The sequence below is a fragment of the Phyllobates terribilis genome, unplaced genomic scaffold, assembly GCF_046119375.1.
Source record: "Phyllobates terribilis strain yellow unplaced genomic scaffold, ASM4611937v1 Scaffold_7__3_contigs__length_470593459, whole genome shotgun sequence".
Taxonomy (NCBI): Eukaryota; Metazoa; Chordata; class Amphibia; order Anura; family Dendrobatidae; genus Phyllobates; species Phyllobates terribilis.
The window spans coordinates 255,810,240-255,882,328 of record NW_027362767.1 but is presented as its reverse complement, the minus strand read 5'-3'; the positions used below and the strand labels follow the sequence as shown (position 1 = coordinate 255,882,328).

General features: G+C 44.6%; 2 protein-coding genes across 2 annotated transcripts; both read left to right on the top strand.

Moving 5' to 3' along the window:
• The first annotated feature begins 15,451 nt into the window (after nt 1-15,451).
• Nucleotides 15,452-25,083, top strand: LOC141154438 (ficolin-1-A-like). Its single transcript, XM_073640366.1, has 10 exons — nt 15,452-15,715; nt 16,208-16,321; nt 16,558-16,602; nt 16,677-16,730; nt 17,378-17,413; nt 17,889-17,933; nt 21,980-22,107; nt 22,385-22,514; nt 22,914-23,048; nt 24,425-25,083. The coding sequence occupies exons 1-10, from the start codon at nt 15,625-15,627 to the stop codon at nt 24,685-24,687; spliced, it is 1,041 nt and encodes a 346-aa protein (XP_073496467.1). The 5' UTR covers nt 15,452-15,624; the 3' UTR covers nt 24,688-25,083.
• Nucleotides 25,084-40,376: 15,293 nt separating this feature from the next.
• On the top strand, nt 40,377-59,335 carry LOC141154437 (ficolin-1-like). The gene is made up of 11 exons (XM_073640364.1): nt 40,377-40,539; nt 43,317-43,430; nt 44,560-44,613; nt 44,979-45,032; nt 53,865-53,909; nt 54,550-54,585; nt 54,711-54,749; nt 57,438-57,565; nt 57,705-57,834; nt 58,509-58,643; nt 58,723-59,335. Exons 1-11 carry the CDS (start codon nt 40,458-40,460, stop codon nt 58,971-58,973), a joined length of 1,068 nt encoding a protein of 355 aa, XP_073496465.1. The 5' UTR covers nt 40,377-40,457; the 3' UTR covers nt 58,974-59,335.
• The last annotated feature ends 12,754 nt before the right edge of the window (nt 59,336-72,089 follow it).

The following is a 72,089-nucleotide window of genomic DNA, read 5'->3' as shown; positions in this document are numbered from 1 at the left end:
ATTTGCCTGACACCTCCCCCTTTTTTGACTGCGCTATGGAGGTAGGACCTTCTGGTACTCCTCCAGGCGTATCTCTGGAGGTTCCCCTCGCCGGGACAACCCATCAGCGTTGCCATGCTCGCTGCCTTTGCGGTGTTGAACGGTAAAGTCGTACTGCTGGAGGGTGAGGCTCCAGCGCAACAACCTTCCGTTGGCACCGGACATGGTGTGCAGCCAACTCAGGGGGTTGTGGTCAGTCACGACAGTGAAGGGGCGCCCGTACAAGTAAGGCTGTAAACGGTTGAGGGCCCATACAATGGCCAGGCACTCCTTCTATATGGTGGAATAGGCCACTTCCCTCGGCAGCAGTTTCCGACTTAGGTACAACACGGGGTGTTCTTGGTTCCCCGAGTCGACCTGGCTGAGTACAGCACCGAGGCCAAACTCACTGGCGTCGGTCTGTACGAAGAGTGGCCGTGTGCCGTTGACCGCCTTTAGCACAGGAGAGCTGCTCAGGGCAGTCTTCAAAGCCCGAAAGGCCACCTTGCATTCCTCTGTCCATTTGACTGAATGGGGTAGGCTCCTCCTGGTGAGTTCTGTCAAGGGCTTCGCAAGGCTACTATAGTCTTGTACAAAGCGTCTATAGTACCCTGCGGTGCCCAAGAAGGACTGCACCTGCTTCTTGGTCCTGGGGGTGGGCCAGGACATAATATCGTCCACCTTCCCAGGCTCTGGCTTCAGAGTACCCCCACCTACCCGGTGCCCCAGGTAGTGGACCTCGTTCATGCCCATCTGGCACTTTCCTGGCTTGATGGTCAAGCCCGCCTGGTGAAAGCGCCCGAGCACCTGCTGCAGATGCTCGAGGTGATTCTCCCAGGTGGGACTGAAGATGGCAATGTCATCCAGGTACGCCACCGTACCTCTCCAGTCCCTGGAGCAGGTGGTTGACCATTCGCTGGAAAGTGGCAGGAGCATTTTTCATGCCAAAGGGCATGACCATGGATTCATACAATCCGAAGGGGGTGATAAAGGAAGACTTCTCCTGGGCCCCGGGGCTCAAGGGAATCTGCCAATATCCCTGACTCAGATCCATAATGGAGAGATAGCTCGCGTTCGCTAACCGCTCCAGCAGCTCCTCAATGCGTGCCATTGGTTGTGCGTCAGAGGCTGTGATAGCGTTGAGCCCCCTGTAGTCCACACAGAACCGGGTGGTCCGGTCCTTCTTTGGCACCAGGACTACAGGTGAGGCCCACGCGCTTAATCACCCCCAACTTCAGCATCTCCTCGACCTCCTGGCGCATGACATGCTGCACCTCGTCGGAGATTCGATAGGCTGTCCGACGGAGTGGGGCATGATTCCCGGTGTCCACTTCATGGACTGCCACTTCAGTCCTGCCAGGCAGGTTGGTGAACACTGTTTGGAAGGGTTTTAGCACTGCTCGCATCTGAGACCTCTGGTCTGCGGATAGCAAGGCGCTTATCTCTACATCCTCTAGGGACCCGCTGGCCTTCGCTTGGGCCAGCATGTCCAAGAGGGGGTCGTCCTCCCCATCTTCGGGCAGGCTGCAGACCGGTGGGACACAGGCTCCACGTTCATGATGAGCGTTCATCATATTAACGTGAAAAGCCTTCCGCCTACCCCGCGCGTGGTCAAGAGTGATCACGTAGGTGACCGGGTTGAGCTGTTGGTGAATGACGTACGGGCCTTCCCAGGCCGCCTGAAGCTTGTCCTTTGGTACGGGGACCAGCACCCACACCTTCTGACCCACCCGCTCTTGGGCGTTCTGGTCGTACCAATGCTTCTTGTCAGCCTGGACTTGCGCCATGTTGTCATGCACCATCTGCGTCAAGGTCTACATCTTGTCACGGAAGCGCATGACATACTCCACGATGGACACTCCTGGGGAGCTCGGCTCTTCTTCCCAGAATTCCCTTATCAACCCAAGAGGTCCTCGGACACGCCTGCCATACAGGAGCTCAAAGGGGGAGAACCCCGTCGAGGCCTGTGGAACCTCTCTGTAAGCAAATAACAGGTGTGGGAGGCAACGCTCCCAGTCGCATCCCTGGGTCTCAACCAGCATTTTTAACATCTGTTTGAGGGTACCGTTGAATCACTCACACAAACCATCTGTTTGGGGATGATACGCGCTCGATACCAGATGCTGCACCTGCATTTTCTTACATAGGGCCTCCATTAAGCGTGACATGAACTGGGTCCCCTGGTCGGTAAGCATCTCCCTGGGAAAGCCTACTCGCGAAAAGATGGCCAAGAGGGCGTCCGCCACCTTATCCGCCCTAATTGAGGACAGGGCTTCTGCCTCCGGATACCGGGTAGCATAGTCTACCACGGTAAGGATGAAACGTTTTCCAGAACTGCTGGGTATGGCCAGTGGTCCCACAATGTCCACAGCAATCCTCTGAAAGGCTCCTCTATCACTGGCAAAGAGATCAGGGGGGGCTTTGGGAGCCGGCCCTGACTTTCCCACTCTATGACATGTGGTACAGGAGCGACAGTAGTTCACCACATCCGTCCTCATTTTGAGCCCATAAAAGTGATGAGACAGCCGGGCCTTGGTTTTGCTGACCCCCAAGTATCCAGCGAGTGGAATTTCATGGGCGATCCGCAACAACTCATCCCTGAATTGGTAGGGGACGACCAGCTGTCTTTCCCTCAGCCACTCCTGTTGGGATGTACAGGGAACTGTCTCCCGGTACAACCTCCCTTGGTCCCAGAATACCCTCTCCTTATCAGACTCAGAGGTGGGCTTCTCAGCGAGGCTCCTTAACGTCCCTAGGCTAGCATCTGAGTGCAGATGCCAGAAACTCCTGGCTGGAGGAAGCCAGAAGTGAGGTTAAGGCCACGTCCTCACTGGGACCCTCTGGGACCGGCTCTGGGTCCATACCTGATTCTGTTATTCCTCTGTCCGAGGAGGGTCCAGAAGGCAGGGCGTTACTTGCATTCTGGGCACTCTGACTGCGGGTAACAGCGGCTATATAGGCCGTCTCCCCGGGGAATAACACCGTCCCATCAGCCTGTGCGGCTATGAGTACTACTTCCCCATCCTCCCCCATTACCTCAGGCACAGTGCTACGTATGGGGCAGCTACCATCAGCCAGGTCACCATCTGTTGTGACACTGGTCGCTGGCACAGCACCACCTGCTTCATGGTCCCTGTGCCTCTTCCCATTACCCTTAGCACTGTCACTTGTTCCTGCTAGGGGATCCTCAGCAATACCACCCCGCAGCGTGACATGGCTGAGTTCTCCTGTACCTTCCAGTACATCATCATCATCATCATTATCAGCAGGTAAAGCATTGACATTCACAGTATCAGCATTAACCTTACCAACCGTATCAGATTGAGGAGGGGGGTCAGGGACATAATAAGAAAACATCCTCCCCAAATCAGTTCCCAACAAAACATCTGCAGGTAGATTTTCAGATACTCCCACTTCCTTCACCCCACCCCAATCAATAAAAACCCGGGCCATGGGCAAGGGGCATCGGACGCCCCCAATCCCGGTGACAGTCAGGGTCTTTCCTGGAATAAGCTCTTCAGTGGACACCAGTTCGGGTCGGATGAGGGTTCGTTTGGCCCCAGTGTCCTTGAGGCCTACAGTGACAGTGTTCCCCACCATGACAGACTGCAAGTTTTCACAGGCCCTCCCAACCGGCCCACCCACCAAAAGAACTGATGCATTAGGCCCTGGGGCCTTGGATGGGGGATTCTTCCTCTGCTTCTCTGGGCAAGTGATGCTGAGATGACCAGTCTGGTTGCAGAAATAACACCTGCGGGCATCAGATGCAGGCCGGGCATTGGTAACGGGAAAAAGGCCTCCGGAAGGTCGGCTGGCAGGGGCAGGGATGGTGGTTGATGGCTTACCCCCTTTCCAGCTGGCGACGACCGGCTTCCGCACCCCTGGTCTCCGGTTGGCCTCGTAGGTGTCTGCGATCTGCGCTGCTTTATTGGCATCTGGTGGCTCCCGATCCATCATGAACTGCCGTACCTCAGTCGGACACAGATGCAGGAACTGGTCTTTCACGATCAGATCCTTTAGCTGCTCAAAGGTGGTCGCTGACAGTCCTTGGATCCACTGCTCAAAGTTGGTTCGGAGCCCATGCACCACATCGCTGTAACTGTCATGCGGTCCACGTTGGAGGTTCCGGAACTTTTTTCGGTACACCTCAGGAGTCAGTTGGAACCTCTGGATTAGGGCCTGCTTAATGGCATCATAGTTCCCATCGAGGCTCGGAGGAAGAGCCACAAACACATCCAGAGCTTTGCCTCGCAGCCCTCCAGTTAAGTATCGGGCCCACTGGCCCTCAGGCAGCTGGTACTGTCTGCAAGTCTTTTCAAAACCCCTCAGAAAGGTGTCGAGGTCGCTGTCCTTTTCCATCACAGGAAAATGCTCCGGACGGGGTTTAAACAGGGTCGCATTGTTGGTCTCACCATTCCGTGAGGTGGATGCTGGGATCCCGAGTTGGGCCATCTGCAGTTCATGGGCCCTCTGGGATTGGGCCTCTCGCTCGGCTCGCTCGGCTCTCTTGGCCGCTCGCTGGGCTCTCTCGGCCTCCTGGTGCTGCTGAATGACTTTCAGCCATCCTTCATGATCTTCTGCAGGAAGTTGCTGTAGAGCCATCTGCAGATAGGGGTCCACGCTGCCCTGGTCGCTGACGCGGCGTGCGTCTACAGGTGGGACCCCTGCAGCAGTACTGTCCATATCTCGGCTGACCCCTGGCCCTGCTGAGGTCTGGAGACGGGCTTGCTCGGTCTCCAGTTGTGCCAGTGCAGCAGCCATTTGTTCTTTGTTTTTTCCGAGGTGGTCAATGCCTTTGGTTATACATATTCCAATAAGAGTGTCCTTTTTCTGCTGGCTGTACCAGTGCTCCCCAACTATGACCATGATCACCAAAATAAAAATAGAAAAGAAAAAACGAAGAAGGGTAGGGGTAACTGCTACACATACAGTATTGTTTCAGATCTAATAAACACTGAGTTCGATCTTCAAAACTTTTGTGCAGGGTCCAGGTACGAACCGTGCAAGTTTTTAATGAGAGGAATGATTGCTCAAACCAGATCACTAATGTTCTATGATCCCACCGCTGCCACCAATTGTCACTAAAACACACTTGGTCAGACCTTGCAGCCCTCTGGCGCCCCCTTATCCTGCTGGTCAAACACGGTATTGACCAAGGATAAGCACGGGCGCAGCTGCTCTAATTTATGTCGACTATTGTGGCACGTGATGTGACAGGACGTATATATACCACCAGTTCCTTCCAGGAACGTATGTATACAGGGGTGGATTAAAAGTAGCAAGGGCCCCGGGCAGTTTAGAAGGCGCGCCCCCCCCCCCTCCCCCCAACACACACCTGATTTATCACGTGACATGTCACATGATCCCCTGTGATAGATCATGTGATAGTTCACGTGAAATTAATTTGGCACAATATTAATTATAATATTTTTTTTTTAGGCTGTGTGCCCACTAGGCGTTTTTTAAGCGTTTCCGCAGCGGCAATTCCGCTGCAGAAATGCTTAAAAAACGCTTGGTAAAAGGTCTGCCATGTTCCCCAATGATAATCCGCATGTGCTGTGCACATGCTGCGGAAATTTCCTCTGCGGATTATCATTGCGGAAAAATCCGCAGCATTACCAATTATTTTGCGGAAGCACGGCGTTTTCGCCGCCATTGACTTGCATTAGAACGCATGGAATCCGCATCACTGCATCTGTAGATGCGGAATCCAAGCGTTTCAATGTGCGGATGGTACCCGGGTGTGGAGGACAGGAGACTCTCCTCCGGACCCGGGTACCATAGAACCTGTAAAAAAAAGAATAAAATAAAAAAAATATATCATACTTACCTTCTGATCGCCCTCGGTGTCTTTATCCCATGCGTCCTGGCTTGCCGGCAGCTCGAAATGGTCTGAAAAGGACCTGCCGTGACGTCATTTAGTCATGTGACGGGTCATGCAACCGCTGACGTCGGCAGGCCATCAGAAGGTAAGTATATATTTATTATTTTTTACCATTCTTTTACGGTCACACTATATAAATCCATGCTGGTTGCACGGATTTATATAGTGTGACCAAGTTGTCAAGCACTTTCCAAGTTATGCTAAAATCGCTTGTCAACCCGCTTGTCCCTAGCAGGAAAAACGAATGTACAATCCGCATGTACAATCCACATGCGTTTTTTCTGCCAGGGAGATGCAGAAAAATCCGGAACATTTCTGTATCATGGGCACATAGCCTTACATTAATTGTATGACTCAATATTGAGCACACGTAGCTATCTATACACAGCGGGAGGCCGCACGGTGCCATCTATACACAGTGGGAGGCCGCACGGTGCCATCTATACACAGCGGGAGGCCGCACGGCGCCCCCCCCAGAGACAGCAGGAGGCCGCACGTAGCCATCTATACACAGCGGGAGGCCGCACGGCGCCATCTATACACAGCAGGAGGCCGCACGGTGCCATCCATACATAGCAGGAGGCCGCACGGCGCCATTTATACACAGCAGGAGGCCGCACGGTGCCATCTATACACAGCGGGAGGCCGCACGGCGCCCCCCCCAGAGACAGCAGGAGACCGCACGGCACCATCTATACTCAGCAAGAGGCCGCACGTAGCCATCTATACACAGCAGGAGGCCGCACGGTGCCATCTATACACAGCAGGAGGCCGCACGGCGCCATCTATACACAGCAGGAGGCCGCACGGCGCCATCTATACACAGCAGGAGGCCGCACGGCGCCATCTATACACAGCAGGGGGCCGCACGGCGCCATCTATACACAGCAGGGGGCCGCACGGCTCCATCTATACACAGCAGGGGGCCACACGACGCCATCTATACACAGCAGGGGGCCACACGGCGCCATCTATACACAGCAGGGGGCCGCACGGCGCTATTTATACACAGCAGGGGGCCGCACGGCGCCATCTATACACAGCAGGGGGCCGCACGGCGCCATCTATACACGGCAGGGGGCCACACGGCGCCATCTATACACGGCAAGGGGCCGCACGGCGCCATCTATACACAGTGGGAGGCCGCACGGCACCCCCCCCAGAGACAACAGGAGGCCGCACAGCGCTATCTATACTCAGCAGGAGGCCACACGCAGTCGCACACACACACAAACATATACAGATATACATACACGCATAAACACATTTGAAACACAAAAATACATATAAACAAACATCACACAATGATATCTGCCTGCACACACACACACACACAGACATATACACACACACACAGACATATACACACACACACACTCACCATCCCCCGGCTCGGCTCCAGTCCTCAGGCTCTTCGGTGCAGCAGTGCAGGCCGGGCGCGCACCGCGTGATGTCACAGCTAGGAGACACGGCCACGCACAGGGTCGCGTCTCCTAGCAGTGACGCGGCCGGGCCAGCACAGGGAAATTAACTGCTGCAGTGCTGGCCCGGCCGATGAAGAATTAGCGGCCGTGCGCCGCTGCTGGGGGAGCGGTCTGGCCCGGGCCCCCCCTCCCGCCACTGCTGCCGGTATGTGCCGCGGCGGCCCGCACATATAATGAGGGCAATCCGGCCATAGACACCCCGCCCGGAGCCGCGGGCCCTCTGGAGGCTCGGGGCCCCGGGCGGTCGCCCAGAATGCCCTCATTATAATCCGCCTATGCATGTATACCTCCGTCCAGCCACCCTCAAACCACAATATAACATAAATACTGGTATACTGCCACCACCGATCGTATAACAGGTGGATCGGGTACCCGCTAGGTAACGTGAATTAGCAGGTGAGGAACGTGTTTGCTCGACATAGGACAAGAAGAACAAAGCTGGTAAATAATAATGATTTACTCCCGAAAGTGGGCAGTGTTTACAAAAGATATACAAAATATTATAAAAGAGACAATTTACATATATGCATAAAACAGTTATTAAAATAAAAGGGATAAGTAATAGCAAAACCTGCGCCACGAGGTGATGGTCTCAGATTCTGTGGGGGGGACGGCTCCCCGGAAATTAGATGTGATTCTTCCAGGCAGCGAGTAGTGCATGCGTCTGACGTCCCGGGTAAGAATGAAGTAAAATGGCTGTTCTGGTTTTTAGTAAGGGGCCAAAACATTAGGAGACACCCATGTTGTTTACCTCACACGGGGGCTCGGTTTTGTGAACCCACCCAGCTGCATTAGACATAAAAATCCTTCAGATTTCATATCTTGGTATGGGGGGGTCCCACATCCAAGATGGAGACATCATGTTTGCCGTCACCACTATTCATGAAGATGGATATCAAATATGATATCTCTATGACGCTCAGAAGCTCAGAATCCATTTCCCAGGTTCCTGGTGGTCTCCCGGCCACGAAAACCACACCATCACAATTAGAAAAAGTTGAACATCTCAAAAATGTGGTCCCTGTGTTTGTGACAGTCATGTGCATTATTAAAATCGACATTAAAAGTTTGTACAGTTGGACAATAGAATCTTGGAGGGAATTTCCAGTTTAGACCAGAATGCTTGCTCTGGGCTGAGGCTTTATGGCGATCATAAAAATTCCTGGTTTGGGGGGAAGCAGAGAAGTTCTATGTAGCCTCTTCCAAATGAGCAGGGGGTGGAGATTTAAGACATCTCTCATTTTTAAAACTAGGACAAAAATACATTTTGCCTGACATGGAGTATAATACAGGATGTAACTCAGGATCAGTAGAGGGTCAGTAATATATGTACAATGTATGTACACAGTGACTGCACCAGCAGAATAGTGAGTGCAGCCCTGGAATATAATACAGGATGTAACTCAGGATCAGTACAGGATAAGTAATGTAATGTATGTACACAGTGACTGCACCAGCAGAATAGTGAGTGCAGCTCTGGAATATAATACAGGATGTAACTCAGGATCAGTACAGGATAAGTAATGTAATGTATGTACACAGTGACTGCACCAGCAGAATAGTGAGTGCAGCTCTGGAGTATAATACAGGATGTAACTCAGGATCAGTACAGGATAAGTAATGTAATGTATGTACACAGTAACTCCACCAGCAGAATAGTGAGTGCAGCTCTGGAGTATAATATATGATGTAACTCGGGATCAGAACAGGATAAGTAATGTAACATATGTACACAGTGACTGCACCAGCAGAATAGTGAGTGCAGCTCTGGAGTATAATACAGGAGGTAACTCAGGATCAGTACAGGATTAGTAATTTAATGAATGTACACAGTGACTGCGCCAGCAGAATATAGTGAGTGCAGCTCTGGAGTATAATACAGGATGTAACTCAGGATCAGTACAGGATAAGTAATGTAATGTATGTACACAGTGACTCCACCAGCAGAATAGTGAGTGCAGCTCTGGAGTATAATACAGGAGGTAACTCAGGATCAGTACAGGATTAGTAATTTAATGCATGTACACAGTGACTGTGCCAGCAGAATAGTGAGTGCAGCTCTGGAGTGTAATACAGGATGTAACTTAGGATCAGTACAGGATCAATAATGTAAGTACACAGTGACTGCACCAGCAGAATAGTGAGTGCCGCTCTGGAGTATAATACAGGATGTAACTCAGGATCAGTACAGAGTCAGTAATGTATGTACAATGTATGTACACAGTGACTGCACCAGCTGAATAGTGAGTGCAGCTCTGGAATATAATACAGGATGTAACTCAGGATCAGTACAGGATAAGTAATGTAATGTATGTACACAGTGACTGCACCAGCAGAATAGTGAGTGCAGCGATGGAATATAATACAACATGTAACTCAGGATCAGTACAGGATCAGTAATGTAATGTATGTACACAGTGACTGCACCAGCAGAATAGTGAGTGCAGCTCTGGGGTATAATACAGGATGTAACTCAGGATCAGTACAGGATCAGTAATGTAATGTATGTACACAGTGACTGCACCAGTAGAATAGTGAGTGCAGCTCTGGAGTGTAATACAGGATGTAGCGCAGGATCAGTACAGGATAATTAATGTAATGTATGCACACAGTGATTGCACCAGCAGAATAGTGAGTGCAGCTCTGGAGTGTAATACAGGATGTAGCGCAGGATCAGTACAGGATAAGTAATGTAATGTATGTACACAGTGACTGCACCAGCAGAATAGTGAGTGCAGCGATGGAATATAATACAACATGTAACTCAGGATCAGTACAGGATCAGTAATGTAATGTATGTACACAGTGACTGCACCAGTAGAATAGTGAATGCAGCTCTGGAGTATAATACAGGATGTAACTCAGGATCAGTACAGGATCAGTAATGTAATGTATGTACACAGTGACTGCACCAGCAGAATAGTGAGTGCAGCTCTGGAGTGTAATACAGGATGTAGCGCAGGATCAGTGTGACGGATCAACCCCGTACTCCAAGATTTTGCCACATGGGGGTTGTCGTAGCGCCTATGCAGCTAATGGGATATAATGTTATAACATACATAGTTTTTAAGGTTGAAGGAAGACTAAGTCCATCTAGTACAACCCATAGCCTAACATGTTGATCCAGAGGAAGGCAAAAAAAAACCATGTGGCAAACACTAAGCTCCACATTGGGGAAAAAAATTCCTTCCCGACTCCATACGACAATCAGACTAGCTCCCAGGATCAACACCCTATCAAGGAATCTAGTATATATAACCTGTAATATTATACTTTTCAAGAAAGGCATCCAGGCCCTTCTTAAATTTTAACAGTGAATCACTCATTACAACATCATGCGGCAGAGAGCTCCATAGTCTCACTGCTCTTACAGTGAAGAATCCCTGTCTGTGATTATGATTAAACCTTCTTTCCTCCAGACGTAGAAGATGCCCCCTTGTCCCCGTCTCAGGCCTCAGAGTAAAAAGATCAGTAGAAAGGTCTTTGTACTGTCCCCTCATATACTTGTACATAGTAATAAGATCACCCCTCAGCCTTCTTTTTTCCACAGTAAATAACCCCAAGTGTAATAACCTGTCTTGGTATTGCAGACCCCCCAGTCCTCTAATAACCTTGGTCGCTCTTCTCTGCACCCTCTCTAGTTCAGCTATGTCTTTCTTATACACCGGAGACCAGAACTGTACACAGTATTCTAAGTGTGGTCGCACTAGTGACTTGTATAGAGGTAAAATTATGCTCTCCTCATGAGCATCTATGCCTCTTTTAATGCATCCCATTATTTTATTTGCCTTTGTAGCAGCAGCCTGACACTGGCCACTAAACGTGAGTTTGTCGTCCACCAATACACCCAGGTCTTTTTCAGTTACAGTTTTGCTCAGTGTTTTACAATTAAGCATATAATTATACATTTTATTTCCTCTGCCCAAGTGCATTACCTTACATTTATCCCCATTAAAGCTAATTTGCCATTTATCAGCCCAAGATTCTAGTTTACATAGATCCTCTTGTAATATAAAATTGTCCTCCTCTGTATTGATTACCCTGCAGACTTTAATCTGCATAAAGTGGGGTGAATATTGTGGATCGCATATTGTTGGACATTCTGTGATGTGACCGAAGCACTCTTGGCCCCCACCTTCCTGTGCTCACTTAGCAGGGGCAAACAGACAATGTGCTGATTAATGGGTTGCTGCCTAACTGCTGTCTGGGAGCCTACTGTGGGTATTATCTGGTGAGAAGAATGGGTGCTAAAAATAGCCTGTGTGATTCTCTATAAAACCTGCTTGTGAGAATAAAAGTTTAGTCAATCTTGGAGACACTGTGCGATAGTCATATTTTATATATCCCAGTGTAAGAAAAGCCTTTCCATGTCAGGGGCCTGCAGAAGAAGATTGGACATCTGTGGATGGGGTAACTAGCTCCCGTCACACTGGTGGCAGCGGTGGGATGCGGTCCATCTTCTTCAGGAACCAAGTACTGAATGGAAGACATCTACCAGAAGCTAAAGAGTAATACGTTGAAGGACCTTGTGGAAGCTCGAGGGTTAACCACCAGCATCAGGGACTCCTCTACAGGGTTACAGAGCAAACTCACTCAGGGACGAGCCTCACTGTACAACGACAGCTGGTAGTTCCCAAAAAGTATAGGCAGGAGTTGCTGCGAATCTCTCATGACATACCCTTGGCGGGGCACCTCGGAGTCTGCCGCACCAGGCATCGTCTGACACAAAACTTCTTTTGGCCAGGGTTATCCCATGATGTTCGTCAGTACTGCCAGACCTGTGACAGTTGCCAGCGCATTGGCAAGAGGGGAGATCGGTGCAAGGCCAAAGTACACCCCCTTCCCATTGTGGAGGAGCCATTTAGCAGAGTAGCGGTCGATCTGATAGGGCCATTAGCCAAACCCAGTCCATCAGGGAAAAGGTATATATTGGCAGTGATAGATTACGCCACGCGGTATCCAGAGGCGGTTGCCTTACCTAATATACTGGCAGAGACGGTGGCGGCTGCCCTGCTCCAGGTTTTCTCACGGGTTGGATTTCCCCGGGAGATTTTCTCGGATCAGGGCACCCAATTTACGGCAGAGGTGACCAACCAACTGTGGAGACTGTGTGGTGTAAAGTCCATTAGAAGCGCCCCATACCACCCGCAAACCAATGGGTTGTGTGAGCGCTTTAACGGAACGTTAAAACAACTCATTGGGGCGTTCACCCGGACCTACAGGGACTGGGAGAAATTCTTGCCGCACCTCCTGTTCGCCTATCGGGAGGTGCCCCAAGAATCTACGGGGTTCTCCCCATTTGAACTGTTATATGGGAGGCGGGTGAGGGGGCCCCTAGACTTAGTGCGAGAACTCTGGGAAGGGGAGGAAACCATAGCAGGAACCCCTATCGTGCCCTTCGTGCTGGAACTCCGGGACCGCCTGCAGGAGTTGACTCAGGCTGTGCATGTGAACATGCAGGCGGCCCAACGGCGCCAGCGCGTATGGTATGATCAGAGGGCTAGAGAACGCACCTTCGAGATAGGACAGAAGGTCCTGGTACTAGAACCGGTTAGGCAGAACAAATTCCAGGCCGCATGGCAGGGTCTTACCGGGTAGTGGGGAAAATAGCCGACACCACCTACAATGTCGCCGACTGTGATGACCCCAGGGTTATCCGCATGTTCCACGTGAATATGCTGAAGCCCTACCGGGAGCGCCCTGAAGAGGTAGCTGCCATCTGCGCACCCGAAGCAGAGGATTTAGCCAAACTCCCCTTGCCTGATGTCTTAGGTGAGAGGACTCAGTCGAAAACCTGGGACCAGGTACACTTAGGAGAAAACCTAGGGGCCCGGGAGAGAGAGCAGGCCGAGACATTGCTGAGGCAGCGGCAGAGGATGTTCTCAGAGAGACCGGGGTTCACCCGACTTGCACAACACAAGGTTGAGACACAAGATCAGACCCCTCTGAGACAACCCCCCTTCCGCGTCCCGGAGTCTGTATGAGAAGGGATGCGACAAGAGATACAGGAGATGTTGCGTTTAGGGGTCATTGAGGAGTCAGATAGTCCCTGGGCGTCCCCTGTAGTGTTAGTGCCTAAGGAAGATGGGACTACCCGGTTTTGTGTAGACTATTGCAAGCTAAATGAGAAAACTGTGACGGATGCGTATCCCATGCCGCGTGTGGACGAGTTGTTAGACCGGCTGGCTGGGGCAAAGTATTTGACCACCATCGATCTATGCAAAGGCTATTGGCAGATCCCCCTAAGTCCTGATGCTATTCCCTAGTCTGCATTTGTCACCCCGTTTGGCTTATTCCAGTTTCGGGTTATGCCATTTGGGATGAAGAATGCCCCCGCGACCTTCCAGAGGCTGGCTGACCGGCTTCTGGATGGCTTCCAGGACTATGCTTGTGCCTACCTGGATGACATCGCCGTCTACAGCGCAACATGGGATGAGCATCTAAATCACCTAGAGACAGTATTGGATAGAATCCACAAAGCCGGAATCACCCTGAACCCCAACAAGTGTCACGTAGGCAAAGCAGAGGTGCAGTATTTAGGACATTAGGTGGGGAGTGGAAAACAACGACCGGAACCCGCCAAGATTGAGGCCGTAGCCATGTGGCCCACCCACGTACTAAAACCCAAGTCATGGCCTTTCTAGGGACAGCGGGGTATTATAGGAAATTTGTCCCTAATTACAGCAGCATTGCCAAGCCCCTCACTGATCTGACACGTAAGAACCTCCCCCGCCAGGTAACCTGGACCCCCGAGTGTGAGGAAGCCTTCCGCCCGCTAAAGGACGCTCTCACAAATACCCCGATATTGGCCGCACCCGATCCAACTAAACGTTTCCTGGTTCACACGGACGCATCTATGTTTGGGTTGGGGGCAGTACTGAGCCAAGTCGGGCTGGATGGCCAAGAACACCCAATAGCTTATCTTAGTCGGAAATTACTGCCTCGAGAAGTCAGCTATGCGGCCGTCGAAAAGGAATTCCTGGCAGTAGTATGGGCTGCCAAGAAGCTCCAACCATATTTGTACGGAAGACAGTTTTCCCTCATAACGGACCATAACCCCCTGGTATGGCATAATCGGGTCTCCAGGGACAATGCCAGACTACTATGGTGGAGTTTGGTGCTACAACCGTTAAACTTCACCATCCACTATAGACCCGGCAAGCAAAATGGTAACGCCGATGGACTAAGCCGACAAACTGACCTGCTACCAACCTCATAAATCGTGGACCTCCTCCAGCTGATCCGTCGGGAAGCAGACTGGGTAGGCCGATCCTGTCCGGGAAGGGGGGGCATTGTGACGGATCAACCCCGTACTCCAAGATTTTGCCACATGGGGGTTGTCGTAGCGCCTATGCGGCTAATGGGACATAATGTTATAAAGTGGGGTGAATATTGTGGATCGCATCTTGTTGGACATTCTGTGATGTGACCGAAGTACTCTTGGCCCCCACCTTCCTGTGCTCACTTAGCAGGGGCAAACAGACAATGTGCTGATTAATGGGTTGTTGCCTAACTGCTGTCTGGGAGCCTACTGTGGGTATTATCTGGTGAGAACAATGGGTGCTAAAAATAGCCTGTGTGATTCTCTATAAAACCTGCTTGTGAGAATAAAAGTTTAGTTCATCTTGGAGACACTGTGCGATAGTCATATTTTATATATCCCAGTGTAAGAAAAGCCTTTCCATGTCAGGGGCCTGCAGAAGAAGATTGGACATCTGCGGATGGGGTAACTAGCTCCCATCACAATCAGTAATGAATTTTCTTGCCCAATAATATTCATAATGTGCTTTTAGGGAGTGGTTTGTGGGTGGATTTGTGCCAGTTACTTCAGAATGATTAGTGAATTGGACCAATACCCTGAAGACATGTCTACTTTGAATTCTAAGTAGCATTTTAGAAAGGAAGTATAGTACATAAAAGGTAACTTATTAATATTTCGCATGTTTCATTGGAAAGTCTCATTAAAAAGTTTCCAAAATCCCAAAAATTTACTCTGAAACTATGTAACAGGACTATGCACCAAAAACTCCAATAACACAACCTTCACCCTGTGCTGGGTAAATACACTGGAATCAGCCATTGGCTGCATAGTGTTAGAATATCATTTTCTCTTTAATGATCAGGGGTCAGCCGGACATTACTGGAAATGTGAGGCATATTGGGACACTGTTTGTTTGCAGCCAGGTTAGAGATACATAAGTTCTGCATAGATCAGTGGACGGGAGACAGAAAGCAACCATGAAAGGGTTATCACAATACACACTGTGCGTTATCAGCGGACTCTTGATCTTGTCTTATCCGAAATGTGAAGCAGAAGCCTCATGTCCAGGTAAGAAAAACACCTATGGTATATCTCTATATATCTTCATGTATATTACAAGGGAAGGGTATATAGAGATAAATAGGGATATGATATACATAGATGTGAGATAGACAGATATTAGATAAATATATAGGTAGGAAGATATGTTAGAAATATGAGGTGAAAAAAAATAAAATGTGCATAAAATATCTTAAAACATGTCACATGAATATAATGATCTGATAAGTCTTTTTCTGATATTAATATCATTACTAATTATTATGATTATTATTATCTTCTCTTAGAAGTCATATCATCAAGTCTAATGCCTCTCTGTATTTCCTCTTACTTCTCTCTTGTGGATATGCCATAAATGTCTGGGACACACATGCCCCTATGCCCATCTAGGACATTTATGGCATAGCCACAAGAGAAAAATAAAAGTGAAGGGAGAGAGTTCTTGTGGTTACGCCATAAATGTCCAGGATGAGAATTACAGTATCTCCTTTCTCTCTTTAGAAGTAAAGATTGTAGAAGTTGGGGATTCCAAGCAGCTAACTGTTCTGCAAGGATGTCCTGGATTACCGGGCAAAATGGGTCCACCTGGATCACAGGGACCAGCTGGAGCCAAAGGTATCCTGATCCAGTGGAGAAACGCTTGTAAACCAGGGATGCTTGACTGTCTACGTTTTCTATACATTTTCATATCTTTACATCACAGAACCCTATGGTCATCTAAATTTGGGTGATCAGAGCCACAATGGGTCTGTGTCATAAAATGCAGCCATGATTCGACCGGAGATTGAATCTTACATGTTGTATTATAGGTGGGGAAGCAGTAACCTTTAATTTCTATTTTTTCTATTTAGGATTTCATGGGCTTCCTGGATTACTAGGACCACCAGGAATGAAAGGTATTAAAAAGAAAGAAGAGATAATTGGTTTGGCTTTGGTTTTATAGGTCTAATGATTTATGTTTTACATTAAGGTGACACGGGGGCCCCTGGTCCACAAGGAATTGCCGGACCCCCAGGAAAACAAGGTAATGAAAATTTATCTCAGTTTGTGTACAATACTACATTCCTACCCAGCTCGACGTGGCCCAAGCGAGGATCTCTGTACCACTGGGCTCTTACATGTGACAACGTCACACAACTACAGCTCTCAGCATAGACGGAAGCTGTAGTTTAGCAAGGCCTACAGTGTAACGAGATGGAGATCACAGCTCTATACTCTGCTGCATAAATGAAGTTCCTAAAGTTATAAAAGTATATAATGCTACTGGGAACGCAATCATAAAGAAGCCTCAGAGTCACTCCTCAGTCTGAGACCTTTATAAGTGGGAGACCTCCAAATAAAGTGAATACTCTGATCACATAAACTCTGGCAATGCCTCGCAGTTATCAAATCATTACGTGTATATATAGCACAGTAGATCAGCAGTGACTATCATAGCCTCTATAAAAGTAGAGGCAAGGAATTCAGCAGCCATTTTATGGTGAATCTGGATAGTGAAAGGTATTGATGACCTATCTTTATATCAGATCTGTAGGGTTCTGACCCTCAACACACTCACCGATCATAGATATTATAAGGTCAGACTACCCCTTTAAGTTCAAGGACTTTTATAGTCTGGTATAGTCTGGTTGTGCATTGTGTAATACTTGTTTTTCTTTTCTTTTTGGACAGGACACAATGGATTACCTGGGAAATCAGGTGAACCAGGTAAAGATGCAAGTTTTCATGTATATAAGGTACTGGTGGAGGGAAATGTCAGAATACTTATTTGAGACATTTTTGTATGGTTAAGAAAAATATGCCCCATCGTATGTGTTTTTTTAGTGTTAATAAGCGCAGGTATAAATGGAACATGTAAACGTTATAATTTACAGTTATATTCTAGATATCGATTATCTTTGCATCTCAGTGTCAAGCCGGGTGTATAAAGCTCATACATATTTATACTGCCGCCAGTGAAGGAAGTGGGAGCAATATAACTATATATGTAACATAACTAACCCCCCCCCCCCCCAGTAGCAGCCGTAAGCAGGACATTGTGGTGTAGACATGTGCGTTTGTAGGAATTTTTAACATAAAAATCATCAATTTAGAGTTCCAGTGAGAATCCTCCTTATAAAATATGGCATAGAGGGAAATTAAATCTATTTATCAGTAACCTGCAATTTTGCACTTTCTCCAGGTGAAAAAGGTGACAAGGGCGTCTCTTGTCCGAAGGAATTTACTGGTAAGCACCTAACATTGATGGCATCTGTTCCCAGGAAAGGGCAGATTTACTGTGGCAAATGTGGTAGAATTGCCGTAAAAATTGTTACAAAAATACTGTATATATTCCGTGTATTAATGGTGACAACACAGTCAATGTGCGCTCTGTGGTACATATTTTTGGGCGTATACGCCAACTAGAGGCGGACATTCAGATGTAGTAGTCTGTGTCTGAGTGTCCGCCTCCAGTAGGCATATACACACAAAAATGATGCACGTCAGAGCACACGCTGACTGTGTCGCCACCATGGCTTCGTCAATGCATACGTCCGAATCCCATTTTGCAAGGGAAGGAGGGATCAGACATAAGCCCCGATGGGACCACTGAACATGGGACAAAGCGCAGTGTGAAAGCACTCTAACGGTAATGCCCCACTCCTCTTGAGAGCGACCCTGTTAGCAATTACTTTTAGACAACCTTTATTTCTTGCCAAACACTTTTCGTAGTAAAGGCGTTATGGCAAAATGGGGACTTAAAATATCACATTTATTAATGATGTACACCACATTTTTGACTCTGGTCTACAGTAAGGTATTACATTAGTGCTAGGATTGGTTGTTATAGGCTTCATAAACAGTTTTACTTTTAGACAGTTGTCATGAATTTGCTCAGTAAGAAGATGCTCCAAATCAGGACTTCATTTAGAAGAACTGTCTGTGTTGCCCATAGCAACCAATGAGTGCTCAGCTTTCATTTCTTAAACCGTTCTTGTAAGGGGCCATGCATACCAGGATGGGGATGAGGGATGGGGTATCATGCATACCAGGATGAGGGATACCATACATACCAGGATAGGGATGAGGGATGGGGTACCATGCATACTAGGATAGGGATGAGGGGTGCCACGCATACCAGGATTGGGGGTGAGGGGTGCCACGCATACCAGGATTAGGGATGAGGGGTGCCATGTATACCAGGATTGGGGGTGAGGAGTGCCATGCATACCAGGATTGGGGGTGAGGAGTGCCATGCATACCAGGATTGGGGGTGAGAGGTGCCATGCATACCAGGATTGAGGGTGAGGGGTGCCATGCATACTATGATTGGGGGTGAGGGGTGCCATGCATACCAGGATATGGATGAGGGGTGCCATGCATACCAGGATGGGGATGAGGGGTGCCATGCAAACCAGGATTGAGGATGAGGGGTGCCATGAGTACCAGTATAGGATGGTGGGGACAGGATGGGGGCAACACAAATACCAGGAGGGGGCAGCACATACCAGCATGGGAGACCATATACCAATAAAAATGGTCGCCACCCGGGCGTAGAACGGGTTCAATAGCTAGTAACAATATAAGTAGACCTGACCAGATGAAAAAAAGAGACAGTGCATAAATAATGACTTTTTGTTGCCCTATGTTTGATATGTTATCAGTATGTCAAACTTTAGGGGCATTCTTTGACCCTGTTGATTTAATAGTTGCCTGTAAGGTGTTAGTTATTTAGGACACTATATGGCATTCAAAGGACAGCCACCAAGGAGCGGGTCGCCTTTGTTGAGCATCTCGGGTGCCAACCTCTGCTGGCAGGTAGAATTAATAGCATGTAGGGCAAGGTTAGTACTGTCCATAATCAGCATTTTTTGCACTATATACAGGGAAGGAAATAAGTATTTGATCCCTTGCTGTTTTTGTACATTTTTCCAGTGACAAAGAAATGAACAGTCTATAATTTTAACGGTAGGTTAATTACTGAGAGATAGAATATCCAAAATAAAATCAAGAAAATCACATTGTGTAAATTAGATACATTTTTTTGCATTTTGCAGTGAGAAATAAGTATTTGATTCCTCTGGCAAACAACACTTAATACTTGGTGGCAAAACCCTTGTTGGCAAGCACAGCAGTCAGACGGTTTTTGTAGTTGATGATGAGGGTTGTGCACATGTCAGGAGGAGTTTTGGTCCACTCCTCTTTGCAGATCATCTCTAAATCATTCAGATTTTGAGGCTGTCGCTTGGCAACTTGGAGCTTCAACTCTCTCCATAGGTTTTCTATAGGATTAAGGTCTGGAGACTGGCTAGGCCACTCCATGACCTTACTGTGCTTCTTTTTGAGCCACTCCTTTCTTGCCTTGGCTGTATGTTTTGGGTCATTGTCTTGCTGGAAGACCCAGCCACGACCCATTTTTAATGTCCTGGCGGAGGGAAGGAGGTTGTCACTCAGGATTTTACGGTACATGACTCCATCCATTCTCCCATTGATGCGGTGAAGTAGTCCTGTGCCCTTAGCAGAGAAACACCCCCAAAACATAATGTTTCCACCTCCATACTTGACAGTGGGGATGGTGTTCTTTGGGTCATAGGCAGCATTTCTCTTCCTCCAAACACGGCGAGTTGAGTCAATGTCAAAGAGCTCAATTTTTGTCTCATCTGACCACAGCACCTTCTCCCAATTACTCACAGAATCATCCAGGTGTTAACTTCAGACGGGCCTGCACATGTGCCTTCTTGAGCAGGGGAACCTTGCGGGCACTTTTTGGATTTTAAACATTTAAGGTATAATGTGTTAACAATGGTTTTCTTGGTGACTGTAGTCCCAGCTGCCTTGAGATCATTAACAAGTTCCCCCCATGTAGTTTTAGGCTGATTTCTCACCTTCCTTTTGATCAAGGATACCCCACGAGGTGAGATTTTGCATGGTGCCCCAGATCGATGTCGATTGACAGTCATTTTGTATTTCTTCCATTTTCTTACTATTGCACCAACAGTTGTCTCCTTCTCACCCAGCGTCTTACTTATGGTTTTGTAGCCCATTCCAGCTTTGTGCAGGTCTATGATATTGTCCCTGACCTCCTTAGAAAGCTCTTTGGTCTTGCCCATGTTGTAGAGGTTAGAGTCTGACTGATTAATTGAGTCTGTGGACAGGAGTCTTTTGTACAGGTGACTATGTAAGACCGCTGTCTTTAATGCAGGTAACAAGTTGATTAGGAGCGTCTAACTGGTCTGTAGCAGCCCGAACTCATAATGGTTTGTAGGGGATCAAATACTTATTTCTCACTGCAAAATGTAAATAAATGTATCTAATTTTTACAATGTGATTTTCTTGATTTTTGGGGGATATTCTATCTCTCAATGTTAAAATTAACCTACCCTTAAGATTATAGACTGTTCATGTCTTTGTCAGTGAGCAAACTTACAAAAACAGCAACTGATCAAATACTTATTTCCTTCACTGTATATATTTATCTATGGATATGGTTATCAGTTTTCTTCTCACCCACTGTTTGCTGCAAAATTGATATCACATATAGACAGAGATTTTATTGTTTTATTACATCTATTCCTCTGTTTTTGTTGACAGCACGGTTTAAAGTAGGGCACACTAGGGAATTTCAGGGACAGCCGCCGAGCAGTTTTAAATGTATTAATAAAATTTGGCATTTTAGTAATTTAGGTCCTTTCATATGATACTTTCAAACTTGATACCTTGTTTTTTTTTTTTTTTTTTAATTTCCAATAGGAAGAGATTTGCAAGTGGTTTTGTTGAAGAGGTTGGAACGGAGCCACTTAAAAATCTCTATGAGAATATAACCTAAAAACCTCATATGAGGCATTTTTGAGTATTTCTTTCCTTTTAACGTTTTGAAATTCTGGTGAAAAAAAAGGGGAATGTCACTTCTTTGAACCCGCTCTTGATGGAAAATACTCCAAACTAGGAACTGTCCAACAAAAAGGCTGCAAAAACATTTGAGGAAAAAAACAATTTCAAAACATTTCTAAACTTCTTCAGGAAAAGGAAAAAGTCCTCTAACACTTTCCCCAAAAATAATGTTTCCTGCAGTGGTGTCTGCTTAATAGGGTGATTCCACATTATGAGATCTTGTTCTACGTCACTTCTGCAAAGCTTAACAAGCATCAGGTCAGAAATCCCAAACTAATGAAATCTCACCGCCAATCCTCAGGGTTCCCTTATTGCAGACATGTTGATTGCTATATAGTTCCCAATATATTAATCCTGCACACAAATAACCACTCTTTCCCTGTCTGTTCTTCTACTGTATAGGCGCAAAGAACTGTAAAGAGCTAAAGGATGGTGGCTTTCACCTGACAGGATGGTATACTATATACCCTGATGGCAGACGGCCTTTGGCAGTCCTGTGTGACATGGATACAGACGGGGGAGGCTGGATTGTAAGTTTCCCATACCCTACCTGTATACAGTATATGTACCCAATGTACATTTTTTAGGAGCGCTAATTGGGGACACAATGCTTTGTAACTACAATATATTCCACATTTAAACTTCTTACAGGTAGAACTTTTACCCGGGGTAAAAGAAGACTACTTTCCTCTCGCATTTGTCTGCACATTATTGTGCTGGAACTATTCCCATGCCCAATACTTGTCATAGCACATGTTGTTCTTCGTGACTCTTGCCTTCCCATCTACCTGTTCTCTGTTCTCTCAGGTATTTCAGAGACGTGTTGATGGATCGGTGGACTTTTATCGTGATTGGAACAGCTATCAGTGGGGGTTCGGTAGTCAGTTAAGTGAATTTTGGCTTGGAAATGAACATCTCCATCGCCTGACAAGCTCAGGTAACTCACTACGACGACTAGAGGATATGCTCATTCCATTTCAGAGTGATCAACAGCAGATGTAAAGGGTTTGTCCTGTAAGACACCCCAGCCATCAACTGATCACCATTGCTGTCATGGTACATGGTCCCAGTGGCTCTTTGCTCTGGTGAGGAAGCTCCTGGGCAGCGTATCACTCCTCTGTAATACATATAGTTTGAAACACCCATTAATATAATATAATGACTTTTATGGCTCAAAATCCAGTTAAAATAATTGCTAGATTCACATCTGCCCCTCCTTCCCCCTGAGCATCTGCGGTACCAGCAGATCCACTGTTTGGTCTAGACTCGGATTGTTAGTGGATAAGACAAGTATATTAACAATGGAACTTTACATATTGGTAATAATTTCTTTCAGGATCCCATCAACTCCGCTTTGATTTAGAAGACTTTAAAGGGAACCGTACCTATGCCACATACAGTAATTTCAAAATTGAGGGAGAGTCTGACCAGTTTACCCTGCGATATGGTTCATTCATCGAAGGAAACGCAGGTAAAAGCAGCTACTGGCCCTATTCACTTACACTTAATGCAGCAATTTGGAGAAAAATTGAGGGTTTGGTGATGATTAATTTAGAATTTGGGTCTGCAAACCGTCAAGCAGCCTCTGGTTGTACATGGTTGTTACCACTGATGGGTGACATTGGCTTATTTCATGGTGTTGTTATTATGACTGGGTGTAGGGTGCATTTCAATAGTAGAGAGGGATGTGAAATTATTAAAGGGGTTGTCTTGTGAAGCCATGTACCTTATTAGGGCATACAGACATCATAGAAGGGGGCACCCTGCTTGATGTCTCCTCTATGAGCCAGAATGATAACCTCACGTATACTTAGTATTACAAAGATGATCATTGATCTGAATGGCCGACATCTAATATTTCATTTCCACTTGAAATGTCTGTTTAGCAAAGCTGGCAAAGTCGTTTACTTTCTGGGGGTGGAATCTGGGGCTATCAGGGTTGTCAACACCATTAATTATCCGTTCCCCTATATTCCCCTATACTCCCTTCCATTCTGGAACACATCTATACAACAGGTTGCTACCAATCCAGAACGGATCTGTTAATTAACTACCATCCCAAAGAAGTTGCCTGTAAAAATTATATAAAAGTCAGTGACACCTATTGATTTTGGGGAAATCTGCAAACTATGTTATATTTATGGGGGTCTCCCAAATCTCCGCTGATTAGAGATGTCAGGGCAATGCAGGATATGGCAAGAATGCTAGATTTCAACATGCCCAATCGTGTCTTCTTGCAAGAGGTATCTGGTAACAACCTATTCTCCTCCACCTGGAATACACCAGCTTGCTTGGATGTCTTTAGAAGAATAAGGAGGAATAGTTGTTGGCTGACAGCTCACTAAGCATTATGGCCACATATAGAGGCTAGTACAACCCTGTCCCCGTTACTTCTTTAATACCACCTAACTAGTGGGGGGACTCTTTCAGGAACATCATCTATTGGCCAGAATGAACATATCTTAGTTTTCAAGACCTGCTCTGTCCTGCATATCACAGGCAACCAATTGCCTTCTGTAGTCATCATGAAATGTTTAATTTCACCTGTGGTGGCGCTGCAGGGAAATTGAACACTTAATGCCAAGTTTCTCCACAGACAACAGGTGATCACTTGGTCCCGGCAAGGGTTACTTATAAGTGTAGGGATTGTACAAAGCGGAGAACCCCTCTAACACCACCCATAATTGGCCAACAATGGTGGCCCCCACAATCACGTGGGATTCTTAAATGAAATAGTATTTTTGTATGCAATATGGTGTATGCAAAACACCATATGTATTCACTCGAATGGCAGAATATTTGATGTTGTAATGTTTTATTTTGTTGTTTCCCTGCATTTTTCTCAAGGTAATTCACTAGAAACACAAAAGAATCAAGCCTTCTCCACCAAAGACCAGAACAATGACAAGTCTAGTAAAGCAGGACAGAGTTGTGCTGAATTCTTCAAGGGAGGCTGGTGGTATGAATCCTGCCATCTTTCCAACCTGAACGGGGAATACTTGGAGGGTGAACATGACATCAAAGGCAAAGGGATCATCTGGTACCATTTCAGAGGCAACTTTTACTCCCTAAAGTCCTCGGAAATTAAATTTCGCCCAACTAAAAAATAGACAGACCATGGTCTGAAAAGTGCGATCAGATTCCGGTTTGTCTCTGGATTTGTCTGTATGAGGGTACTACAGATGGAGGTCCTCCATACATGGAAATATCAATATCAGGAACCCTTAGATTACTATTGAACCTGATGGAGAGATCAGCTCCTGCTCTGTCCATGTATTCAGTGTGAAATTCTCACTATTCTTATCTTCTAATAGATGATTCCAAGTGTTCAGGGCAATAAAAAGCCAGGTGTTAACTCTTCCATATTGGGGGAATTTGTGACGTCTTTCTGTTATGTCCTCTGAGTGTCCCACTCTCCTCCATGTCCTTTAGCCAGTGAGGTTGGTAGACACATTAGATTATATGAGAGCAAATAATTCAGAATAAATTGGTTGATTTGTAACAAATTGCAAAGAATATTTTCTTCTTTTCACATTTCTAGCAGACCATAATATTGAGTATAAATTCTTCTTCCATACTTTTGCAGTCCTATGTACCATATTGTCACATCTCATCCTCTATTTGTCCGCAGTCAATGACTTGTGTCATCAGTAAAGCAATACAATGCAGTAACACAATGGTTATTGATTAGTGCCATTTAGTACAGCAGACCTCGTGGTTATTGCAACAGGAAGATTGTCTCATGTCATAAGACCCCAATACACATTAGACTACAGTTTGTGGGACTCTCCAATGTCAGCTGCGTTGACCAACAGTCTAATATATAGGGAGCCTTCCTGACTTTTCCCCCACAGATGATGTCTGGGTAGAGAAGGGTCCGGCCCATTGGGTTTTCAATGGCTGATCCTTTTATTCTCCGGTAGATAAGCCGCTGACAGAGTAGTCCAGCAGCAGTTTTATAATAAAGAACATGGGAAGGTTCTGGTGTATGGGGGAGTCAGGGAAAGTAGCTGTCGGCTGGAATATCATTTGACCAACTGCTTTCTAATGAGTATAGGGGCATTGAACCCAGATAAACCTTACCACAGAACAACTATGGCCGATAATGTACATTGGTTGACTGAGTGTACGGACAGTGAAATATGAAAGTAAACCAACTCATGAACACACTAAAATAAGAGGTTCCTCTATGGGTAAAGTATCAAAGTGTTATAAGCTTTGCAGAGGGACCCAGCAAGACTGGTACCAAACCAGCAAAGGCGCAGCAACAGACGCACTTGCACAAGCTATCCAGCTAGGCGAGCCCTTGAGAACCGGGAATATTCTTCACCCAGCTCCCAGAAAATGGAAGAGGGACGGTGGCAGAGCCCTTACCAGGTCCACTGTCACTGGACAGCTGGCGTACACGGCTGGTGCCTAGTCAAGAACCAGGTGAGTACCTCTGCTAGAACCCCAGGAAGTGTAACCAGAAGAGAAAATGAAAAAAAAAACCTTGAAAAGATAGCAAAACTAATGCTAGCACCACTAACCACTGCAGCACATAGGAACTGCAATAGACAGCAAAGGACTGAGCAGGGAGCAGTATTAAATAGCCCAGCTAGTGATCAGGTGTTGAATACCTCCCAAACATCCCCAGACAGCCACTCCCTGCTAGTTTGAACAGCAGAATGGACAACATCCCACCACTACATAGTGCCAGACACAGCTGCATCCCGCATTGCCTGGCAACCGGAGAAATCAGTGAAAGACACGGCATCCCGCGTCCTCACACAACCTACAACACCAGAACGCGATGCTCCATTAGATTGAGAAAGTCTCCATGCACACGTAGTAGCTCCGCATCCAGGGTCAGGACAATGGTGGCACCTGTGACCGGAGTAGCCTAGCACCGGATCTGCTCCATTCCTAGATTGGTGCACAGAACCACAATTCCTAACAGTACTACATGGCGACATAAGAGATGGGAACGACTTGAATCAGAAAAAATGTCAGTTATAAGTTACCTGGATGTAAATGTTTGTTTGTGATACTGCCTGCATCTCATGAGTACTGTGGTTCCTGTATGGCTTGCAGGGATGTACTATATATCTGTCTGTAGTGACTAAACCACCACTTACATAATCCAGACCCTATTATAGTAGAAAAACCATAGCTGACAACTTTATTAAGAAAATTATAAGAAACACATAAATATTTTATAATAATACACATCTAAAAACATCATCCAGGCAATTAATTAATGCCTGGTGCAATATCTAACCTTGAACATCAACCTTCTTATGACAAGAAGAGACATTCTCCATTAATTCCCTCCGCACTCCTTATTAACCCCACATCCTCTCTTACACATAGCCACCCATACCTACCTGAAGACACCAAAAATGTATCAAAAGTGAGCATTTCTGCTCTTCATACCTTTAGGGTTCCAGCCCACTGGGAGCCCGAGTCTATCTGTATCTGTCAGAGCTTTGAACATCAAAACTGTAGCTTTTTTACTTTACTGAATCATAGGTTACTTTACGCTTTCCAACGTTATTAGCCTCCAAAATCATTTACTTGCTGACCCCAGAAAGAGAAAGCCCCACTAATGTTGAGCGCAGCTTCCTCAGGGGCAGGAAAAACATGTCAATTAGTTTATTTCAGATGACATTTACACATATAGGAAATAATCATAGGATCCTACACTTGCATTTAAGGAATCACTGTCTACACATTTGGCAGATGGTCTTGAATTAGGAGTTTTAAATAAATGAGAATATGATTATTTATAGAACATCCCATTACGGCCATATTTCATGGCCTTCCTGAAATATATAAGAGGATATTCCCTGCGCTCCTCAGGTCGATCATCTCAGGCATTGGTTTCTCACTGAGAGGCTCAGTGCCTGGGTTGATGGTTAATTACAACCTCTGACTCTTATTCTTCTAGGCTATCTTACAGACAGCACTGAGGTTTTGCTATAATTAACCCCTTTGGTTCGCATGTTAACGACCAGGCCAATTTTTACAATTCTGACCACTGTCACTTTATGAGGTAATAACTCTGGAACGCTTCAACGGATCCCACTGATTCTGAGTTTGCTTTTTCATGAGATATTGTACTTCATGATAGGGATAAAAATTATTCTCTACGACTTGCGTTTATTTGTGAAAAAATTGGAAATTTGGCAAAAATTTTGAAAATTTTGCAATTTTCAAAATTTGTATTTTCATGCCCTTAAATCAGAGAGATATGTCACACAAAATAGTTAATAAATAACATTTTCCACATGTCTACTTTACATCAGTACAATTTTGGAACCAATTTTTTTGTTGTTGTTCAGAAGTTATAAGGGTTAAAAGTTGACCAGCGATTTCTCATTTTTCCAGCAAAATTTACAAAACCATTTTTTTAGGGACCACATCACATTTGAAGAGACTTTGAGGGGCCTTTATGACAGAAAATACCCAAAAGTGACACCATTCTAAAAACTTCACCCCTCAAGGTGTTCAAAACCACATTCAAGAAGTTTATTAACCCTTTAGGTTCTTCACAGGAATTTTGGGAATATGGAAGAAAAAAAATAACATTTAACTTTTTACACAAAAATGTTACTTTAGACCCCAATTTTTTTATTCTCGCAAGGGTTACAGGAAAAAATGGACCCCAAAATGTGTTGTGCAATTTCTCCTGAGCGCGCCGATATCCCATATGTGGGGGAAAACCATTCTTTGGGCGCACGGCAGGGTTCGAAAGGGAAGGAGCGCCATTTTACTTTTTGAATGTAAAATTTGCTTGAATAATTAGCGGACGCCATGTCGCATTTGGAGAGCCCCTGATGTGCCTAAACAGTGAAAGCCGCCCACATCTGACCCCATTTTGGAAACTAGACCCCTCAAGGAACTTCTCTAGATGTGTGGTGAGCACCATGAACCCCCAGGTGCTTGACAGAAGTTAATAACATAGAGCCGTGAAAATAAAAAAATCTAATTTTTTCCACAAAAATGATTTTTTAGCCCCAAATTTTTTTTTAAAAAAAAGATCATTTTTATTAGGATTTTCAGAAAAGAAAAAACATATAAAGTCATATGAACAATGCCAAAATGAACATTAATCAGGAGCCAGTACGCAGATCTGGCACAATGTATAATCAATAAATTGTGATTAGCTGGCGCAACAAATAAACAAAGATTAAATATTAACAACTTACAGCCATCATTGTCAACAAAAGGAATTAAATAAATATAAATAATTTGTACTGATTATCTCCCATGTTTTAGTTTACGCGTAATAGTCCTAAATTGTTATTTAGATCCTCTAGAATATACCATTCTGTAGAAGTAAATGGTTCGACAATTTTGTTTTATTTCAATCAGAGAGCAAAATGTTATAATAAACTGTCTCCATTTTGACAAAAAATTAATTTGCCAGCCTGTTGTTCCTTGTTAATGAGGGCGTCTAGTTGTTCTACTCCCATAAAGTGTTACAGTTGGATTATCAGCTCTGCTATGGGGGGAATGTTAGGGTCTAGCCAATGTTTGAGTATCTGTTTTTTGCCAAGAAGAGTAGAGTATGGAGCAGTTTTTTTGGGGTTTTTTTTTGTTATTTTGTAGGGGTTCTCTGTGTTACTCCAATAATGTAGTAGGGCTAAGTATGGAGAGAGGGTGTACTCTGGACCCCATATAGTATTCATCAAATCTGAAACCTGATCCCAATATACTGTTGAATAGGTGCAGGACCATAGGCCATGCATAAGATCAGAGTATGGATGATGACACTTAGGGCATGCAATTAGTCTATTTGATAATGGATCTTTTTTTCGGTATATTAAAGGCGTAGATGGCCCCATGTATTATTTTATATTGAGTTTCTCTCCATGTTTAGTTTATAATGTATTTTCTAAATACCTTCCAGCCTTATCTGATCTTAGTTGGAATTTCAACGTCTTCCAATTGTTGCTTCCAATATTTAAAGAAAATGTCAGGGTGTATCTTTAACAAATTAGATTTCATAACCGAATAGAGACTAGATATTGGGGGGGTGCCCATTGGGCATAGTAGAATGACGTCCAATTCATTTTGGGAGGTCTCTAAAGTAACATTCCTTAAGTTTGACAAAACGGAAAGTCTGATTTGTTCATATTGGAAGCCATGTTGGAGAGGTAGACCATACTTATCCATACACTCTGGGTATGTCAACCATCTCTGACCGGTTGGGTGGAGGAGATGAGATATGTTATCTATACCAGTTTGTTGCCATTTAAAAAATAATTTGTTCTCAATGCCCTGTGGAAATTCTGGATTCCGCCAAAGTGGCAGGTGCTTAGAAATTCTGAAAGAAAGGCCATATTTCTTCCTAACCACTTTCCAAGCGGAAATGGTGTCTTTAAAAGTTACTGATTTTTTGATAGCTAGGGGTAGGGAAGTATAACGAGAGTGTAGAAGTGCAGTCAAATTGAAGGGATATGCATAATCTGATTCCAACGAGTAATCAGAGTATGCATGTCTTTTGTGGAGCCAGTCTATTATGTAGCGAAAGAGGCAAGCTAGGCTATTAGCCCCAATTTTTTTATTTTCACAAGGTTAAGAGGAGAAAATTGATGCCAAAAACTGTTGTGCAATATGTCCATATGTGGGGAAATTACACTGTTTGGGCACATGGCAGGGTTCAGAAGGGAAGGAACACTGTGTGACTTTTTGAACGCAAAATTGTCTGGAATCGAGAGTAGAGGCCATGTTGCGTTTGTAGAGCCCCTGATGTGCCTAAACAGTGGAAACCCCCCACAAGTGACCCCATTTTTGAAACTAGACCCCTCAAGGATTTTATCAAGGGGCATAGTGAACATTAGTTGACTATAGTCCAATTGTTGAAATAAAATAATTTTATCTATACTTTGGCATATTGCTCCAGTGTTTCTTGTAGGATTTATATGTTGTTGTGGAGTGCCTTCGGATTTTCCTTTTGCTTAGTTGTTTATGAATTTTTCTGTATTTTTATACAGATTGGTTTTGGACCAAAATGTATATTAAATCCAGGGACAAAACCTAGTTGTCCCGAATGGATGTAGTTTTTAATGGTGATATCAAGCAACATGAGTCCTCTGGAAATGGGCAAGCTGTAGAATGTAAGAATCATATGAAATACCTTTTAAAGAAACATACACGCATCTGGTGGATGAAGGCATCCCTGGAGAACTACTTATCTAAAAGCATAATACCAAGAGGGCTACGTATCAGAATTATGCTCTCTTTTTTTGTTGAAGATCTTACCTTCCGATCCCGGAGGGAGGAGGTCTGCAACAACTGTTTAAGGTCTCTCATTGAACTTCTCATAGGTCTCAACAAGAAAAGTCTAGACAGCGTGGAAACGTAAATTGAGTCAGACCAACTAAAATTGAAGGATACTCTCTCTCTATCTGATTTTGAAGTCTTTAAGGTGGATGTGGACAAGCAATTTCCTCTATGGGAAAAGGAGGTTCAGGATTTGAAAATGAAGAAGTTTCAGCGAGACTTACGAGATTATCAATCAAACATTGTATATGACTGGCGACGACCTGCTGATGATAAAAGAACCGACATCAGCGTATCATCACATACCTCCTTCACCTCTACTGAGGATGAATCCGAATATTTACCTATCAGATCGTTTCAACCATTCAAAAAGAATAGGCAGAAGAATAATAATTACACGCGTGGATATAACAGAAATGGACGAACCCCTTTAACCAGGTCTGAAACGTCACGGCTTCAGGTAATTAATTTGTCTGAAATTCAATTAACACCAGCTCAGATTGAAGTTCTGAGCCTAGGTCTCACAATCTCCCCCGTATCCCCATTCAATTATTTTTCAGCTGTGAAAGATTTACACCTATTCACACGCAAACGTGTATTGAAAAAATTAAATGACAAAACCGGCACAGGCAAGGCGTGGACTACTAGGGAATTGAAAGCAATAAAAATTCTGGAAGAACTTAACTTCTGGAAGAGATGACTGACAAGTGCACAAGCTTCTTACTGAAAACACTGATGTGGTTTAGGTGGTCAACAACTTTTCCTTGTTGCTCTTCGCTCTTGTCAGGCTTCTAGTTCTCCAGTGTCCGCAAACAACTTGTGTTTCAGCCAAACTGGAAAAGATTGAAAACAAAAGTTGCCGTGTTGTAAATGTTACTGGAGGTGACGGGTAAATTGTGTCTAACATTTTTTCATGATCACTTTTTCCACATAGCATTTTCATTTTGCTTTTTCCAAGGATGTTAGAACTGGGAAATTAAGGACACTGAAATATACTATTTCATGGTAAGGTGATTCTCACTGTGAAGTGGCCCAAAACTGATCAACACCACACTGCTCTGGGATGGGATTTTGGATGGTTGTTCTGTTGTGAGAATATCCTCTGTCGTGGTGGAAGTTGGGTTCTTCTTATTTTGTGCTAGCGGTTCCTCCTTCATAAGGCTACAGTTTTTAGCTGTGCAACTGCACCTGATCAGTTGAGATTTATCATGTGCCCATTTCAGATCTGGGTGGCAACACTAGTAGATTCATTGGGATGTTGGAAGGGTCCATCATGTGAATTGGGAGTTAGTGTTATATGCACACCACTAGGTTCAGATAGGGGCAAGACAGGTTACATGAATTCTTTGGAATCCTAGGGGAACCGTTACTCAGGGAGACCATAGACCATGTGCTGCAGCTTCTCTCAGGCACAAAGGGGTATTGACCCTCAGGCACAGACACGTAGGTTGTTTCACTTGCTGACCAGACACACCTGACAAGAGTCCTCATAAATGGTAGAACAGTAGCATTTAATAAGAAGCCGAACAACCAGTGCAAGTTAAGTTTTATGAGCAACAGGCTCCAGTGACAAACAGTACAGTTTCCTTAGCAGCACAGCAGTTCACAGTCTTCCCAGTAGTACAGGACAGCACAGTTCTAATGCAAAGGCACATTAATGAACACAGCATTTTTTACAGCACAGTGAGATGGAGGAGGGGGGAGGGTTTGCTGAGGGAGATGATCCCTGTGACACCATTTCTCCCAGTCCTTATCTTTTTGCCTGACAATACTCTGCACTGTTAGTACAGGAGCTCTACCTGATCTGTGCTTAGCTTCACTCCTGACTTAAATCCTTTTCACTTGCAGGGGCGCTTCTGTGAGATACAGAACACACACTCTTTGGCTCCAGACAGTAAACAACTTCCCCACAATCCCCCTGGGGCTCTGCTAAAATACTCCCTTTCTCTTGTGACTGTGTTAACCCCTGTAGTTGCGGAATGCTTTTAAAGCAACAGCAATACTTCCGCATGTCACACTCTTCCCTCCTTTTTGAATGTCGTCCTTGACATTCGTCTTAATTGGTCAATCTGACCAATTCTGAGACAGTGGTGAAAGTTGGATAACTTTATATACAAATTGGCATTGTGAAATTGGTATAATGTTCATAAACATTGATAACAACCTAATCTTATGACCTTTTTCTCATAGGATGCCTGTAAGAAATAAACAACACAATTTAAACAATCAGCATCTCTTCAGCTGGAGCTTTTCGTACGTCTTCAAACAGTTCCCTCTCTCTATGCTTTAACAGTTCTTTGTTTCTACAAAGTATTTTAAGGAAAATCAAAGCTTGAAAGCAAGTCTTTCCACCAGGCACCATCTTCCATACTGCCTCTTGCTGGTGAATACCACTCAAGTGGGCTTACCTGGTCCACAGGCAGAGATACCTGTTTCTAGTCGACAGTCCTTGGCACTTGACTCGGTTCTTCATGTGTCTCATACGTCAGCATCACGGGCCTCCTCACTTCTCGAGTCGACATCCTCCTGGTGGGTTATTCGTCAGAGACCACGGGTTCTTCAGTCACAGGAGTTTCTTCTGCCGCACTCATTTCTTGTGCTTCTTCAGATGCTCTTGGAGCTGCCTCTGTAAGTTCCAGTACTTCTCCTGAGTCACTCGTTTCCGCACGGTCTGATAATTACGCTCCTCCTGAGTGTCGATTGGTCTCTTCAGGGGCCGGTGTTTGATCATCAGATCTGAATTGGATTTCATCTGTACTCCTTGGAACGAACTCTGGAGTCTCAGGACTTAGTTCACTCTCCTGAGGATGGTACATCCCTCTCCTTGCCGGTCCGATAAATACAACGGTGTGTTCTTCTCCATCAGAACTTTCAAGGTCACTATCCACATCCGAAGCTTCAGTCTGTGGTGGTCCCTTAGTCGATCTCGGACGATGTCGGTCTACTTCTGGGAAGTCTTGTTGTGGTGGGAGATAATCACAGGGTAGCAGTAAATTCCGATGGAATATTCTGGTTTTCTTGTCTCCCGTTTCCAATCGGATTTCATACACTGGGTTGTCAACAGCTTTCCTCCTTACGACCACATACATCTTGTCTTCTCAGTATGAACAAAGTTTTCCTGGACCGCCTTTCTCACGTACGTTCTTGACTAGCACCCGGCTTCCTGGTACCAATTCTGCTCCATAACATTTTCGATCATAGTACTCCTTACTCTTTCCTTGCCTAACCACTTTGGACGCTATGTTGTATGCCTCTACCATCCATTCCTTCCATTTCCGAATGTAGTCCGGATACGTTCTGTAAGTCTCTGACACTGGAGTATCGAACATGATGTCAATTGTTTGTCTTGGCGATTGTCCATACAATAGGAAAAACGGTGAGTAACCCGTTGCATCGCTCTTTGTACAGTTATAGGCATGTATCACTTTTGACAGAGAACTCTTCCAGTCTTTCTTCTCATCAGCTGTTAAAGTGCGCAACATCGACAATAATGTCCGGTTAAAACGTTTCACTTGTCCATTACCCTCTGGGTGATAGGGCGTTGTGTGGGGTCTCTGAATTCTACAGTACTTTCCTAGCTTGGCAAAGAGCTGGTTTTCAAATTCTCTTCCTTGGTCATGGTGTAACCTCGTAGGGAACCCAAACCTCAAAGCAAAATCATTGTAGATCTTCTCTGCTGCTGTTCGACCCGATTTATTGGTGGTGGCATATGCTTGAGCAAATCGATTGAAATGGTCCATCACCACCAAGATGTATTCATAACCACCCTTGCATATCTCGAGATGTAGAAAGTCTATTGAGACCATCTCAAACGGATACGTAGTTTGGATGTTGCCCATAGGTGCCCGGGTTGATGTGTTGGGACGTTTATCTTTCAGACACCCACACTCCCTGGTCACGTACCTCTCAATATCTATCTGCATGTACGGCCAAAAGAAACGTTCACGGATCAAATTGGTTGTCCTTTCCACTTCCAGGTGTCCCATGTTTTCATGGAGTTCTTTGAAGACCAACCTACAGAATACTCTGGGTAGTACCAACTGCCGGTTTCATCCTCCTTTACGATACAGGATACGGTCTTCACTGAGGTAGAGCTTCGTCCATTCTTTAATTAAAACAGATACTGCTGGTGACTCATTTTCTCTCTCCCGTTTACTTGAAAACCGACTTTGGTTCACATAAAGTAGTATTCTACCAATTATCTGATCTTCCCGCTGTGCTCTACGGATTTTCCCTTTTGGTAGTTGTTGAATAGACCAGGTGTGATCTTGTTCTCTCGCTTTTATGGTGTTTTCCACCGTCAACGGACACCACCATGGTGTGTCTTCCTCCTGATAAGCTTGTACTGCTTGGGTAGTGCTCTCAATTGCTTCCAGATTGACTTCCTCCTAGCATTCTTGCATGAACTCCTCAGGCTCTAGTGGCATTCTTGACAATTCGTCAGCATCCGCATTGCGTTTTCCTGGCCTGTACTTGATGCTGAAATTGAAGTCAGCTAGTTCAGCGACCCATCTCTGACCCGTTGCATGACCCATCTCTGACCCGTTGCATTTAGTTTGGGTATTGTTGTCTCTGTCGTCCCCCCCAAGAGGAGGTATAGTGGGGCGGCAATCCTGGAGAAGTTCCGAACATAAGTACGATAGTAGGAGAGGAATCCTAATATCTGCCTCAACTCCCCAACGGTAGAGGGCCGCTTGTCTTTTAAGGCCAGTACCAGAGCGATTTCTGCTGGATCCATGGTATATCCTTCTCCGGACACAATTTTCCCTAGAAATTGGACTTGTCTTTTGAACAGTTAACACTTCTTTGGGGTCAACTTAACTCTGTGTTGTTAATACCGCTGTAATACGGTCCTCACATGTTCAACATGCTCCCGGAAGGTTTTGCTGTGTACCACATTGTCATCCAAGTATGTCTGGCAGATATCGTCCCTCAATCCTTCTAAACATAGTCCCCATGCTTCTCTGGAATTCTGCTGGAGCTGAACTGAGCCCAAACGGTATGCGGATCCACTCATATAATCCCCACGGTGTGATGAATGCTGTCAAGGGTCTACTGGACTCTTCGACAAACCCTTGGTGGTATTTCTTACCCTGATCGAGGACAGAGAACCATGTGCTTCCTGATAAGCTATCCAGCATATCTTGGATCTTTGGTATCGGGTTTCGATCAGGTACTGACTTTTGGATTAGTTCCCGGTAATCACAACAGAGACTCAACGTACCGTCCTTCTTCCTAACACAGACAATAGGAGAGGAATAAGACGATTCGACTTTTGGACCCAACCTCTGTTGATTAGATCTTGTAAATATTCTTTCACTTCACGATGTAATGGTTTTGGCAGAGACATGTAACTTCTGGTTACTGGGGTCGTGTCTTTCAAATTGATTTTCAAATGCAACGATGGGATACAGCCTATATCAGAGTCATCTTTGGAGAACGCATGACACTCTTCTCTCAGCATCTGTTTTGCTACCACTAGATCTTCAACACACAAGTGTTCAAGGCGTACTGGGGGATCCCAGGACCCCGAGGTGGGTTGCGCAATCTCCTTCACTAGGCAACTCCTGTTCCTTGGTGGGGAGACTGAATTCACTGTAGATCCCTGGGCTGGTCTCACACTGGCTGGATATACCGTTTTAAAGGTTTCGATGTGACCTAACACAGTCTTTGGATCCAGTCTAATTTCGTGTTTCGTAGCATTCATTATCAGTACTGTCACTCGAGCAAACTCACCAGTAGGAATCGTAAGCACAGTCTCACCTTGAACTAGGCTTTCTGGAAGTTCTGAGGAGTCTTTTCGCACCAACAGTCTTTTTCTGGACTTTTCTTCCCAGTTCTACCCGGACTCCACTCCTCACCCCCACCATTTGGTTTGCAGGGATGATGGTTGGGTGCAAGCCTACCTTGACTTCTTTTAGGTCCATTGTATTCAGTGCTTTCTTTACTCTATGAATCACGTTTTCCGCCACGGCATTGGGTATGGCAAGCGATGTGGCTATTGCATCCACCACCAACGCCCCTGTCTTTTGTTTCGTGATGACATCACTGATTACATTATAGCACAGGATAGGATCCTCTGCCACGTTCTGATCACTGGTCACGAGAAAAGGTACCAAAAGTTCAATGGTGTTGCTGTTCTTCGTGGCCCTGAGTTGGAAAGTCACTTCCGCCCAGCCTATGAAAGGGATTTCTGTCTGGCTGACGGCTTTGCCGTGGAGTTCCACTGGTCCCAAGAGTTCTTTTAGTGACCGAAGGCAAGTGTGTGGCAGGTAGCACCTTCTCCATTCTTCATTTAAAAGGCTCGCTTGGGCTCCTATGTCCCACAGTGCTTTTACTAGGAGTTCATCTAGCTGGCACTGTATAAAGCACCTGTCACCGATTAGGCTGATGAGGCTATCTTTACTGACTGAGGAATCCTCCTCCCAGGAGTACATCGTTTGACCTCCGCACTGGGCATTAAGTAACTGATGCCCCTGTCTCTGTCAGGACTGCGAATATTTTTAATTACATTTTGGCCATTTTTGCCCTCTTTCAAGATGGTGTCTTTTGTCTCATGTGCCCCTTGTCTTCCTGCTTTATAACTCCACCCCAGCCTCTAATCAGTGCTAGAGTATTCTGCCTGTGACCTGTTCCTGGTGGTTTCCTAGTTTCCTGCGCTGCCCTGCAGACTTGTGTGGATCTTCTGTTACCTGCTCTCAGAGATTCTGCTGCATTCAGTTGTTACCTGTATTCCTCCTTCTCCTGGCTGCTCCTGCTGCTACCTCTGAGCCTCAGTCTTCACCTGCATTCTGCTAACAAGTAAGCTGGTTTCTGCTCTGACTCACCTGCATTAGATAGCTGCAGAGCACGGGACTGTGCTGCACTATCAGGGACTTCCTACCCAGGCCTCCCTGGATTATCTAATATATATATTGTATGGACTTTCTTGCATGGACTTGATAAAGACTTCCTTGTTAGCATCCTCTAGTGTGAACTATGCTTTACAGATTGCTTTGCTGATTGCACTTAGAGCACGGGACTGTGCTGCATTATCTGGGACTTCCTACCCAGGCCTCCCTGGATTAGCTAATATATATTGTTTGGACTTCCTTGCATCTATATATATATTTGTGTATGGCCTTGATAAAGACTTCCTTGTTTTCTAACATCCTCTAGTGTGAACTGCACTTTACAGACTGCTCTGCTGATTGCATTTTCCCCTCAGTGTTTATGGACTTTGAGTTTTCGTCTGCACTTGTTTGAAACACCGTGTGTTTATAATATACACTTTGACACCTATAAGCTGTGTTCTGTTGTATCTTTGTTCCACGCAAAAAGACTCCTGTGGTATCCATTATAATTATTACAGTCTCCCTTGCAGCTGTTGTAGACGGGCACACTTGGGGATAGTACTAACGCAGCCGTTTTACCTCAAGCGCCGTTCTGGGGTTTGAGGAGATTTGAATTTGCTTCTGGGGCCTCCTCCGTGTCGCGGTTACCAGTCGCCCCGTACTGGTAACCTCCTGTCTTTTAACCCAAACGATCGTGACCATTGGCATTCCTTGGCATAATGTCCTTCCTCACCACATCTTAGACAGTGGACACACACCATACTCTGATTTGATGAACGGCACGCTTCACAAGCCGGGCATCTTCTGTTTTGGAAACCACTCCTGGGTCTGAGGGATGCAGGTTCTGGCCTGGAACGAATCAACTTTTTCACCTCAATCAACTCGACTCACAGTTCTCCTATTACTTCCTTCCAGTCAGCGCTGGCAGGCCTCTCTTTTGTTGGTGATTTAAAGTTCCCTCTCGGAGGTGACACTGGAGGGTCTCTATGATGATCGTCGGACTGGCCACCGGGAGTCTCCAACTTCATTTGACTCATTTTGGTGATTTTAGGAGCAAAGCCTTTCTTTAACTTCTGTTCGCTCTCTGACTCCAAACTAGCAGCCTCATTCATTTTTTTAGCTAGGACTTTGTCCAAAATGCCAGCATCTTCTAGGTACTGTACTCTCTTATTTATAGTGCGCTTTTAAAATTAACTTCAGCTGTTGCAAGGTCAATTGACTTTTAATTTCTAGCATACTACGGAGGTTCAGTCCTGGGCTGATCGCTTGCACCACCCCCTCAACGATCTCATCTGGCTGGTAGCCTTTCTGTAAGCCTGCATCAATCTGGTGCAACAAGTTCCTATAAAACAGTCTCTCTTTCTGTTCACACTCTTTAATCTGTCCCAGGATCTTGAATTCTTTCCTTATGGTGATTTGTGGTGTTAGAGAGGACTGTCTCCCTCATTTATCTAACCCGAGCAGGTTAAAGGTCCAGTCTGAGTCTATCACCCATTCAGAGGTTTTGGTTGATTCCTGCAGGGCTGTTGTTAGGGCTTTGAATTGTCCTTTCAATTCCTGTAGTTCAGTCTGTGGATGGAGATTCCCGCTTTTGGTAATTGGTGGCGCCCCTCCATCCTCCAACTTCAACCTGGTTAGAAACTGTGTTAGTTCCTGGATTCTGGATTCCATGACGTCTTCAGCTTCTTTCTCCCCCAGCTCATCCATTTTTGCATTAATGCCAGCTAACAGTTGCCTGCAGTTATGTGCTTTGGAAATCTGCTCTACTGACATCTTTATATGTTCTGCTACTGTTCTCAATTCTTCACAGGTTAGCTGAAGAAGCAGCTCACTAATTCTGTCCATTTGTATTTCCACATCCATTGCTGCAAGTGAGTTTTTCTTTAGGGCTGGTCCCCTTTAACTGGTGTAGTTGAGTTGAGGTGCTGTGCTGCTGTGTTTTTCCAGACACTTTTCCTCTTCTCCCTCTACACGCTAATTCCTGCCCAGGATTCCCCGTATAGGCCACCAATGTTACATGCACGCCGCTAGGTTCAGATAGGGGCGAGACAGGTTATATGAATTCTTTGGAATCCTGGGGGAACCGTTACTCAGGGCGACCATAGACCATGTGCTGCAGCTTCTCTTAGGCACACAGGGGTATTGACCCTCAGGCACAGACACGTAGGTTGTTTCACTTGCTGACCAGACACACCTGACAAGAGTCCTCATAAATGGTAGAACAGTAGCATTTAATAAGTAGCCGCACACCCAGTGCAAGTTAAGTCTTATGAACAACAGGCTCCAGTGACAAACAGTACAGTTTCCTTAGCAGCACTCCTGTGACTGTGTTAACCCCTCTAGTTGCGGAATGCTTTTAAAGCAACAGTAATACTTCTGCATGTCACATTAGAAATTAACTACCATTGTATTACTCTAGATTTGTTATTTTTTTTAATTTTGTGGCTCTTTACCGGGGGTGATCACCTTCTCACGTGGATCATAAGAAACTCAGAGAGCATTGCATATGTGGTTATCAAGTATTATGGGGGCAATGTGGCACCACCAAACTATACCTACTATGATACAAAAACAGAAGAGTGGGTTCTTTTGCTGACTTATTACTTCCACACAGATCAATTTTGATCGTTGATCCAATTTCCTCAGTTTCCCTTCAACTGAACGCCCATTTTTTTGTTTTTTCAGATGGAGGTCAAAGACTGAACTTAGTACATTTACTTTATAAACTCTGCTGTGACAGGTGACAGAAGGTAAAAGCAGCAGTGGGAGAATCAGCCATGATCTTCTCACTGCAGAACATACTGGTTCTCCTGCTCGGTACAACCTTTATCTGCATCCAGGCAGACGACACCTGTCCAGGTATGTAACATTACAAAAAAATCTATAACGGCATATGACCGCCAGATAAGAAGAGATACTGACAATATAAGGATAAAATACTGACAATTTTATTTCAAATAGTGAATAAAAAATATAATATTTTTTATTCACTATTTACATAGTTACATAGTTGCATAGTTTATAAGGCCGAAAAAAGACAAGCGTCCATCCAGTTCAGCCTATTCATTGTGCACTGCAGCTATTCTGCAGCGTTGATCCAGGGGAAGGCAAAAAAAAACATGCGGTATAGGCCAATTTACATCATTGAGGAAAAATTCACTTCCCGACTCCAATCTGGCAGTCAGATTAAATCCCTGGATTAATTAACTATCACTAAGCATAAGATGTAATTTTATTGTTCTCAAGAAAGGCGTCCAGGCCTCTCTTGAACTCATTAAGTGAGTTGGACATCACCACTTCCTCTCCCAGAGAGTTCCAGAGTCTCACGCCTCTGACCGTAAAGAATCCCTTTCCATGCTGGTGCAGGAACCTCCTTTCCTCCAGACGCATAGTGTGCCCCCTCGTCTTTGTCACCATCCTTGGTATAAACAAGTCATGGGAGAGATCTCTGTACTGCCCCCTGATGTATTTATACATGTTTATGAAGTCTCCCCTAAGCCTTCTTTTTTCCAACGTAAATAGGCCTAATTTTGACAACCTCTCTGGGTATTCTAGTCCCTCCATTCCCTTTATTACCTTAGTCGCCCTCCTTTGTACCCTCTCTAGCTCCAATATGTCTTTCCTGAGCAACGGAGCCCAGAACTGTGCACAAGATTCTAAGTGCGGCCTTACCAGCGCTTTATACAGAGGAAGAACAATGTTCTCATCATATGCCCCTATTCCTCTTCTGATGCATGCCATGACTCTATTTGCCTTCGCAGCTGCTGCCTGACACTGGGCACTCCAATTTAATTTGCTGAAACCAAGACACCCAGGTCCTTCTCCATGTCAGATTTCCCCAACGGTTTCCCATTTAATATGTATGGGTGACTGCTGTTTTTCTTTCCCATGTGCATGACCTTACATTTATCGGTATTGAACCCCATTTGCCATTTTTTGGCCCAACTCCCCAATTTATCTAAATCCTCCTGTAGCTGTGCCCTATCCTCATCTGTATTAACTACTTTACAAAGTTTAGTATCATCTGCAAATATTGCTATTTTACTATGCAACCCTTCCACTAGATCATTAATAAATATATTAAATAATATAGGGCCCAAGACAGACCCTTGAGGCACCTCGCTAGTAACCCTGACCCCCTGAGCTTACTCCATTGATAACCACCCTCTGCTTTCTATCACTCAGCCAGCTATTTACCCACTTGCACACATTATCCCCCAGACCAAGCATTCTCATTTTATATACCAACCTTTTATGTGGCACGGTATCAAACGCTTTGGAGAAGTCAAGGTATACAACATCCACGGACTCTCCCCGGTCCAGCTGTGAGCTCACCTCCTCGTAGAAGGCCATCAGGTTTGTTTGGCAGGAGCGATCCCTCATGAATCCATGTTGATATGGAGTTAGACAGTTATTATCATTAAGATATTCTACAATAGCATCTCTAAGAAATCCTTCAAACAATTTACCCACAACAGACGTTAAGCTTACTGGTCTATAGTTCCCAGGGTCACTTTTAGACCCCTTTTTGAATATTGATACCACATTTGCTTGGCGCCAGTCTAGTGGGACAGTCCCTGTCCATAAAGAGTGCTTGAATATAAGATACAGCGGCCTGTCTATCACATTACTTAATTCTTTTAGTACCCGGGGGTGTATGCCATCTGGGCCTGGTGACTTGTCTATTTTGATATTATTTAGGCGTTTCTGAACTTCCTCCTGGGTTAGGTGGGTGATATTTAGCGGAGGGTTTACTTTATCACTCTGCATTTCCTCCGATAAATTGTTTTCTTTTGTGAAAACAGTGGAGAAGAAGCTATTGAGTAGGTTTGCTTTACCCTCATCGCCCTCTATGATTTTACCCAGGTTATTTTTCAATGGGCCAACTCCATCAGTTTTAATCCTTTTACTGTTTATATAGTTAAAGAACAGTTTGGGATTCGTTTTACTTTCCTTGGCAATTAGTCTCTCTGTCTCCTCTTTTGCTATTCTTATTTGTTTCTTACAGATTTTGTTTTTTTCCCTATAAGTTATTAGCGCTTCCTCGCTGCCTTCTTGTTTAAGTTTACCGAAAGCCCTTTTTTTGTTTTTCATTGCCCTCTTGACTTCCTTATTTAGCCACATTGGCTTCCTCCTATTCCTAGCCCTTTTATTCCTATAAGGTATGTACCTTCTACAGTGACTATGTAGGACTGTTTTGAAAATTTCCCATTTTCTATCCGTGCTCCTATTACTGAAGATACTATCCCAGTCTATAAGGTGAGGGGCATCTCTTAGCTGATCAAACTTTGAAATAAAATTGTCAGTATTTTATCCTTATATTGTCAGTATCTCTTCTCATCTGGCGGTCATATGCTGTTATAGATTTTTTTTTGGTAGAATTATTTCGAAGTTGTCTGATCTCATGTTATTGGACTATTTTTGGATGCAGGTATGTAACATGTATTTTTATGAATTCCATATGACTACCAAGTTTTGCCAGCAATTTTGCAGGGTAAAAAATTGTCATCAAACCCCCTTTAATGCCAAAATTGGGTTTTTATTGGTTTATTTGAGTGTTTGAAAATAGGTTTTATAAACTAGAAATCCTTTTCCGGTAATAGAAAATGTGACAAGTTGTTCTTATCTCCCAACAGAGGTAAAACTGTTGGGTGTTGGGGAATCAGACAAATTGGCTATTCTAAGGGGATGCCCAGGGACCCCAGGATATCCGGGACTTCAGGGACCTCCAGGACTGCCGGGACATAAAGGTAAATCTAGTAAATGAACAACCTTGTCTCAAAGGTAAAAGCTGTGTTTTCACTACTATTTGTATGACTCCCTTATCTGCACATAAAGAGAAGCTATCATCAGAAAATAATCAATTGTTTAAATCACTTTTTTTGTGTTAAGTTTATTTTTTTAAATATTTTTGGGAATTTTTTTTAACACAATACACTCTGTGTTAAAATAAAAAATATAAATCTTGCAATGCTAACACTAGCCTCTGGGGCATTTTAAACACTAACTTCCTATTGTTTCAGGGAATAACACATGTATATTAGCAACAATAGTGTGATCCAGACACTATCTTTTATACTAAAGTCTCTAATGAGCTTGTGCAAAGATCATTGAGGAAGCAGGGGGAGCAGGGTCAGGTGTGGCATCACCTTTCACGATCAGTGAATCCTGTGTATAGAGGAGTTACCTGTAATGATTGGGCAGTTGACATTTGAGTTTCCGGTTCTATTGTTTTCCAGTGAAATAAGTCACAGAGGAGTCTGGGAACAGATTTTTTTTTCTTACAGCCCAAGAAAAACAATAAGCGCTTGGTGTGACTTTCATGTGTATGTGTTAGATGGTATAGTGGAGTCAAATATGTATTAACGGACAGTGGTTGGTAAACACGTTCCAGAATCTAGACCACACGGGAATTTCCCCTGTATACTGTTGGGCCAGAGGAATTAGAGGGTACACAAGCCCTACCTTAAATAAGATCTGTCACTTGCTTAAAATAATAACTTTTTAACCTGGTGTAAATGTTGACAATCTCCTGAATCCAACGGTATTTTTCTCTTGTTTCTGCGACTCTGTTCCTTAGATAAGACCTCCTCTTCCCTGTACATAAATCTAGTTTTAGAGAGGCGAGAGAGAACTAATGATCACGCCCACTTGGCTATAAAGACTAGATTTATACACAGTGAAGAAGAGGCCATATCTCAGGAATAGAGGTGCAGGAAGAAAAGGAAAACAGCGCCAGATTCAGGAGAACAGCGGCATTTACACCAGGTTAAACAATTACATATTTACGGCAAGTGACAGGTCACCTTTACGCTTTTACTTCACAGTTTATTTCAGCCTATGTCAGTGTATTGTAATATGTATTTTTTCTTAATTAAGGTGAGCTGGGATCTCCAGGGAAAGCAGGAGACAGAGGATTAACTGGAGAGAAAGGTAATGTCCCGACATGTAGACTTCTAATACAGAGGTTGTACATTGAATCTCCTGCTTCATGCTATGTGTATGGACTTAGATTTTGTTGGAGACCTCCTGTACCTATGAATTAATACATCCAGAGAGCTGGGATCACTCAGCAGGTGATTTTGAGTTAAATAAAATCCACAGGTAAAATGTTATTAAAAGTGGAGATATTTTTCTGATAGGTGACCACTCCACACCTGCGCTTATGTCTGTTCAGACCAAGAGGATTAGGGTAGAAGGCCTCCGACCACATTAGTGATGGGGGCTTCTTATTTCTCTTAAGAGGCTATGAAAAATATATAAAATCTTTTTCTTACAATTATTTTATTTAATTTTAGGTGATACGGGAGTTCCTGGGCGAATGGGAAAACTGGGACCAAATGGAGAAAGAGGTAATGTTAGTGTGCAGGAAAAATACATAGCATCCTCCTTAATTATCCTTCAGGAAAACATGACTACTTTCTTCTAAAAACAGTATAGGTGAAGCCGGTCTAAGGGTATGTGCGCACGTTCAGGATTTGAAGCAAAAATTTCTGCAGTGTTTCTGCATTTTCATGGTAGGAAAAATGTTGCGGAAAAAACGTGCGGTTTTGCCGTGTTTTTTTTACACGTTTTTTGATGCGTTTCTGTACATCAATGAATGCTTTTTGGAGCTAAATAAAGTTATTTGGTGGGACATTGCTTTAACCCTTGGATTACTGTCAGAACTGGGGTGAGTATATTGGTTAATTTAAATGATTAAAGAATGTGTCTATTGTATTTCAAATAAAGTGTTTGCTCTGTATCTGTGTATTTATTTAACTCTTTACTTTACTTTAATTACGTTTGGTGATGAAAGGGTCTGATTGACACCTTGTCATCACTAAACAAAAGAGCTAGTTGTCAGCTAATCCCATTCACCCAATCCTCATTAGCATTTCCATTCATGTTATTTGTGGGGCAGCTGTGAACTGCTGTTTTCAGCCTAGGAAGGTGCCATTAGGCAAACACGGTCTCTGGCTATTATTAACAGCTCACAGCTACGTCCCCACGAACAGGAACAAGCAACGCTTATTTTTGCTGCGTCCAAAAAACGGTGTTCTAATGCCGCACTTTTGTTGTCAATACACGCGGATCCACCGCATTGACACTTCAATCGGTCAAAATCTGCAGAGGAGACTATCGTGTCCACTACACAAATTGACATACTGCGGGTGAGATTGGGTACGTGGCCACAGTCAGGAGCCGCTACAGGTTTAACGCTGCGTGTTTATGCAGCGTCAAACTCGCAGTGTCCAGATGTTATAGCATAATGGATGGATCTCTAGAAATCCCGTGTCCACTATGCATGCATCAGAGGCTGCAAATCACGCGTGGACACTGACATGCGGTGCGTTTTTCAGGACCGCAGCATGTCAAATTCTCTTGAAGAGTCAAGAAGATTAGCTGATCAACCCCGGTGACCTCAGCATCAGTACTGGTGGGAACATTCTTGAGAATGTTCCCACGCAGCACCGATGCGGTAATGTGAGGTCACGTGAGCTCTCAGCAATGTACACTGCTGGGAGTGAGCGCGCACCTGGCAGTATACCGACGGGAGGAAAACATCGCCGGGGGACATCACGAAGACACTGGAGGGCGCCGGACATGTGAGAATAGTGTTTTTTCTCTTTTTTTTTACACCGCGTGCACGCCGTCTGGGCTGAGGACACTACTACTCCCCTCAGCCGCGCCGCTCTCGCTGTTATCAGCGGGAGCGGCAGTCAGATGAGGGGAGTAGTAGTACTCCCTGTAATGTATAATGTTTAGATCTGTCGCTTTAAGAAAACGAAGTTGGAGACAGGAAGTGAGTTGGGGAGGCTTTCAGTTTCAGTTCCATTTTTTAGTCTGATGAGAAACATGTTATGCGGTGTGCTGGAGGAAGAAGGAGAGGAATAAAATACAGTTGAACTCTCTTGAATTCCTTGTACCGTGTGGACACTACAACTGGCGACGAGGATGGGATTGAATCACCTGCTGCTGTGAGTACTGACCCCTACTTTACCGCTTCACACGTCCGCGTCACTGAGAGACTCCATCATGGCTGACTACTTGCACACATTCCTACAGTTTGATATGACTGATGTCATTAATCTCTCTCATAACTGGAGAAAATGGCTGAACCGGTTTGAGAACTTCCTGGAAGCTTTGGACATAAAAGAGGAGAAAAGAAAGAGAGCCGTGTTCCTGCATTGCGCGGGCACAGGAGTCTATGACATATACAGCACGTTACCTGCAGCAGAGACAGACACATACAGCAACTGCGCCAAAGCTCTCACTGACTACTTCAACCCCAAACAAAACATCAGATATGAAAGATACAAGTTCAGGATTGCTAGGCAGCTTCCAGAAGAATCCATAGACACCTATGTCACCCGGCTAAAAGAGCTAGCACATGGATGTGCATTTACGGACGTAGATGATGAAATTCTAGCTCAAGTAATTGTCACCTGCTCGTCTAATAATATAAGACGTAAAGCTTTGCAGCAGGATCTCTCTCTGCATGATTTGCTCAAGATGGCCCGTGCTATAGAGATAGCAGATCATCAGGCCACCGCCATGGAGAATGGGGAGAATTTACATGTGCATAATCTCAAACATAAAAGTGCACAAGATAAGCAAGCCCCGAAACAGAAGAAATGCTATAGATGTGGAAAAGATTTCCCTCACCCCCTGAACAGATGTCCAGCTATGGGACAAACATGCAGTAAATGCGGAAAAGGGAACCACTTTGCAGCTTTCTGCAAGTCAGTGCACAACAAGTCTCCTCTACCTATGACAAAGCCCGCAAATGTAAAAATGGTGAATCAGGATATAGAAGAAATGTCGGTGGCTGAGAATTATGTGTTCACTACCTCTGTCACTGGGTCAGTCCAGTCTCCCTGTATCACGCTCGCCCTCTGCAACACTAATATCACCTTTACAATAGATACGGGAGCTTCAGTGGATATCATAGACAGCAATGCATATGAACAATTGAAAACAAAGCCAGTCCTACAGCAAGTGCATACTAAGATCTTTCCATATGGATCTAAAACACCTCTAGGTACAATGGGACAATTTGACGCTGAACTTAGCTATAAAGAAAACAAGCAGAAAACCACTTTTCACACATTGCAAGGATCGGGAGGCTGTCTTCTCAGTTATCACACTGCCTTGAAACTAGGACTCATCCAGATTATTCATGCCATAACCGACCCTACGGATCTGGATGTACAAACCATGGTGAACAGCTTTCCCTCCCTCTTTAGTGGGTTGGGAAAACTAAAGGACTCTCAAGTGCATCTTCATGTGGATGACAGTGTCCGTCCAGTAGCCCAGGCTCAGAGGCGTATTCCATTTCACCTGAGAAAGAACGTAGAAAAGGAACTCCAACTGCTCATGGATGAGGACGTTATTGAAACTGTTACTGGTCCCACTCCGTGGGTCTCTCCACTTGTGGTAGTTCCAAAACCAAAGACTCCAGAGCAGGTGAGACTGTGTGTTGATATGCGCCTGCCCAACACCGCTATTCAGAGAGAAAGACATATCTCACCCACAATTGATGACATCATTCACTTATTAAATGGAGCAACAGTCTTTTCAAAGCTCGACCTCAATAAGGGCTATCATCAATTAGAACTGAGTCCAGAATCCAGATACTTGACAACATTTTCCACCCATGTGGGTCTCAGAAGATACAAGAGATTGACTTTTGGGGTCTGCTCAGCAGCGGAAATTTTTCAAGATACGATAAGAAGCGTCATCCAACACATTCCAAATGCCTTTAATTACAGTGATGACATATTAGTTTTTGGGAAAACTCAAGCTGAACACAATCGTGCTCTATATGCCATTTTCGAATGCCTGCGCTCACTGCTGGACTCACTTTAAACAAAGAGAAATGTGAATTTGATAAAAGTTCATTGGAGTTCTATGGTCACATCTTCTCGGCGGAAGGAGTACAACCTGATCCCAAGAAAGTGGAATCTAACAGAGCAGCCGCAATTCCACAGAATGCTAGTGAAGTGCGCTCTTTTCTTGGAATGGCAAGCTACTGTGCTAGATATATTCCAAATTTTTCAACAATCAGCACTCCATTAAGGGAACTTACCAAACAAAGCTGCGTTTTTCAATGGTCCCAAGACTGTCAGGCCTCTTTTGACACAATTAAGAACGAACTCTGCTCAACAACAACCATGGCCTATTTTGATCCAGCTCTTCGAACCGAACTGATTGTGGATGCCAGTCCCGTGGAACTGGGTGCCATTTTAGCGCAATACAAGGGCGACAATCAAAATCCCCACATCACTTCTTATGCAAGTAAAAGCTTAACAAACACTGAAAGAAAATATTTACAACCTGAAAAAGAAAGCTTGGCAGTTGTCTGGGGATGTGAACACTTTCACTTATTTCTCTATGGAGCTCCCTTCACCATTGTCACAGATCATCAAGCCCTCCTCACAATTTTTGGAAATCCCAGAGCTAAAATGCCTGCACGAATCGAACAATGGGGTCTACGTCTACAGGACTACAATTATAAAATTGTTCACAAACCTGGAAAATACAGTAATCCGGCTGATTATCTCTCAAGACATCCTACGAATGATGATCTACCTGTACATTCCTCCATTGAAGAATACATACGTTTTGTTGCAGCTCACGCAGTGCTAAAAGCACTTTCTGTTGACCAGTTTGTGAATACAACAACAAGTGACAAGACACTCTGTGCCTTAATACTAATCATTCAAAATCGAAGGTGGCATGAAATTCAAAAGGAAAAATTTCCCGGTTCTGGGATTGATCTGAAAGAATTACAATTATTCTCAAATGTATGTGAGGAATTGTCAGTCACTAAAGAACACCTCATCCTTCGAGGTACCAAACTGGTTGTACCTAAGGCCTTGCGCAACTTAGTCATACAAATAGCACACGACGGTCATCTAGGAATTGTTGGCACAAAAAAGTTACTCAGAGAAAAAGTGTGGTTCACAAATATGGATAAATTGGTGGAAGAGAAGATTATACACTGCTCCACTTGTCAACTAATTACTCCATCATCAAGCTTAGAACCATTACAAATGTCTCCGTTACCCACTGCTGTCTGGGAGGAAGTGGCAGTCGACATATATGGACCATTACCAAATGGCCAATACAATCTAGTAACAATTGATGAATATTCTAGATACCCTGTCATTTCATTCATCTCTACAACGTCTGCTAATAGTGTCATACCAGAACTGGACGACATATTCTCTGCATATGGCATTCCAAGAGTGGTCAAAACAGACAATGGACCTCCACTCAATGGACATGTGTTCACACAGTTTTCTGAATACTTGGGGTTCAGCCACAGGAAAATCACACCTTGCTGGCCGCAAGCCAATGGAATCGTAGAGCGTTTCATACGCACTATGGGGAAGCGAATCAAGGCAGCTAGTCTGGAGCACACCTCACTGAAACAGTCATTATACAAATTCTTGCGCAATTACCTCAATACGCCACATTCCATCACTAAGGCTGCTTCATCTCATCTAATGTTCAGCAGAACGCCTCGTATACGGATCCCTGATGTGACCAGCCTTCCCTTACCAAGTGACTCTTCAGTGCGATCAACAGATTTCTTTAACAAGCAAGCCATGAAACATTATGCAGACAGACGGCGAAGGGCACAGCCAAGTGCCATCAAAAGAGGTGATATCGTTGTTGTGTGTCAACGATCAACCAACAAAACCTCAGCTGTATATAATCCTGCAAAATATGTCACTGAGAGAAAAGGCAACATGGTCACGGCTGAGCAGGAGGGACACTCCATAACCAGAAATTCCTCACATTTTAAAATGATACCGCAGAACCATGGTAATGGGCTCCCACTGATGGAAGATTTGGTACCTGATGGTGGAGAGGGCCAACAGGAGGTAGCTGATCCGTCAGCAATGGACACCCCCAATGAACACAGACATTACCCTACACGAGAAAGAAGGGCTCCATCGAGACTCATTGAACAGATGTAATTAAAAAAAAAAAGATAATACATATATATGTTTTTTTGTGTTTTGGACATTCTTTTGCACTGTTGCATCATAAATTTTCATCTTAGGTTGTTAGTATATATATAAAAAAAAAAAGAAGAGGGATAATGGTATGTATAATGTTTAGATCTGTCTCTTTAAGAAAACGAAGTCTTGTGACCGGAAAGTTGGAGACAGGAAGTGAGTTGGGGAGGCTTTCAGTTTCAGTTTTTAGTCTGATGAGAAACATGTTATGCGGTGTGCTGGAGGAAGAAGGAGCGGAATAAAATACAGTTGAAATCTACTCTCTTGAATTCCTTATACTGTGTGGACACTACAGCCTCCCCTCTAACACCCTCGCATTCTTCCAGTCTATACTAAACTCTGTTGCCCGACTAATCCACCTGTCCCCACGCTATTCCCTGGCTCTCCTCTCTGTCAATCCCTTCACTGGCTCCCCATTGCCCAGAGACTCCAGTTCAAAACCCTAACCTTGGCATACAAAGCCATCCACAACCTGTCTCCTTCATACATCTGTGACCTAGTCTCCCGGTACTTACCTACACGCAACCTCTGATCCTCACAAGATCTCCTTCTCTACTCCCCTCTTATCTCCTTTTCCCTTTTCCCATTTCTGACTCTCGCCTACTGTGAAAACCTTCAAAGGGCACCTGAAGACCCACCTCTTCCGACAAGCGTACAACCTGCAGTAACCCTCTTTTCACCATACCGCTGCACAACCAGCTCTATCCTCACCTACTGTATCCTCACCCATCCCTTGTAGACTGTGAGCCCTTGCAGGCAGGGTCCTCTCCTCTCCTGTACCAGTCGCTGTCACATTTTTGTTCAAGATTATTGTAATTGTTTTTGTGATGTATACCTCTTTTTCACATGTAAAGCGCCATGGAATAAATGGCGCTAAAGTAATAATAATAATAATGTGGTCTAGACTCACGGCTACTGAGACTTGACTTTGTGGAAGACAGGGTGGTGGTGGTGGCAAATTGACTGGAAGCATTATCTGCTATCCAATCAACAACCTTTTCACACTGCTCTGGCTTCAATAGTGGTGTTCTGCGGCCCCCTACAAATTGGGACAGGAAGGTAGTTCGACATGATGTGGGTGTTTGTTGTGTTCCCTCAGCAGGCGCAGTTTCATCTTTCCCACTCCCTCGTCCTCTGTGTGCACAATCACCATCACCATAACATACACTTCCCCGTCCCTTGCCACACACCTTGCCCATTTTAAATGGAGTTTAATATTTGTCACGTTGCCAAAAATGTCTGTATTACCGCGGTAATATAGGATCACGTCTGATGACCACAGTTTTAGGCAGAGACCTGGGAGTCAGAGATACTTCCAGGGGTCTTTCCCATGCTGTTCCCATTTCATTTGAGCACTGTTCCTGTGGCGCCCCTGAGGGTTCGGCCGCCACAGGAATGCTGCACTTCTTTAATGGAGTGTGGTGTTCCTCCTCTGAGGTAAGTCCGGTGCGATGGTAGTAACCTAGCCTTTTGCATCCAACACCACATTTCCACCAGAGGGAGCTAGTATGCACTAGTGCTGCTCCCCTGGTTACAGGGAAGACTGGGGAACACAAAGTGGTAGGAACCAGTTAGTGGGTGTGGGTGGAGGAACAGTTAGTTTGTGACACTTCAAATTTCATATTTAATAGAATGCCATCTTTGATCTTGGTTCTTCGGTCCCTGTCTGCCTAGGGCAGAGTCCAGTCATTCAGACCTGTTTGGTCTCTGGCAGTCTTTCTGTCAAGTGGTCGTACTGTGCTGTCAAAATACTGTGTGTAAAGTGACTTCCCTCCGGGAGCGCAGATCCTGTGTGGGCCTGCACCGGCATGGGACACAGCCCTCATACCTCTATCTATGGGACGAGAGGTAGGTTGCAGACAAGGAATGTCTCAACCCGACCAAGGACCAGGATCAAGAAGGCCCGGGAGCTTTAGAGTGTGGCTCCCTAGCAAATGGGTCCCGGGGAGGATGCAGACGGAGCGGAGTACACCACCTGTCCTCGCCTACCTGATCTATTCAGAGGGATTCCGGCTGCAAGAGGGGTACCGGCCCCCCGACACCCGACCTCGAACTCTACGTCCAGGACGGGAAAGCCCAGTTAGGCCCTGAGGATCCCGCCGGGCTTGGGATGGAGAGGAATTGCCACCCGAGCCATACACCTGAGAGGAGCTCAGAGGGAGACCCGGCCTACCTACACACGCACAGATGGGAAAGGGTAAAGTCTGTAGTGCAGGAACACTCTGGTGTAGGGACGCTACCAAACACTGGACTTCCTCGGAGGTAGTCGGACCCCCGTCCCTGGTGGACGCAGGACTCCGCGAGGAGCAGGGAGAAGCCTTGCGCTGCTTATGAGAACTGTGAGTAAAGCCTTGGAAATTCATCCCTATGGCCACCGGACTGTTCATTACGCGCCATACCACGCGACGCGGTGCCCGCACTCCCACACTACTACCCCCCCTACATCCCGTCTGGCCTGCCCTGAGGCCACGCTCCGCCTGTGGGGAGCAGTGATAACTTTAGCCGCCGTGACACCGGGCCTCAGCGGACTGTAGCGGCGCTGGTGGCGCATCACCAGACACCACAGGTGGCGTAGTCGACAATTACCACTCAACCCGGAAAGCCCTAACATCATTTTTAATGTGACGGCCCTGGGCACGGAACGGGTCAAGGCCACGACTGCATCCCCCTTCTCAACATCTGACCCGGCTCCGAGTACCCTATCTTCCCAGGGCAGGGCTTGAGAGCGTCACATTCCCACCGATTTAGGCAATTTTTAGGCCCTCTGCAGACCTCTTGGGGAGAGGGTGGAGGCGCCGGAAAAATGCTCAAGTTTTCCATAGACTTACATTGGGCTCGTTATTCGGACCGAGCACTCGAGTATTATGATTTGCTCGACTCGAACAACGAGCACCTGAGCATTTTAGTGCTCGCTCATCACTAATGTTCATCAAAACGGAGATGTACGCAGTGTCAATGTAATAATTTCCTAAGCATATTGTCATGTCTGGAAGAAAGGTATTAATACTCCTTTTTATACAAAATCAAGATTTTGGAATAGATTTTGGTACATTAATGTACAAAGCTATAAGGTACTTACTAAAATGCCGCTTTTTCAATCTCCCTTAAGAAATATAAGACCAATGATATTCTATGTTACAATGTATGCAATGTTTGATTGTTTTTATACAGGTCCTCTTGGGAGTCCAGGAATAGCTGGGCCACCAGGGATAAAAGGTTAGTGCAAAGTGTCTGCCTTCATAAGACTTAGATAAGGGCTTCAAAGACATGCCAACCTAGCAAAGACATGCCAACTTACCAAAGACATGCCAACCTAGCAAAGACATGCCAACCTAGCAAAGACATGCCAACTTCCCAAAGACATGCCAACCTAGCAAAGACATGCCAACTTACCAAAGACATGCCAACCTAGCAAAGACATGCCAACTTCCCAAAGACATGCCAATCTAGCAAAGACATGCCAATCTTGCAAAGACATGCCAACCTACCAAATACATGCCAATCTAGCAAAGACCTGCTAATCTAGCAAAGACCTGTCACTCTACCAAAAACATGTCACCCTACCAAAGACATGCTAACTTGCCAAAAACATGCCACCTTATCAAAGACATGCCATCCTACCAAAGACATGTCAGACTCATGGTCCTTCCTCACAGCTAAATATGTTTGTGGGAGCTGAGCATCTTCACTATGCTATCAATTAACACAACTACTCCTGTCCACCTATTGACACTTTCCTCTGATCTGTTTTTTGCCCCCTGTGTTGCCACTTAACCTGCCCATGCTTCCCTATTTATATCCAGGATATATTTATTGTTCTTTGCAAAGATAATTTGTAACTTCTATTTTAATGCAGGAGAACCAGGTGCTCCAGGGCTTCAAGGTCTAAAAGGTAAAGTCTCACATAGACTCATCAAAGTTTCATTATACTCAGTTTCTTTGAACTTTGTGTATGATGTTGAACTAATATTGAACTATCAGAAACTTCTAACATATTATTTGTCCTCTTGTATGCAGGAGATAAGGGAGATCCCGGCTCTCTAGAAGCTTTACATGGTGAGTGAGAGTCCTTCTGGCATCTCTCTTTACACCGATAAGCAAATGGATCCTAGTTAGATGACGCTTGAGGGAGCAGGTCAAAGACAAAAAACAGTAAGACCAGACATGAAACACTGAGAGACTGTAGGGCAGACAGTGAGAAAATTAACAATGAGGGAAGTTATTTAGAACTGCAGTTTGGACTTTATGACTGCAGAATAAAAGTTACATAAGGCATATTTTACAGTTATAATCTTTTGATTTATTTTCTTACCCTGGGTGGAGAATAATTAAAACATGATTATGAACTACTCATCCGGGGGCAAATAATTATAAGAATTGTGTCAAGGAAGCATGTAGGGCATGTGGACCTAATATGGCGACATCTCCAGCCTGGGACCTCGCACCATCAGCCAGAACTATCTACCTCTAGCAGAATGGTGGGTATATTAGACTCCGTTCACATCTGTATTGTGAGCCTTTATTAATAGTTCAGTCACAATTTCATCACTATTGAACAACTGACAGAACATTATACAGTGGGTACGGAAATTATTCAGACCCCTCTAAATTTTTCTCTCTTTGTTTCATTGCAGCCACTAGGTAAATTCTAAAAAGTTCATTTTTTTCTCATTAAAGTACACTCTGCACCCCATGTTGACTGAAAAAAAAAAACAGAAATGTAGAAATTTTTGCAAATTTATTAAAAAAGAAAAACTGAAATATCACATGGTCATAAGTATTCAGACCCTTTGCTCAGTATTGAGTAGAAGCCCCCTTTTGAGCTAGTACAGCCATGAGTCTTCTTGGGAATGATGCAACATGTTTTTTACACCTGGATTTGGGGATCCTCTGCCATTCTTCCTTGCAGATCCTCTCCAGTTCCGTCAGGTTGGATGGTGAACGTTGGTGGACAGCCATTTTCAGGTCTCTCCAGAGTTGCTCAATTGGGTTTAGGTCAGGGCTCTGGCTGGGCCAGTCAAGAATGGTCACAGAGTTGTTCTGAAGCCACTCCTTTGTTATTTTAGCTGTGTGCTTAGGGTCATTGTCTTGTTGGAAGGTGAGCCTTCTGCCAAGTCTGAGGTCCCAAGCACTCTGGAAGAGGTTTTCATCCAGGATATCTCTGTACTTGGTTGCATTCATGTTTCCTTCAATTGCAACCAGTCGTCCTGTCCCTGCAGCTGAAAAACACCCCCATAGCATGATGCTGCCAGCCCCATGTTTCACTGTTGGGATTGTATTGGGCAGGTGATGAGCAGTGCCTGGTTTTCTCCACACATACCACTTAGAATTATCACCAAAAAGTTCTATCTTTTGTCTCATCAGACCAGAGAATCTTATTTCTCATAGTCTGGGAATCCTTCATGTGTTTCTGAGAAAACTCTATGCGGGCTTTCATATATCTTGCACTGAGGAGAGGTTTCCATTGGGCCACTTTGCCATAAAGGCCCGACTGGTGGAGGGCGGAAGTGATAGTTGACTTTGTGGAACTTTCTCCCATCTCCCTACTGAATCTCTGGATCACAGCCACAGTGATCTTAGGGTTCTTCTTTACCTCTCTCACCAATGCTCTTCTCCCATGATTTTTCAGTTTGGCTGGATCGCCAGGTCTAGGAAGACTTCTGGTGGTCCCAAACTTCTTCCATTTAAGGATTATGGAGGCCACTGTGCTCTTAGGAACCTTGAGTAATGCAGAAATTCTTTTGTAACCTTGGCCAGATCTGTGCCTTGCCACAATTCTGTCTCTGAGCTCCTTGGGCAGTTCCTTTGAGCTCATGATTCTCATTTGGTCTGACATGCACTGTGAGCTGTGAGTTCTTATATAGACAGGTGTGTGCCTTTCCAAATCAAGTCCTATCAGTTTAATTAAACACAGCTGGACTCCAATGAATGAGTAGAACCATCTCAAGGAGGATCACAAGAAAATGGACAGCATGTGACTTAAATATGAGTGTCTGAGCAAAGGATCTGAATACTTATGACCATGTGATATTTCAGTTTTTCTTTTTGAATAAATTTGTACAAATTTCTACATTTCTGTTTTTTTTTTCAGCCAAGATGGGGTGCAGAGTGTACTTTAATGAGAAAAAAAAATGAACTTTTTAGAATTTACCAAATGGCTGCAATGAAACAAAGAGTGAAAAATTTAAAGGGGTCTGAATACCTCCCATACTCACTGTAAGTCAATGGAGACAATGAGGCACCTTTATGATAAGTCGTATGGGCGCAGCATCATGGCTTTAGTTATAAATGAAGCTGGACTTATGGCTAGATTTAAAAGAGGGTTTGTCTTCATGAAAAGAAACCCTCTAATATTTAAGAAATATGCATCCTGGCGAGGGGAAAAATATGGCAAGGTGATAACCACCACAAGCTGCTGTAATATAGAAACCATACGGTGACAGAGATTGAAGGGAAAACAGAGCCTTAATATTGTGCAGGGAAAGAGTGGAGTTTTCTTTTAATGAGCTGATAGTAGAGGAGAATGATGACAGTGGAGGATCTGGTTGGACCAGTACCTGAGGATTACTAAAGCTGAAACCGATGTAGACATGGAGATGAGATGGTGAAGTTTTAAGAAGTTTAAGATTCAACCAGATCATCCATGTGTCTACTTCCAAACCAATCCCCAAACGGAACTGAGATTTGTTGTATTATGCTAGGCTTCCACTTCTCCTTCTTGTTACTTATTCTTGTGTATTACAGCTGCACGGGACTGTAAATCTCTGCTGGAGAAAGGTTTCACCCTCAGTGACTGGTACATTATATACCTGGATGGAAACCAACCTCTAAAAGTTCATTGTGATATGCACACTGACGGGGGCGGCTGGATTGTACGTCTACTCTTATCATGCATTATTGGGTATCAATCAAGAAAGCTTGGAAATTAAATAGGTCAAGGTGCAATGTCATGCCCTCAATAATGTAAAATACAAGGATCAGGTCAAGGTTTCAGCATTTGTTTCTTGGTAGGTCTTGCAGAGGCGTTATGATGGCTCAGTTAACTTTCAATGTAACTGGGAGTCTTACAAGATGGGATTTGGCAGCCGACAATCTGAGTTCTGGCTGGGGAATGAAAATATTCACAAGATAACTTCATCAGGTAAATGATCATCAGGTCTTCCTATGACTAATGCTGGGGAGTAGCAATGGAGATGCCAAGGAAGGGTGGCCCATCATTAATCAGATGTGGGTACTTATCTTAGAGATGAATAGGGTGCAGCTCTCGAACGCTCATCATTGTGACCCATACTACTTGTCCTCTTTAAAATTATAATAAGAAAAACAATTTAAAGTATAACATAATGTATGTATAATACAGCTTATTCTAGAAGAACTTGCCAGACCTTGTCTCAGGGGGTTGTCCAGGATTAAGATATTGATGACCTACCCTTAGCCTCCATTCATTTCAATTATTTCCGAACATTGTGACTGCCATCAATCTAAGACTGGGCTCCAAAGTCCCCTGGGTGAAAGGAAAGGTAGTGAGCATGTGAGACCACCACAACAGTGACTTCTATGGATCATAGAAACAGTAAAGTTCTATAGAAATGACTGGATGGTCACTCATGCTCGCTACCATTTCATTCACACAGGGGATTTTCAGATTCTCCCGAGATCTCACATTAATCACTTATTCTGTGTATAAATAATAATTGTATTTAGTGGGACGAGCACTTTAAGAGGTGCTTATTATCTGCATACCGCTTTATCATTAAGTCTAATACGTTCATTTTTTAAGCTTTTAGGAATTCATTGTTTTTGCTTTTCTCACAGGTACATGGGAGCTGCGAGTTGATCTGCAGGACTTCGATAGATCCAATTCTTTTGCTAAATACAAGTCTTTTAAGGTGATGGGAGAGTCAGAGAAATACAAGTTGGTGGTTGAAGGCTTTGTCAGTGGTGATGCAGGTAAGGAGCAATGGTGTAATGATGGCCATGTGGTAGACAAGTCATGGATGTCACTATAATATTTTGTATCTCGGTCCAGGAGATTCTCTGTCCTACCAGAATGGGATGAAGTTCTCCACTCTGGACCAAGACAATGACGCCGATAGCAGAAGTTGTGTGGACTTGTACAAGGGAGCCTGGTGGCATAATCAGTGCCACCAATCCAACCTCAATGGGCTCTACCTTCTCGGGAAACACGAATCCTTTGCTGATGGAGTTAATTGGTACTCGGGAAAAGGTTATAATTACTCCTACAAGAGATCAGAGATGAAAATCAGACCCGCTGAGTAATAGAAAGGTGCTCAGTACTCATGTAGTCCTCATCCTTTTCTGCGGAGTTCTAATGAAGTTTTTCCTGATAAATGGGTGACAACCAATGTAGCCACAATTGTAGCCAGTACAGGGGTTGCCACCCTGCTTTCTTAGAGGCCTAAATGGCGTAATCTGCCTCGTTCTGCATCAATACGGCAAAAGAGATAACATGTAAACATTTTAAAAGCCAATAGATTCCATCGACTCAGTATAGATCTCACTTTATTTACCCTCGGACAATTGTATATCTTTATGTCTGTGGACATTTTACCTTCACTCTTTTATGAAAAGAAATTTGGCACCATGATGCTTTGCGCTCATTAAAAATAATAAAATAAAAATGTCTCCTACACTTTAATCAACCATCTGTATTTTACATTTACTGCCACGCACAAAGGACCAGTTTTAAAAAAAACAGGGCCACCTCTGTATGGGGTGCTACAGCTCTGTCCAATTCAATTCAATGCAGCTGAGCTGCAATACCAGATACTGCCTGTAGATTGGTGCGCTAGTTCCAGAAAGAAAGTAGACTGGTCTAATCAGGACGTAACTACTAAGGCCGCCACCGAAACCGAGCCCAGCGAGTGAAGGGCCCACTGACGCCAGCAAATACTTCAGCTGGATGTGTATCCTCAGACGCATATTCAGTTGAAGTGTATTGCAGCGCAGAAACCCCTCGGGTCCGTGCTCAGCAATACATGCTGCCAGCCAAACAGAGGCCAGCAGCTGATGTCGGCGTGCACATGATTGGGGGCACATGTCAGTGACGTCATGCGCTCCCGTCACTTGCATGCGGAAGTCATCAGCTGCCAGCTTCAAAAGTGGAGGGAGCAGAGGGAAGGTGACTATTTTTTTTTTAAATCAGTGAGTACAGAGTGGACGTACTACTACATGGATAACTATGGGCTGTGCATTATACTACATGGATGACTATGGGCTGTGCATTGTACTATATGGAGGACTATGGGCTGTGCATTATACTATATGGAGGACTATGGGCTGTGCATTATATTATATGGGGGACTATGGAGAGTGTATTATACAATATGGAGGACTATGGGGAGTGCATTATACTATATGGAGGACTATGGGCTGTGCATTATACTACACGGATGTGTCGCAGAGTGCATCTTCTTACAGTCACCACTGTACTTACGAGAGCTTCAATCAGCAAGATATCTTGAGTAAACAGTATTTACTTCATACTGGATAAACATGAGATACAATTCAGTGTCACACGGTCCGTGTGCTGCTGACATAACACATTCAGGAAAGAAAGAAAACAGGAAGTAAAAACAACCAACAATTGAGAGCTTTCCTCCCAGATTACAGCAAGCATATAACTTTACACACTATCGCCATCTGCTGTCTGGTTAGTATAAAGTCCTCCTTTCACTTATAATAAGTCCTAATCTGTTGCATATGCCAACACCCTTTCTCAACAGTAAGGACTTATTCAATCAAACCCAACTTTTTTATTAGTCTCTGGTGTTTATCAGCATTCAACACCTTCGTGAAGATGTCTGCTGTCATTTCTTCAGTAGGACAATACTCTAACTTCAAGACTCCTTGTTCCTGATGATCTCTCAAGAAATTATATTTCAGATCAATATGCTTGGTTCTTGGATTGACTCTTTCCATCTGAGCAAGAACAAGACATCCTTGATTGTCCTCTTTCAGTTTTGTTGGTTCCAGCTGTGGTTGTCCTAATTCTGTCAACAATTGTCTTAACCACAGTACTTCTTGACTCGCATGTGCTGCGGCAACATATTCTGCTTCTGTTGAAGACAGTGTCACAATTGACTGTTTCTTACTTGTCCAACTTATTGGTCCACCCGAGAGAGAAAAAATATGTCCACTGGTAGATCTTCTGTCAGTTGGATCTCCAGTCCAATCTGCATCAACATATCCTGTTAAAATGCAATTATCACTTGTGGGTAATTTCAGCTTAACATTGCTAGTTCCTTTCAAATAACGCATTACTCTCTTCACGGCATTCCAATCAGCTTTATTTGGTTTTGATACCTTTCTACTCAGGATTCCTACTGCTGCTGCGATGTCTGGTCTTGTAACGGTCGCTAGATACAGTAGTTTTCCTATTGCTGTTCTGTATTCTTCATTATTTGTTAGCATATTTTTTTCACTGTTCATCTCTTTGAGATAATTCGCTTCCATTGGAGACTTTACTGTTTTTGCATCCTTTGATCCAAATTTTTCTGTTATGTCTTGAATCATGTGATTTTGATTCAGTAGGAAACTTCCATCTTCTTCTCTTTCTACCAGTATTTCTAGGTACTGTTTCACATTTCCCAAGTCTTTGATTTCAAAATGTTGCTTCAGGATTTTTAGAATGTTTTCTTTATCCCTTTCTTGTTTAAAACAAATCAAAATGTCGTCTACATATATGAGTACATAAATCCATCTATTAATCAGCCTTTTTGTGTACAAGCATGGATCAGCTTTGCTTCTTTGAAATTTTTCATTTGTAAGTACATCCGTGATTTTGTCATTCCACGCTTTAGCTGCTTGCTTTAAACCATATATGCTTTTCTGTAGTTTGCAAACTTTGTTTGGATTTCTTTCATCTTTGAATCCTGGAGGTTGTTCCATGTAAATGTCTTCTGTTAAATCTCCATTTAAAAAAGCTGTCTTTACATCCAGATGTCTCAGTTCCATCTGTTTTATTGCTGCAACGGTAAGTAAAGTTCTTATTGTAGTGTGTTTGACAACTGGAGCAAATGTCTCATCATAGTCTTCTCCATATTTTTGAGAATACCCTTTAGCTAAGAGTCTTGCTCGGTATCTTTCAGCTGTGCCATCTGTTTGGTATTTTACTTTAAAAATCCATTTACATCCTATGGCTTTTCTTCCTTCCTGCAAATCTGTTAGTGTCCATGTATTTGAATCATGCATGGATTTAATTTCTGTTTCTGTTGCGTCTATCCATTTATTAGCCTCTTCTTCAGGAAGTTTAGATATGTTTTCCCAAGAGGTAGGCTCATAGATTTTTCTTATGCTTGTCTTGTATGAGAGACGTTTTGGTGGTTTTCCTTTGTTCTCTCTCATTGAACGTCTTGGTTCTGTGTCTGTTTGTAATTGTGATTCTTCACTTTCAGTATTTTGTTCTTCATTAATTTCTACTTCTTTCTCATCAGATATTTCTTCAGTTATGTCACTATTGTTTTTCTCATTTTTTGTTTCAACTGAAATCATAATGTCTTCATTTAAATCTTCAATGAATGTCACACTGTTACTCACCGTAACTCTGTCTGTTTTGGGATCTAGGATTCTATATCCTTTGCAATTTTCACTATATCCAACGAATATTTCTTTTATGGATCTGTTTTGAAGTTTGGAACGTTTTTCTGTTGGAATGAATATAAAAACTTTACATCCAAAAACTTTTAAATGATTGACACTTGGTTTCATACCTTGCCACAGTTCATATGGAGTTTTCGTCAGTTTTCTGGAAAAAAAGTCGGTTCTGTAGCTATGTAGCTGTCATTGCTGCCTCACCCCAATATTTCTCTGGTAGTTTGGAATCCGTCAGCATACATCTTATCATTTCTGTTAGAGTTCTGTTTTTCCCTTCTGCTACTCCATTTTGTTCAGGTGTGTATGGAACAGTTTTCTGGTGTTCTATTCCATTTTGTCTTAAGTATTCTCCTATTCTGTGACCTGTAAATTCACCTCCATTATCACTTCTGATGACAATTGGCTTCCTTTGAAATTTGTTACTTGATCTTGTTACATAGTCTACAAGTTTATCAAAAACTTCACTTTTGTTCTTAATTAAGTATGTGACTGTGTATCTTGAGTAGTCGTCTATAAAAGTCAACATGTATCTATTGCCTCCTGATGTAGTCACTTTCATGGGTCCACATACGTCAGTATGCACCAAATCAAGTGGTCTTTTGCTTTTCATCTCACTTTCTTTTGGAATAGATATCCTTGTGGCTTTGGATTTTATACAACATTCACATCTTATGGTAATTGAGCAATCTGATATCTTTAAATCTTTTGTCAATTCTTTTCTCTGTAGTTCCCTTATACTGTCAGGGTGTCTATGTCCTAGATGTCTATGCCACATGTGAATACAGTTTTTCTGATCATGTGTACATACCTTCATCTGTTCCTTTGGTGTGTCAAAATGATATAATTGTTCATCTGCCTTGACTTTGGTTATCACCTTGTTTCCTGCAATAATTGCACACTCATTGTCTTTGAATGTTACTGTAAGTCCTTTTGCTGTTAAACGTTTCACAGATAATAATCCGCCTTCCAATTTTGGAACATACAACACATCCTGTACAAGTATCTTTGAATCTTGTCTGAACTTGTTTGAACAATTTAGCATACCTTGTCCGATACCTTCTGCGGTTATTTTGCTTCCATCTGCAAGATAAATGGCTTCTTTCTTATCTAAATCAAGATCAGTAAAGAAATTCTTGTCACTTGTCATATGACTCGTTGCTCCTGAATCAATAAACCAACCAAGTGATGATTTCTTGTCTGTTACTTTAAATGTGCCATTCCAATTATTCTCACATGAATCAGAAATTGTGTTTTTTATTTTCTGTGTATGCTTTTTATGTTGTATTTTTTGTTGTTCTGCTTTCCATATGGTACAGCCTTTCTTTAAATGACCTTTTTTCTTAAATCTGAAGCATTCTCTTGTCTCTTTATTATAGGGTTTTTTAAATTCTGTAGCTTTAAGAGCGTTTTCACTGTCCTTTTCAGTAGAAGAATCATTTCTTTGTTCTTTTCTTCTCTGATATTCATCTATTAGTCTTGTTTTCACAAAATCTAATGTAATGTCAGTTTCTGGTCTCGTCTCAAGGGCATTTATCAAGGCTGTATACGAATCTGGTAAACTGCACAATAATATAGCTGCTACATGACTTTCTTTAATGTCTTCACCAATAGATCTTAGCTGTGATATCACTTCCATCATTGAGAATATGTGCTTCTGCATGTCGTCATTTGCACTCAATCTCATACTGTAAAGCTTTATTAATAAAAATAACTTGTGATTCAAGCTAGGTCTTTCATACAGTTTTCTTAATTCTTTACACATTCCTTTTGCTGTTTCTTCATTTCTTATATGTAGTGTTGAGCCACCCCCGTAGTGTTCGAGTTCGGTTCGGTTCGTCGAACACCCGTATGTTCGCTGAACTGTTCGCCGAACAGTTCGCCGAACTGTTCGTCGAACTGTTCGTCGAACACCTTCGAACACCATTAAAACCAATGGCAGGCAAACAAAAACACATAGAAACACATAGAAAACACCTTCAAAGGTGTCCAAAAGCTGACAAACTGCTCAGAAGACACAACTAACACATGGAAAAGTGACAAGTACATATAGTCATGCGAAAAGAAAAGAGGTGGAGGAGTAAAAGGAGGGGGAGACACAGATATAGGCATGTCATGCCCTTCTAAAATCAAGGAAGGCTGGAGTAAAAATCTAAAATCAGCCTACCAACACCCAGATGTCGTGACAAGAAAATTAAAAAAAGAAATATCTTTAGGTAGAAATGCGGTTCCATTCAGAACACTTTCCTTACAAGACGTAGTGGTATCCCCGTTGTGAGTTGTGCCAAAATGGAACCCAATACATTCGGACTAATCCACCATTTGTCATATCCAAGGGGCAGATCCGTAAACGACAATATCAACGCGGAACCAAGTACAGTAGTATATACTGTACATCCTTTGACAAGGCAATCAGGCGGATCAAGAAGTTGGGAAGGGTCACCCTAATGGCCAAAACAGACATTGATGCGGCGTTCTGGTTACTTACTACCTGTGCCTCCAAATAGTGTCCACCTATTGGGCTGCTTCTGGGAAGGAGCATACTATATAGATCGCTGTTTGCCCATGGGGTGGTCCAGATCCTGCTCACTATTTGAGGCGTTTAGTTGCTTCCTCGAATGGGTTGTAATGGACGTTTCTAAGGGGGCACATATTATCCATTACCTCGACAACTTCTTATGCCTGGGCCCAAAAGATTCGCCACAGTGTGAATACACGCGGTAGTCCACCTGTGAGAATGAGAGAGCTGGAGGGAGAGCGGACACCACATAGCCGAGGGGTTAGATGGAGAACGGAAGAAGGAAAGAGGGCGAGGGAGGTAAGGGAGTACAGTGGAAGGCCGACCTGAGCTTCCCCATGTTCCTGCTGGGCGAGGAACAGCCCTGGGAAGAAAAGCCGCTTGCGCATCCCTTTGAGGTTACGGGAGCGAGCGGGCAGAGGGACTACGCTGGAGTGCCAAGCCAACACGGCCAGTCCGTTCCTGCCCGTGCGACCTCCGTGTCGCCGGGTTTGTGCCAGAGCCGCGGTGGACCCTGACGGCCAGCCCCCCTCTCCCAATACTGGTGCCTGTCTGCTGGTGGGTCGAGCCCCCCCGCGGTGGGGGGGGGGTAACATCTGCAGAAGAATGACCATCTTCCAGCCAAACTAAGATGTCTACTTCTTTTCGTGGACAATGTGATACGATCCCTTTCTTACGGACACGCCCATCGCTACAAATTCCAGATGAGGCACAAAAACAGCAGGTGCTTCAACGGATATCAAGTGCTCCTTCAAGTGGGCTCTCCTCCATCTCAACTTCAACATCACAAATATTCCAGTCCTCAGAGGTGTCACCCCAATCGCACCTGCTTCCTCACAGCTCCCAAGTCTCCAGCTGCCCATCTGAGTATGGGGTAACACAGATGGTTGAGTCTACAGAGCTGTTTACTTATACTATAGCCTGGGAAACGGAGGTCTGCTCCAGAGCTTCTGTTAATCCAGACGAGGAAATGATCAGCACTGATGCCCAGAATCTTTATGAGTCGGATCCAGGACCAGATGAAGAAGGTTCTGAGCATAATGTAGACCCTCGTTCCCAAACTGTAACTCCTGTTGGTAGAGACAATGATGAAGACGATGATGAGACTCAAATACCTGATTGGAGCGACAACTTGAGTTTTCGGTCAGGGCAGGAAGAGGTTGGCTCTGAGGACGACGGGTGTGAGAACACACAGGGTGATGATGACGAGGTTGGAGATCCCACTTACTGTCAACCCACAGTCAGCCAGTCGATGAGGTCAGCAGAGGAGGTGGAGGAGGATGCTAGTGACGACGAGGTTAGGTTGCGCCTTCCTGGACAGAGACGGAGTACTGGAAGCACATCAACAACTGCATCCTCAACCACAACTCTGCCTCTGACCACAAGTTGTAGTGGCTCTTCAGGTCGCATGGGCTCTAAGCCTTGCATAGCCTGGGTATTTTTTCAGATCGATAAGGATGACCCAACTCGTGTTATCTGTAATATTTGTCACCAAAAGCTAAGTAGAGGCCAAAAAATCCATAGTTTGAGTAGTTTATGCATGAACCGTCACATGGATATGAAGCATAAGTTGCAGTGGGAAGCTCACTGTGCTACAATGAGGCCTAGCGGGCCGGGCCAACCACCGTCTGCCCCATCTTGTGCATCCGCGGCCTCTTCATCCTCTGTGACTGGGGGGACAGCAGTCACACATGTTTTTGGATGCAGACCAGCCACCTCTTTACCCGCAACAGCCAGTGTGATTGGCAGGTCATCATTTCATTTGGAAGTGGAAACACCAGCTGGTGTTGAGCGCTCTCCGACATCGAGAGCACCACCTTTGGATCAAGGCAACCTAACTTTTCCGCCTGCATCTTCCTCACAGACCGGCAAGTTTGTCGGGGACACCCTACTCAACCTCATCTAAGCACAACAGCCAGCCCTCGGTCCCTCAGACGTGGACAAGTAAAAGACCATTTCCTCCTAGCCATGACAAAGCTAAGAGGTTGAATTTCACCATCTGCAAGCTGTTGGCTACAGAAATGCTGCCTTTCCGCCTGGTGGACACAGAGGATTTTTGAGACCTTATGTCCGTCGCAGTGCCCCAGTACCAGATGCCCAGTCGGCACTACTTCTCAAAGAAAGGTGTGCCTGCGCTCCACCAGCATGTCGCACACAACATCACCTCTTCTTTGAGAAACTCTGTGTGTGACAGGGTGAATTTCACCACAGACACTTGGGCGAGTAGGCATGGACAGGGGCGTTACATGTCGCTGACTGGGCACTGGGTAACTATGGTGACAGCAGGACAAGGGGCTGCTGTCCAAGTCTTGCCGTCCCCACAAGTTGTACGTCAATCCTCTTTATCTAGAAGTTCCTACACTGCTTCTGCCTCCTCAACCTCCTCTCGGTCCTCCACCTGCACCCAAAGCCTGTCTGGTCATGCCACAAGCTTTCTAACTGCGCAGAAGGGATCCTGCACACCTCCTTACTATGCTGGCAGCAGGGCTCAACATCATCAGGCGGTTTTTACTTTGAAATGTCTGGGAAATGTGAGTCACACAGCTGAGGAGTTGTGGTCAGCTCTGGAGAACCAGTTTCATGAATGGTTGTCTCCACTGGACCTGAAACCAGGGAAGGTCGTGTGCGACAATGCTGCAAACCTGGGTGCGGCCCTTCGCCGGGGCAATGTCACACACATGCCTTGTATGTCTCACGTGTTGAACCTGGTTGTCCAGCAATTTTTAGCCTACTATCCCGCACTAGATGGCCTTCTGCAAAGGGCACGGTCGCTGTGTGCTCACTTCCGCCGTTCGCATCCCGCAGCTCAGCGACTTACATCTCTACAGAAGTCGTTGGGCCTGCCACTTCACCGGCTAAAATGCGATGTGCCTGCCCGGTGGAATTCAACGCTGCACATGTTGCAGCGACTGTGGCAGCACCGACAAGCCCTGGTGCAATACGTTCTGACGTATAGCCTGGGCCAACGAGATCCAGAGGTGGGGCAAATCACACTGGAGGAGTGGTCTCAGATCAGGGACCTATGCACCCTTCTGCACAGTTTTGAAATGGCGACGAAGATGTTTAGTGCTGACGATGCCATTATCAGCATGACTATTCCGGTGATTTACATGCTGGAGCACATGTTAAACAGAATTCGGAGTCAGGTGGTGGCACAAGAGGAGGTGGAGGAAGTAGAGGAGGAGGAGTTGTATGCGGAAGGGCTAACATCTGCAAGGTCCAGACGGTTGGCGGCACCAAGGCGGCAGGCATGTGAGGGTGGGGGAGATGGTTTTACCAGGGCGCATGGTAGCAGCCAAACTAGTGAGGAAGGTGCAGGAGCACAGGAAGAAGTAGAGGACGAACTGATGGAAGACTCATCAGATGAGGGAGACCTTGATCACATTTCTGTTGTGCGAGTTTGGGGGGAGAGGACAGAGGAAGGAAGCATGATTGCTACCTCGCCACCAACACAACAGGGACTTGGTGCTCCTGGATGCGCAAGACACATGAGTGCCTTCTTGCTGCACTACTTGCAACATGACCCTCGAATTGTGAGAATTAGAAATAATCCTGACTACTGGGTTGCCACACTGTTAGATCCCCGGTACAAAAGTAAATTTGCAGAAATTATTCCTGCCATAGAAAGGGATGCACGCATGCAGTAGTATCAGCAGAGACTGTTGCAGAATCTTACATGTGCTTTTCCACAAAACACCAGTGGTGCACGTAGTGAATCTCACTGTTCCAACTTGCCAACCGTGGGACCGTCGAGTGTTCAGCACTCAAACCGTAACAGAAACACAGTATCTGCTGGTAACATCAATTTTGCGGAATCATTTCACCACTTTTTTAGCCCATCCTTTGCAAGGCCACAGGAGACAAGAAGTCTGACACATAGTCAACGCCTAGAGACGATGGTACAGGAGTATCTCCAAGTAAACATTGAAGCCATGACTGTGTCACTGGACACTTGCTCTTTTTGGGCTTCCAATCTGGATAAATGGCCTGACGCCTTGGAGATCTTGTCATGCCCTGCAGCCAGCGTTCTGTCTGAACATGTGTTCAGCGCTGCTGGTGGTGTGCTGACTGATAAGCGCACGCGGCTCTCCACTGATAATGTAGACAGACTCACGTTCATAAAGATGAACAAATCATGGATCCGAAACGACTTTTCTACCCCTGTGTCATCCTGGGGAGAGTAAAAGCTTGATGATTTGTTAAAATCACCTCACCAACCGTTTTAAGCTTTAAAATTACTAATCATGTTTATCTGTATCTTGGCTGGAAAATAATTTGGGCCTTGTAGCAGTGTGCAGTACTGATTCTATTAGGCCATCTATATTAAGCTCCACCAGATTTAAAATTACAAATCATGTTTATCTGTATCTTGGCTGGAAAATAATTTGGGCTTTGTAGCAGTTTGCAGTACTGATTCTATTAGGCCATCTATACTAAGCTCCACCAGCTTTCAAATTAATAATAATTTTTAGCTGCATCTAACCCGGAAAATAATTTTGGGGCTCCTAGATGCGCAAGACACATGAGTGCCTTCTTGCTGCACTACCTGCAACATGACCCTCAGATTGTCAGAATTCGAAGTAATCCTGACTACTGGGTTGCCACACTCTTAGATCCCCCACACTCTTCGATCAACCTTTTCATTTTAATAAAGAACAAAAAAATGGTCATTTTTGAAATTATAAGCATTAGCAGGTTATTAGAAACTGAAATCAAACAGTTTTCAACTCAAAACTTTATTCTAGGTGATGTTACATTTGCACATAGGACCCCTTGTTCGAAAGCAGCTTCTGAACTCTCTCGTCCATTGAATTTGTCAGGTTTTGGATGGTTTCTGCTTCAATTGTTTTGCATGAGGACACAATACCCTCCCAGAGCTGTTGCTTAGATGTGAACTGCCTCCCGCCATCATAGACACTCCTTTTGATGATGCTCCAGAGGTTCTGAATGGGTTTGAGGTCATGGGAGCATGGGAGTCACACCATAAGTTTGTCCCCTTTTATGCCCATATCAGCCAGAGATGCAGATGTGTTATGTGCAGCATGAGACGGTGCATTATCATGCATGAAAATGATCTTGCTGCGGAATACACGGTTCTACTTCTTGAACCATGGCAGGAAGTGCTGTTTGAGAAACTCCACATACATTATGGAGTTCATCTTTACCCCTTCAGGGATCCTAAAGGGGCCGACAATCTCTCTCCCCATGATTCCAGCCCAAAACATTACTCCACCTCCTCCTTGTTGGCGCTGTAGCCGTGTTTGCGTGGGGTGTCCATCAACCAGCCATCCTCCACTCCATCCATCTGGACCATCGAGCGTTGCATGGCACTCATCGGTGAACAAAACAGTTTTGAAGTCAGTCTTAATGTATTGTTTGGCCCACTGGAGCCGTTTCTGCTTGTGTGCAGTGGATAGAGGAGGTCGACAGGATGGCTTACGCACAGCTGCAAACCTCTGAAGGACTCTGCATCTTGTTGTTCGGGGGACGTTGGAGGCACCAGCAGCTTCAAAAACTTGTCTGCTGCTATGACAAGGCTTTTTTGCCGCTGCTCTTTTAACCTGATGTAATTGCCTGTAGGAAAGAGTCCTCAATTTTCCCTTATCAGCACGCACACGTGTGTACTGTGAATCAGCTACATAATTCTTGATTGTACGATGATCAGGATGAAGTGTCTTGGCAATGTTGATTGTAGTCATGCCTTGACCTAAACACTCCACAATTTGTTGCTTCTCAGCAGCTGACACATCCTTTTTCTTTCCCATTTTGGCAGAAAATGTAGGCTGCTTAATAATGTGGGACAGCCTTCTTAAGTAGTCTTGCCTTTCATTGGACACACCTGCCAAACTAATTAGCACAGGTGTCTGCAATTGCTTACTGTGATATAAAGAGCCCTGACACACATCACCATCAATGAGTTTAACTGACAAACAAATTCTTCCCTTATCACTCCTAAACACTTTTTGCATAATAATTTGGAACACAGTGTACATGTGCTTTTCCACAAAACACCAGTGGTTCACGTAGTGAATCTTACAGTTCTAACTTGCCAACCGTGGTCTGTATGGAGTTGTTCAATAAAGGGCCCAAAATTAAGATAACATAGACGGGAGAGGTCTCTATGAATATGAATTCCTAAGTATTTGATACCCTGTGAGGGCCAGGCAAAGGGAAAGTTGGACTGGATGGAATCCTGTATGGATTTGGGGAGGGAGACATCGAGGGCCTCAGACTTCGCTGCATTGATCTTAAAATTTGACCATGTAACAAAGTGATCTATTTCAGCCATAACAGCAGGGATGGATATATGTGATTGAGTGATACTGTATATACTAGGACATCATCAGCAAATGCAGAGCACTTGTACTCGGTGCCTCCCACCTCAATCCACCTAATATTGGGGTTATGGCGAATTGATGAGAGCAGGTGCTCCGTCACTAGGATGTATAAGAGAGGGGACAGAGGACATCCCTGCCTTGTCCCATTGGTGATTATGAAAGGTGAGGAAAATGTTCCATTTATCTTCAGCCTAGGTGACGTATTGCAATACAGGGCCATGATTTTGCCTATAAAAGGGTCCCCTAGACCCCTACCCCAAGCCTTTTAAGGGAATAATATATGGCGTGCCAGGAGACTCCATGGAGTGCTTTCTCAGCATCCAACGAGAGTATCTAATTACAAATTTTTAACTGCATCTAGCCCAGGAAATACTTTGTGCCTAGTAGCAGTGTCTGCTAGTCAGCGGATTATCCCAGCTGTTAAGCAAGCTACACCACCTGTAGTTTGGACGCTTACTTTTTTCAAAGGAAATGGTTCGGGCCCCCGGGATACTCAGTGAAGAGCATCGGGGAGGCACCCCAATGCATAGGGGCTGGGACTGGCGGTAGGACGCCTTGCGGTGGACCGCCGAGCTCGATCCTTATAAAAGCTTTTTAACTTCAGCAGCTTTAGTGGACGCTACTGGAGCTGGAATTACGCGGCTGCTGGCATGAGACTTGCCCTCCAATAGATCCTTGTAAAAGGATTTAAAGTGTATTCATTCAAATTAGAGAGACAATTTAAATTAAAAAGCATAGACCTGCCTCCACAACAGGGGGGCTCGCTCGACCCACCAGCGGACAGGCACCAGTATTGGGAGAGGGGGGCTGGCCGTCAGGGTCCACCGCAGCTCTGACACAAAGCCGGCGACACGGAGGTCGCACGGGCAGGAACGGACTGGCCGTGTCGGCTTCGCACTTTTTTGGTTTTAGAAGGGCATGACATGC

Bases quoted from the DNA above. Each gene is read 5' to 3' on its own strand.
- LOC141154438 (XM_073640366.1), top strand. From the start codon at position 15,625: ATGAAAGGGTTATCACAATACACACTGTGCGTTATCAGCGGACTCTTG. The intron at 16,603-16,676 runs GTATTAAAAAGA...TTTTACATTAAG, and splicing joins AGGACCACCAGGAATGAAAG to GTGACACGGGGGCCCCTGGT. The intron at 23,049-24,424 runs GTAAAAGCAGCT...ATTTTTCTCAAG, and splicing joins ATTCATCGAAGGAAACGCAG to GTAATTCACTAGAAACACAA.
- LOC141154437 (XM_073640364.1), top strand. From the start codon at position 40,458: ATGATCTTCTCACTGCAGAACATACTGGTTCTCCTGCTCGGTACAACC. The intron at 53,910-54,549 runs GTTAGTGCAAAG...ATTTTAATGCAG, and splicing joins TGGGCCACCAGGGATAAAAG to GAGAACCAGGTGCTCCAGGG. The intron at 57,835-58,508 runs GTAAATGATCAT...CTTTTCTCACAG, and splicing joins TCACAAGATAACTTCATCAG to GTACATGGGAGCTGCGAGTT.